This window comes from Labrus mixtus, chromosome 2 (assembly GCF_963584025.1).
Source record: "Labrus mixtus chromosome 2, fLabMix1.1, whole genome shotgun sequence".
Taxonomy (NCBI): Eukaryota; Metazoa; Chordata; class Actinopteri; order Labriformes; family Labridae; genus Labrus; species Labrus mixtus.
In genome coordinates this window covers 25,817,735-25,875,203 of record NC_083613.1, presented here as the reverse complement: position 1 = coordinate 25,875,203, position 57,469 = coordinate 25,817,735, and the positions used below count along the sequence as shown (strand labels likewise).

Below are 57,469 nucleotides of genomic sequence, written 5' to 3'. Positions count from 1 at the left end.
GTTAAAATAACACTTAGGGATTAGAAAAGTAACTCTGCTATGACACTTTTATTTTCTACCTGGCTAGTGTTAGTTTCTGTTGGGGTTGTATCAAGTCAACTTTGGTTATATTCTTTAATAATTATATTTAATTATTAATAATATAAATAACAATATCATGAAACTATGTTTAATCTCGTTTGGGGCACCACCCTGTAATCAGGGAAATATAACCAAAATATCACTCAAATCAGTCTCAAATTAGTTACTTAATTACTAATATTATTAATAATTAATAAGTATATTTAATAAATTGAAGGCGTGAAATCCGTACACAAAGCCTTCGCACCCAGCGTATATCACAATGTAAATACACCAGTAATCACAAACAACTGCTCTCTTAAAATTATAACAGAATTTATTTAAACAAAGCAACATCAATCCAAAATCAATGAACTTAATCAAACAAATAACTATTATAAACTAATCTAAGCAAACAAACATTATCAAGCAAGGCTTGTGAATGAGGTGTAAATGTGTGTGTGTGTGTGTGTGTGTGTGTGTGTGTGTGTGTGTGTATGTAGATGAGAGAGAGAGAGAGAAAACAAGATGGTGGAGAGAGACAATGAACCATGTGGCTTCGTCACGTGGACAAAATGGTGGACAACAAAGGAAGCCGTGTGGCTACCTTTTGAAATAGTTTGAGCTTTCTGGGCTGAGTTCAGTAACTTACTTAAACTTAAACACCAGAAAGCCAGTGGCCGGACTTTGATTCAACGGCGGGTACACTGGTCTTTCTGATTGTGAAAGCCATTGATTGAAGGTAAACTAGCATAGCATTTCATACATAGGCGAACACAGCGGTTCATCACAATAAAACAAATGCAGCAGCTTACAACAGATAATAAACAGAATGTGACGTCTCATCAACAATGATGCATAATTATCAGTGATTATAAAAGAAACATAACTATTTCTGAAACTATTTCTGCCCAGACCAAAGCTCTTACTTGGGGTAACTCCTGGTGATCGTTGCAAAGTTGGTTAGATCGTCACTCTGTTGAATGTTAAATCAACAGATTCAGGCAGGGTTCCTTCGTGGCAGATGTAGGAGGAGGGAAGCGGGATTCAGATCTTCGACCAGAACGCTGCTCTGTGGTCTTCTGGTTGCAGGAGCCGAGTTCTTTATGTGTACTTGTGGATTCAGGGATCAGTGGGCTTCCTTCAGCGCTCCTGTTCAGTTGCGTTCAATGACGTCTTACGAAAAATCAAAGGAAAGAAACTCTTCTTTTTGCTCGAACCTGATAGCATCTGATTGCGCCCAAAACTCCTACAAATATGCTGTGGAAGTAGTCAGCTGAATCCTCTGATACTTGAATTCAGCATGTGAAGAGCTACCTAGACTGAGCAACCTCAGCTCTGGAATTTAACCTATGTAAGCCAAGAGGAGGAAAGGCTTTGTCTCGAATGCTGGAGTCCATCTTGTTGGAGAGTGTGTCCTCTGGTGTCTGCAGACAACACTTGAAAAGCAGGAAAGGGTTTGTTTCGAATGCTGGAGTCCATCATATGGAGAGGGTATCCTCTGGTGTCTGCAGACCACACTTGAAGAGAAGGAGGCAATGCCTGGCGATTGCTTTTAAAAACTGGAGTATAATAATAATAAAGTAATAATACTTTTACTTGACAATCTGGTTTCAGGACATTTCTCTTGCGGTTTAATTTAACAACCCGGAGAACTTTAGTCAGCCCTTATCTGCTGGGTGCCCACATTTTATGACTTTCCAGCTAAAGCTCTTTTTTTTCATTTCTGAGGAACTGATTATATAGATAGATAGATAGATAGATACTTTATTGATCCCGAGGGATAACACCATATCGCTCAGAGGGGCCTCTTTAAAAGCCATTTTATTTTCTAAAATTACTTTATTTACCAAACAGTTGAAAAATGATTTCATTCTACACAACTCATTCAAGATCCTCAAGCAAATTAAGGGTGTGCTGGGTCTCTCAGAAATGTCTATTTTTACGCCTATCTGTAAGAACCCCTCTTTTAAGCCAGGGTTGATGGATATAGTTTTTTCACAGTGGTCAGATAAGGGTTTGTCTACGATTAAGGATCTCTACATTAACAAACAATTTGCATCCTTTGCACAACTCCAGTCCAAATACAATCTTCCTTCAGGACATTTTTTCAGGTATCTCCAAATTAGACATTTTGTTAGGCGCTGTCTCCCTAATTTTGAGATGATGCCCAAGCAACATACTTTCTATGACCTTATGACTAGATCGCCTACCTCTAAACATTTGATTTCACAGTTAGTTAATCTTTTCTCTATGGCAACTTCTTCTCTTCATATAAAGGACGCATGGATTGCGGACACAGGTGTACAGAGTTCAGACGATCTATGGGCGAAAAGTTTAGCTGGGATAAGTTCATGTGCTATTAATGCTAGACTCCAACTCATTCAGTTCAAGGTAATTCATCGACTGCACTACTCCAAGTCCAAACTGAATAGAATCTTCCCCGCAGTCTCCGCTACATGTGATAAGTGCAACTCGGAGGTTGGAACCCTAGGTCACTATTTCTGGTCCTGTCCAAACTTTTGGGATAACATCTTTCAGATGTATAACGTACAGCTAATTCCTGACAGCCTGTCTGTAATATTGGGTTTCTCAAACCATGTTTCGACTCTTCCTTCTGTTTTACAACAAGCTTTGAGGTTCGGTCTGGTTGTAGCAAAAAGAGTTATCCTGAGAGAGTGGAAATCAGCCTCCCCTCCTTGTTTTAAAAAATGGCTGAACGACATGGTGTCTTGTTTATATCTTGAAGAAATTCGGTACACATTGTCAAACACGCATCCCAAGTTTCCTAAGATTTGGGGTCCTTTCATTGAGCATATTAAGAAGAAGAGAACTGTGAACTGATTATATTTTAATGCTCTATATTTCACTGCATTGTACTGTGCTACCCTGAACGGTGCTGCTTTTTACTGATATTTTCATTTCTTTGAATCCTGGTTCTCCTGCCTTGGCCTTGTTTTTCCTTCAGTCTCGCTTTATCTTGTTTTTGTGGACATTGCAATCTACATTTGGACTACATGGTCACATACTCCCCTTTCTTTTCTTAAGGTGGTAGATTGACTTGTGTTGTTGTTGTTGTTGTTGTTTGTTCTGTCTGTATTTAAGTATTGTAAAATCAAAAATGTTTATAAATAAAATGTATAATTTTTTTTTTAAAATAACCCATTCCATCTCAAGTCAAAATTAGACAATTAATAACAGTTTTTCTTAAATTGAAAATTTTTCTGTATATTGTGCTCAATGGAGGTACAAATTGCATGTGCCTGCATGTTCAGACAGTGCAGAGAAGAAAAAAAAAAACAGCACATTAGCTTCAACCTCAAAATGTAAACATAAAATTGCATATTTACATTAGTACAAACTTAAAAGTGCCTTATTTATTTCCGTTGATAATGTTTGAATGATTTAAATTGTTAGCTAACGGCAAGAGACAGCTAGCTAGCATTAGCTTATCCATGTGACATGTGACTGTGGCCATTTAGTTCATGGCAACACACAAGGCCATTTAAAGTACATATTCTCCACAAATATATAATTGTACAGTAGTTCAGAGCATTAATTTACTTTCTTTCATTAAATTAGACTTTATTTTACTTACCGTGTAGAACTGCAGAGGAGCAAACTTTTCTCAACTGTTCTCCTGTCTCTCCAACCGACATGAGCGGGAAAAATGGGCGGAGCTTAGATTAATTAACTCTATGAAGAGTGGGACTAAGGCATCAACACTGTGAAACAACTCAAACACTTGACACCATTTGCATTTCGCTCAGAATGAGTTGAAATTTCAACTCTCCAAAGGGTTAAGGCAAAGGGTTACGCTTACGTAGGTTTCATTTAATCCTCAACCAGGGTTAAAAAGTATAAAGACATTGTAAAAATTGGGCTAAAGTGAAGGAATATGACTTGTTCACAACTCACTCTAGAGATGTTTAAATATTTTGAGCCCAGACGTTTATATCAAGGCAGGGATGAGAACAGAACAGAAGGATTTGCATATCATGTTCCTGTGTTCAATATATTGAAAAGTATGGTAGAGTCTCATTTCTGGCAGGGACGCTCCGTCAGTAGATTCAAATTATGTTCTCATACCTGATGTTCTCTGCAACATCCATGCTGGACATGTGTTTCAATCATACACCTTTTTTCAGGAACACCCAAATAGTCTTACATTGCTCTTATTCCAGGATGCGTTTGAGGAAGTGAACCTTTTGGGTTCCTGGAAAAAGAAGCACACATTTTGGCTTTGTACATCTGTCTACTATACTATAAGAGTCTGTGGCTGATTTGAAAGTCCTGAGGAGAATGGGATAAGAAAAGCCAATGATACTGCGAAAATAACTCTTGGCTTAAGCTCACAATACATTTGAGGATTAACAGAAAAAAAACAGTTTTTCTCTAGATACAGTCTCATTTCTCAAACTCAATTTCAGGGGGATGACTCCACTTTATGTGGACAAGATAGCATCGCTAAAAATTACAGCTCTGCAGTTGATCGTTTACAGACAGAAGATGTGTCACACATTCAAGAAGTAAAGTTCAAGAAGGCCTAAAAATAAAGAAAGACACATTATACCTCCCTAAGGGTTTTAAATGTCATGTATGACTTGTTTTATTTTGTTATTGCACTTTCATTTGTAAAGATTTGCTTTTAATTAAAAACATCTATGAGATTTAAATCCTCTTGTTCTTTTTGCACTACAAAGGAGAGATCTGTTGTTAAAATAAAGTAACTGAGTCACTTTTACTTAAAGTACATTTTAAACCAGCTACTTTTTACTTTTACCTCAGTAAATTTTTAAACAGTTTTTTCTACTTCAGTAAAATTTCATCAAAGTAATAATACTTTTACTTGACAATCTGGTTTCAGGACACATTTCTCTTGCGGTTTAATTTAACAACCCGGAGAACTTTAGTCAGCCCTTATCTGCTGGGTGCCCACATTTTATGACTTTCCAGCTAAAGCTCTTTTTTTCATTTCTGAGGAACTGATTATATAGATAGATAGATACTTCATTGATCCCGAGGGAAATTCAAAGCATCCAGTAGCAGGTTACAAAGACGTACATGACATGAAACACTTGTTACAAATTAACGACAAAACTGCCCCCCCCCCCCCCTCCCATATATATATATTAACCCGAAAAAAGATTTAAAGAATACCCCTAGATGAAACAAACTTAAACTGTGCAATTAAAAATAGACTTATAACAAGAAATGTACATAAGCCGTGCAGGGATAAAAATATATGTGCAAGTGTTGACCTTCTGAAGTTGTGTTGTTTATATATGTACAGCAATGTTTACAAAAGCAGATAGTGCAGAGTTATCAAAAACAGACATTAAATTAAATAACAGGCAATGCAAACATTAAATTAAAGGTGCTATTTAAGTAAATTGAGGTGATCATTAAAGTGTCCAACTAGAGCAGGCATGGGCAAGATGATGGCGCACTTCAGAGTGTGGTATATTACGCCCCTCTTCACTTTTTCGCTTTGCCCTACGAACCCGTATGAGCCCTTCTGTAAAAATGAGCGGATCAAAGAAAAGAAAAGTGGACAGTGAATGCCGAGTGTTTAATACAGAGTGGACAACTAAATATTTTTTCACTGAAGTCCGATCAAAGGCTGTATGCCTGATATGCCAAGAAACTGTCGCAGTTTTCAAAGAGTACAGTGTCAGCCGTCACTTTGCTACGAAGCATGCTAACTACGCTAGCAAGCAGTCCCCGCAAGAACGGGCGGCTACAACTCAGAGGTTGAAGGATAATTTACAGACTCAGCAAAAAAAATTTCACCAACAAACTGCGATTCAAGAGTCAACTACCAAGGCAAGTTTTTTGCTTGCATTCAAATTAGCAAAGACTAGCAAGCCTTTCTCCGAAGGCGAGTTTTTAAAAGAATGCGTGGTAGAGACAGCAGGTCTCTTGTGTCCGGAGAGCCAAGGCCAGTTTGAAAAAAACAGTTTATCACGCAGGACTGTGACTCGCTGTGTGGAACTGATTGACGAAGATATAGCCAGCGAATTAAACAAAAAGGCTGAGTCCTTTAAGTTACATTCACTAGCGCTGGATTAAAGTAATGACGTGAAAGACACTGCTCAGCTCCTAATTTTTATCCGAGGGATTAATGACAGTTTTGAGATAACGGAGGAGTTTTTGACCATGGAGTCCCTGAAAGGAAAAACGCGAGGAGAGGACCTGTATAACCAGGTGTCTGCTGTCATCGAGAGAATTAAGCTACCTTGGAGTAAACTTGCCAATGTCACAACGGATGGATCCTCAAATTTAACTGGAAAACATGTTGGGCTGCTGAAAAGAATCCAGGATAAAGTGAAAAAGGAAAACCCTGACCAGGATGTTATTTTCCTTCACTGCATCATCCATCAGGAATCTCTGTGTAAGTCTGTATTGCAGCTTAATCATGTCGTGAATCCAGTTGTAAAACTTGTTAACTTTATACGCGCAAGGGGACTTCAGCATCGTCAGTTTATTATGTTCCTGGAGGAAACTGATGCGGATCATCAGGACTTACTGTACCACTCTCGTGTCCACTGGTTAAGTTTGGGCAAAGTGTGTGGGAGCTGAAAGAGGAGATCAGCGCATTTTTGGAGTTAATGGGGAAATCCAACAAATTTCCTGAGCTAAGCGACAAGAACTGGCTTTGTGACTTTGCATTTGCTGTGGACATATTTTCACACATGAATGAGCTGAATGTGAAACTACAGGGGAAAGATCAGTTTGTGCACGACATGTACAAAAATGTTAGAGCCTTCAAATCCAAGCTAACTTTATTCTCCAGACAAATTGCAAACAAATCTTTCGCTCATTTCCCCACACTTGCCATGCAGAAAGAGGCGACGCGAAATGCAAAGAAATACAGCAAATCCCTTGACGACCTGCAGGGAGAATTCTGCCGTCGGTTTTCTGATTTTGAAACTTCAGCTGGTGTTCTGTCCCCTGTCAGAAGACCCTGAAACAGCACCACAGGAGCTGCAATTGGAACTGATCGATCTTCAGCCCGACTCCGTCTTAAAGGAGAAGTTCAACTCTCTTAAACTGAATGACTTTTATGCTTCACTTAACGAAGCCACGTTTCCAAACCTCCGGAGGATGGCACAGAAGATGCTGACTTTGTTTGGCTCGACCTATGTATGTGAGCAGACATTCAGCGTCATGAACATCAACAAAGCCCCTCACAGATCCAAGTTAACTGACCAACACCTCGGATCTATCCTGAGAGTTACCACTACAAAACTAACTCCAGACTTTAATGCACTGGCAAAAAGGGAGATCAACAACACTGTTCCCACTGAAACTGAACGTGAGTTTCTCTACTGTGTTTATTAAAATTTAAATTAATTAAATTAATGCATTTGGAAATCAGTTTGTACAATGAGCCTTGCATATTCATGCTTTGCTACCTGTTAAAGGCCAAATCCTTTCATGTAATGGCTTTTACATGTCATTTATATTAGTTCACACAAACACTCCATCCATCTGTTCCTGGCCCGGCCCCTCTGTAAAATTTTAGAACCCATTGTGGCCCGCGAGTCAAAAAGTTAGCAAACCCCTGAACTAGAGGCTGACTCTTGGGACAGCTGTGCAGATGGGAAATGGAAAAAAAGGAAGATTTTAGTCCAAGTGTGTGCTGCTTTCCCCCTGCCATAACCGTGTGGTGTTGTACAGACGTATGGCCAGGGGGACAAAAGAGTTCTTAAGTCTGTCTGTGGAGCAGGAGCAGCCTGCCACTGAACACACTCCTCTGCTTGGTGAAGGTGCTGTGCAGAGGGTGGTGGGTGTTGTCCATGATGGAGAGCATTCTGTTCAGGGTCCTTCTCTCTGCCACTGTCATTAGAGAGTCCAGCTCTGCGCTCACCACAGAGCCAGCCTTCCTCACCAGTCTGTCCAGCCGTGCTGCGTCCCTCTTCTTGCTGCTTCCTCCCCAGCACACCACAGCATAGAAGAGGACGCTGGCCACCACGGACTGGTAAAACATCTGCAGCAGCTTTTTACAGATGTTGAAGGACCCCAGCCTTTTCAGGAAGTACAGACGGCTCTGTCCCTTCCTGCAGATAGTGTCCATGATGACCAGTCCAGCTTGTCGTCCAACTGCAGCCCCAGGTACCCGTAGGTCTTGACCACCTCCACGTCGACCCCCCCCCCCCCCGATGGAAACAGGTTGTAGATGTGGCTTGTTCCTTCGGAAGTCCACCACCATCTCCTTGGTCTTGGAAGTGTTCCGCTGCAGATGGTTTGAACTGCACCACGTCACAAAGTCCCCTACCAGGATCCTGTACTCCTCCTCCTGTCCATCCCTGACACAACCAACTATCACAGTGTCGTCCGAGTATTTCTGCATGTGGCAGAGCTCAGAGTTATACTGGAAGTCAGAGGTATACAGGGTGAACAAGACAGGAGAGAGCACGGTCCCCTGTGGTGCTCCGATGCTGCTGACCACAGTGTCAGATGTGCAGTCCTTCAGTCTGACGTACTGTGGTCTCTCTGTGAGGTAGTCCGTGATCCATCTCACCAGGTGCGAGTCCACCCTCATCTCGGTCAGCTTGTCTCTCAGTAGGAGGGGGTGGATGGTATTAAAGGCGCTAGAGAAATCAAAGAACATGATTCTCATCACGCTGCTCCCTTTGTCCAGATGAGAGTAAGCCCTGTGTAGGAGATAGAGGAGGCATATGACATGTGATAACAGCAAAAAATTTAAAACTAGTTTTACAGTGAAAACTGATTTAAAAAATGAGTCAGCCCTGGAGCGCTGGTGGCGAAGTGGAGCTGGGTAGTGTGCACGCCCCATGTATGGAGGCTATAGTCTTCCAAGCGGGCGGCCCAGGTTGGTTCGAATCCCGCCTGTGGCTCCATTCCCGCATGTCATTCCCCACTTTCTCTCCCTGATTTCCAACTCTATCCGCTGTCCTATCTCTCCATTAAAGGCACAAAAAGCCCAAAAATAAATCTTAAAAAAAAATAAAAATTAGCCAGCCCTGGAGTCTCTCCACTAAAAATAATCTGTAACAGAAACAACTGTAGCTCAAAAGCTCAATTCAATTGAGTTCAATTGAATGCTTACTTTATTCAGAACAACTTTAAATATATATATATATATATATACATATACACAAGTACTTCCATTCAATTTAAATTGAAAATTATGAAAATCAAACTAATGTTGGTTTTATTTCAGTGCTTTTTTTGTGATGTTTTTGTTTTTTCAACACAACTTGATCTACCCAATACGTTTTTATAAATATGTGAATCTTAAAAATGTGTTTCCACAGGAAATACAATTAATTGTACTTAATATATTATGTTGAGTAGATAGTCATTGACGGGGTTACATTGAAAGCATTTTTATGACACTGAATACGTATGTCACAGAATCTTATACATGGGATCTTTTATCAATCAAAAATCTAATTCAGAAATTATAAGATGCAAAACTGTCCCATTTCAACCAACCTGGTTCGATAGAGGCTTTTGAATTTGTATTTATGAACAAATCTTTCATTTTTGAAGTTGGTCAGCATGAGAAATATGTGAAACAAAATTGCATGATGTTTTAAATCATATTCACATCTAATGGATTATTTTGCCAGCAGCCTTATTTCAAATTAATTTAATATGATTCATCAGCTGCTGGATTTTAGTTTTGAGTTTGAAATTAATTGGGGTATACCCTAATCACCAGCTTTCAAACTATTTAATATTAGGGCTGACTTTTTTATGCACTTTTTTAGGGCTTTCATGCTTTTATTTAATAGGACAGGGGACAGAGTGGGAAACTAGGGCGAGAATGGGGAATGACATGCGGGCAAGGAGTCGCAGGTCCAATTTGAACCCTGGCTGACTGCTTGGAGAGCGGTAGCCTCCGTATGTAACCGAACCGCTAGGCCATCGGCGTCCAAGAATGATGCCCTTTTTGAATGAAATGATCCCCAAACTCAAAGAGATGCAGACTGCTGCCATCCATGTACTCAGTTTGGTCAGAGTATTCAGCTACTACCTCTGACTCACTATGCATCAGCCCACGCCTGTCCTTTTAAGCTATCAGCATCTGACTGGAGAAAGGTTGAGTGGCTACAGCAGCCTGCATGGATTGAAATGCTTCAAGGATTTTCTCAGGGGGAAAAAAACCTGCATTCATCGTGTGGAGAATGTTCAGGGGCACTTGAGTCAGCCCACAGTTTATGGTTTTCCATCTAAATGTCTTTTATCTGAGACAGGTAAGTGGAATTTCAAATAGTTACACAGTACAATTGGTAAATGATAAACCTGCATGTACTTTGTTCAGAAGGTTAGACAAGGCTGTCCTCTTTCCCCTCTCAGGGAGGTATACAGACCGGAACATATGAAAGCAAACTTTCCTTATATGCTGATGATTTATTCATTTACATTACACATCCAGAAAAGTCTGTGCCTCAATTGTTCACAATATTAGAGAAATACAGCACAATACTAGGCAACGCGTTTAACTTTGAGAAGAGTGAAGTAATGCCCCTGAACCAAGGTACTACCTATAACCAGGGACCAGTTACATCTCACTTTAAGCTGACACCAAACAACCTTAAATACTTGGGCATTCAAATACCCAACGACCTTGAACCCATTATACCAAAAGCGGATTTATACAAATGGAAGGATCTAATCATCTCTTTAATTGACAGAGTTAACATTTTCAAGATGACTGTTTTACCTAAAGTTATCTCTATGTTCCTTTCAATCCCACTTTATTGCCCACCAAGTTTTTTTTTTTTTATCTTGTTGAATAAATTAATTACTAGCTTTCTGTGATCTCAAAAACATGCCAGGATTAAGTAAGCAACATTGCAAGCTCCCTTAGGTTTGAACCTACCCAATTGGAAAGGGGTCTGTCTGCAGTCTGCAAGAGAGCGGCGAAAGGGCGGAACATGTACCTGTCCAAATCTCAGAGAACCACATCAGAAGATTTCGGCCACCAAAAATACCCAGAAATTGTAGGAAACATTTTGGCTTGAATACAGAAGAGTGTTTTCCTTAGACAATTTATATTTTATTAAATATAAGCATATAAGACACTCATACAATAGTAACACATGGTTCACATAACACATATCACAACCGGTGTTGATAAAATTATTTTAAAGCAAATGTTTATGTTTATGATGTTTTTTTGATCTACCAACCATTACTATAGTAATTTAAGTTGAAATAAGTATGATATGTGACTTATATTGTTATGTATTCATAGTGAATTATGTCATCTTTCTGAAATTATTTGGGTTTATTACACGCATAGATTTCATAATTTTGTATTTTTGAGGAAATTTTGTGTATAAAAATAAAACCTTACTTTTATTTACGCTCCATCCAATCATCTGCATAGATGGGCTGCAGAGCTTCTACTCCGAATATAGCCTTGGAGGATACTACAGTTTTAATGGCTGGAGGCACTTTGTGAGTCATGTGTTTCATAAATAGAAATGTTGTTAGTTAATTTGTTTGAGTGAATTAAAATAAAAAGTTTTGCCTTTGTTTTACGCTTGGAAAATGGATTTAAGCCAGAAAGATTTTGAAAAGTCATGGACATGTATTTGAAATACCTGTCTTTTAGACTGTATGAAGTCTATTTTTGATCATTTTTAATTTTGTAATATAATTATATATCCAATGAAATTGCAACTAATGATATTCAGCACTAAATTTGAGTTCTCATGTTGTCATGTAGGTCTTTCAGTCAATCAAACATATTTCTACTTCTTTATGCTGTTGCATGAGTAATTATAAGAAAATGAACTTTAGAACTTTACCGAATACAAAAGTCAAGACATAAGGAAATTTTTTATGTCAACCCCAAATACATGTTCATCATTGTTAATGTTAAGGAAATATGTACGAATGAACAGTATGTGAAATCCGCTTCCAGGGGGCTCTCAATCAAAATCAATAACATGTCAATCATGGGAGATCTCTCTACTCTAATTTTTATAAATACTTAAATAAATAAGGAACTGGGTCAAAAAGAAAACCCCCAGCTTCCCCTATATCGCAGAAACCCTGTGAATATCAGTATGATGTTGTTGAAAAATGTATATGTTACTATTTTAACACTATCTTGTCAACAATATAACTATTGTTTGGGGTAAAATGACTTAAAATACAATAATTGCAGAGAAAAAATGCATAGCCTACCCATCAGCTTTTTTCAAGTTACTATATTTGGAATAGTTTCAGGATGACTCCCAGCACACCGTTTTCACTTCCTTAACTGCAGAAAATTGGGTGATTGACTAAAGTATCAGAGCAATTACACAAACACTTTGTAGACAGTGACGTTGAGGGGAAGTGATACAGACTACGGGGTCAAGTTCAACCTCTGGTTCACTTAACAGGCAACATGAATCCATTTCCATCATGAGTGACTACACACAAAAAAAAACACTTAATAAATATTCCAGACAATAATAAGTAACTACAAATGTGCTGAATTCTTTTCCGTATAAAAGAAATCAAAGTCTGTGCATCAGAGTCTGAACTAAAATTAGATTTGAAACAGGCAAGAGTTTCAACATTTCACCTCCAGAAACACTTCTCAGTCTGCTGTTTGCAGCCAATTGAACTCCTTCTGTAGCCCTTTTTTAAATTGAAAGTCTGCAATAGCATCATTACAAAACTCTGACTTCCATTCAACTCAAAGTTTATTTGTGTTCTTTATACAATGACAATAAAGAGTCTATCTAACTTCAACGTCAACTTTATTTGTCCCCTATGGGAGATTTGCAGCAAGGCATAACAAAATACAAAAGTACATTTAAAAAGCATTCACATAGCAAATAAATAAGTATCTCTTTGGGAGCCATAGTGTTGGGAGTCTGAATTCACTTTTTAACCTTTAACATTAAGCCAAGTTCAGGAGAAAACCTGTCTCCTCATACTCAGTCTTTATGTGTATATTTTAGCCAATCTTAATCCATTTTCTAAAAATGCTTCAAATAAAAAAATAATGAATAAATCAATTAACACCTTATGTGACCGTCTTCTTCATTTTCATGTCTGTTTTTATTATGCTTGATTGATTGATTGATTGGTTTAGCTAACACACAGTTTTGAATGATGGACAGTAAATAAGTGTCACCTCTCTCCCCTTGCATTTAGTAAAAGCTTCACATGTCAGATGAAATCCTTACCCGTCTTCATGCAATGCATGACACATAAAGTCCATCCAGGTTTCACAGAATCTGTTCAGCATGATGCAATCTAGGAATCTGACACAGAGGTTTCATCATCAGTTTCCCTCCCGTTGTTCAAGTGAAACCTTACAGTGTCATCATCTCAGAAAAGACATAGGGCCTGATTACACAAATCCAACAAAATGGTCGCAACCAGCTAACACTGTGTCTCTGCTAAAACTGTAATAATAAAACTCCATTTAGAATTAATTTCTTTCAACTTTTACTTAGATTTTCAGATCAGATTTGGATTTCAGAAACACAGGACAAGATGTAGAAAATCCCTTATGTGCAAGAACCTAATAAGATTGTACCTAGCTGGGGAATGTAGACACAGAAGGGTTTTCAAGTGGGCACCCTCCTTCCTCAACGTTTCGTTGATAAGCCCACAACGTCTCAGGAGGGCTCAACAGTGAATTCTGGCATCCCAGAAACACCCCCCTCTGTGTCAACCTGGACTGCTACCTTGGGGCCCAGCAGGAGTCCTGCCTCTTCATCCACAGCCACTGGCTTCTTCTCTCTGCTTCCTCCGACATAGCTTTGGTTGCTGCCTTCAGGATCTGACCTCTGATTCCTAGGTCTCTGAGCAACCTCATTGTAGATGTTGCTACGAACCCCCTGCACCACACTTCCACAGGACGAAATCTGCCAAGTAGGACGTGTTCCAGCCGCGGAGTTGTGCTTCTGCTGCTAACTCGGCATAACGTAGCTGCTTCCGCTCATATGCCTCGTCCACTGAGTCCTCCCAGGGTACCGTGAGTTCAACAATGAAGGCCTTTCTAAGAGAAGGAGACCAGAGTACCAAGTCAGGCCTCAGGGAGGTGGTTGCGATCTCGGGGGGGAAATACGAGCTGCCGACCAACATCAACTAGCATCTTCCAGTCATGGGCTAAACGAAGCTGGCCACTTTCCGAAGGAGTGGGTCTGCTCCTGGTTCCTTTGGCTCCCTCACGGACAAAGATGGTAGTTTGCAGGGTGTTAGTTGCTGATGGTGATGCGGAGTTGGTGGCTGCTAGTTTGCTTTCCAGGGTGGAGGCAAGGCATTTAAGGACATTATTGTGATGCCAGGTGTAACGTCCCTGTGAGTAGGCCTATGTGTTTGAGGGAGATGTTTAATGAAGAAAGGTTGTATGTGGTTATGTGGAGGAATGTATTAAGTATACCAAAGAACAATGTTAAGTATCATTAAACATATCTGTGTTAATTTATCAACTGAGAGTGCACTCAGTATTAGACCCTTATAATAGAAAAAGTCTTAAGTCCTGATTGTTTTGTTCCTTTCTGCACAATTACTCACTGTCTCTTAAAAGACTATTACAACTCAAACTGTAAGGAGATGATGGTCCTTGTTTACATGGACCTGTTGGAGTGTAGGTATTTAAACAGAGAGGCTGCATAATGATGAACATACAAGAAGAACACTACTAGTATTTATTCCCCCTGTTTATTTCCAGCTTGAAATACCTGGTCAAGGAAAATTTCAAGCATTTGCACTTTTTAGATTCTACATAAACCATTGACATGTTGGCAAATATAAGTTCTGGCACTTCTAAATGAACCACAGCCTTAAGAAAGAAACCCGGCTGCAGTGTATTGTGGGTCATCACACACTTGGTTAAAGCCATAAAGAATGGTAATTGATTGGCTTTGGAGAGGGTGGAATCTCCTTGTGAAACATTGAGTGGGAGTCGTCCCATTCCCTGGAAAAAAGATAGTGGAAACTAGGAGTGGCTGCCATAATGTTTTGTCTTCTAGTTGATTAAAATTGGTTTCTGAGATATTGTGTTTGTTTAAGCGTGGAATTAAATTTTTTTGTTGGGTGCAAGATCTCCCATTTTTCAATCGATAAGCTGGAGTATGTCTTATACGCAAACTTTACTCTTTTCATTTATATATTAGATATATGAAAAAAAATGATTACATGAATTCCTTTCATTTTAACTTCTGCGCTCATATGTCTTTGATAAAGACTTTTTATTGTGACTGTCTTTTAATACATTTTATACCAGCATTGTTCGAGGCTAACATTTCATTGCTAAAGTGCTTCAAAGAAATGTCTGTGCATATGACAACAAACTTGAACTTGAAATTATGACATTATAGCCTGCATCCTGCTACTGATGTTTTGCAAGCTTTAGTGAATGTTTGACCTTCCAGTGCATAGCTGACAAATACTACTAACTGGACACTCCCACCAAACTGCATGTATAAAAAGAGGACCAAGAGGTGGTGAGTTCATTCAACAGAGCAGTTCTTCTAATGAGCTATAGGCCTCATTGACAGGTAAGAGAGATGCCAAAAGAGATTTCAAAATGCCATGGTTTTTTAGTATTTTATCTAAACTGAAAAACACCTGTCTTTTTTTAGATACCTGAAAAAACTTTTCCCATCAGGACTCCTTGTACTTTCCAGAGTGAAAATGGTGAACTATAAAGTGACCGTGTTTACTGGCAATCTCAGCGATTCTGGTACGCTTAACAATATCTACATCAAGCTGGTGGGGACAGATGGGGAGAGCCATAAACAATGTCTCATAGACATGAGAGGGGCTTTTGCCTTCATCAGGGGAGCAGTAAGTGTAAAATATCCTTCTTTATGTATTTGTAAATGTGTTTGATTTTGTCCCCCTGTCCTTATACTGTCTGTGTTTTTACATTAATCATTAAATTAATAACGGAATAACTATATGCACTTCATCTTTACATCTAGATGTCTTCTGTTTCTGTAATTACTCCAGGAGTCCACTTTTATCATGTCCAACCATGTCTCCATTGGAAAGCTGATCCTGATAGAGCTGGAAAAAAACGGGCCCCTTCTTTTCCCTAAAGATGCCTGGTTTCCTTCCAAGGTGGAAGTGGAATGCCCTGAAGGACACATCTACAACTTTCCCATCTACCGCTGGATCAGTGACAGTGAGGTGCACCGCTTCAGAGAGGGAAGAGGTTTGTGGAAATTAGTTTTTCTTACATACTAAGCTTCTACCCAATCACAGGAAAGGGTTCAGAAAGAGATACGTCCCACAACTTAGACTATGCATGCCATCATATTGAATATGTATCCACATTTTAAACCTTGTGTCTCTCTGTTTCTTGAAGCTCTGAGAGTCTTTGATGACACTCATCCTCTTGGCCTGTACGATCGTAAGCAGGAGCTGAGTCTACGAGGGCAAGCTTACTGGTGAGTTAAGTGCCGCTACAGTTTTAACGTTTCCCCCCTGAAACCAGAATGCATTAAAACCTGCTCCTATTTTAGTTCAATATTTTCATTTTAAATAATGATACAATACACCAGCCTTTTTACATGTTTTTATCATGCCACTGTTTTTTCAAACTCTATTGTAAAACTATAAATACAAATGCATCTTAACAGTCCAAAGTTTATCATTCTGTTTTTCTATTCTTTCTTCCAGCTGGAATACGTATGCAGAGGGAATTCCTCATTGCATAAAGGCAGAAAGCGCTTCCTCTCTGCCTCACGAGGTCCAATTCTCCTTTACCAAGTACACAGAATTTCTCTTCACTGCAGTCGAAGGGTGAAGTCCCCAAATTCTGTCAGATATCTTTCCAACAATGAAACAATGTACCTTTCGCCCTACCTGTTTATCAAACTATTTAAGAACAAATAATAAAGTTGCCATTTGTATTTTACTGTATTTCAGGCTGGCTGAGCTGAAACTGCAGGGTCTGGCTTACTGCACAGAGAGATGGACTGATATCGAGGACGTCAATCGGGTGTTCTGCTGCAAGCGCACTGACATATCAGGTACTTAATAATAATGCTAGTTTACTGAAAAACTTGATTCTGTCTGCAAAGTAATGCATTCACTTGAATTCTTTTAGAGAATACACACATTTACATAATGCTTCTAAAAGATATATTTCTCATTCATTTGTATTCATACATTTTTAGGAATGCTATATTGGCCTCTCTACTTTGCTTGTTAAAGTGTAAAAAAACAGGCAGAAGGTTTTTATGTATTTTTATGTCTCTATGTCAAAATTAGGTAATGACTAAGCTATTTACTGAATAACATTTTATTAATTAGATGACTGAGATCTATTTTGGAGCAACTCTGGCCAGTGTCCCATCCTGTCCATGACTCTGTCTTCTTTGAACTGTTTCCCATTACGCGGATTCACATAAAGCTCAGTTATTGCTAAGCTACACAGCTGTAGTTGTCTACTCTAAATCTTGAAACTCAGGAACTTTCCACTGTTATTTTGACAGACTATACCCATAAACATTGGAAAGAGGACTCTTTCTTTGGCTACCAGTTCCTAAACGGTGTGAATCCCATGATGATCAGGCGTTGTTCAGCCATCCCAGAGAAAATCCCTGTGTCTGAAGGTTTGATCTTTCTACCTGGCCAGTGTACCTTGGATGATGAATTGAAGGTGATTGTCTTGACCTCACTGATCTTAGTGTTTGAATCATGCATTTCCCCATGGCATGTTAAATCAATTGTAATATCCACATTGTATGCTTGATAGTAAAAATCTCTCATTCTTTATCATAATTTCCAAACAGAAAGGGAACATATACCTGTGTGACTACAAGCTTTTGGATGGAGTGGAGGCAAACACCATCAACGGGAAGAAGCAGTACTTGATGGCTCCCCTCGTCCTGCTCCACAAAACACCTGAGGACAAGATGATGCCAATTGCTATTCAGGTGAAAGTAACTCAAGAATAGTAAATAAAGCTCAAGAATAATCAGTAAAGCCGGGTAAATTTAGGGTATTTTTTAAGCACTAAAACCATTACATGTATTTTTTACTGAGACAGAGAGCAGCATCTGCTTTGCTGAATTTATTAACCAAGACTATAATGCAGTTTGAAAGGCCTTATCCATTGTAAATAACACCAAAGCATTGATGAAGGCAACGATCACTAAACTGATCAAACAAACCTTGAAAGTGTTTGGTTTTTATTTAAACCCTTAAGCAGAGACTGGCATGCATAGCTAGATTTCCTCAAAAAGATGAAAAAGGGGCAGGCAAGGGAGGCAGGGAGCTGGCCAGAGATGATACTAGGAAAAAAAATCTCACACACTGAAATGGGTGAAACACAATTAGAAATACCATTACAAGAAGCACAAAAAGTGAGTACACAGCACACTACCCAAAGAGACAGAGTTACCTGGCAGAATAGTAGAGTGAAGACCAGGTTGATATTGTCAGGCTGATGAGCTGAGTGGAGACAGGTGTGTCTCATCTGCTCCTGAGGGGAGAAGCCAGCCACAACCCGTGCCACCCTACCACACACATACCGGCAGAAGAAAGAAAACAGATGGAGAGAGAACAAACATAAAAAATCAATTCAAAAACAATTCAGGATCATCACACAAAGCAGAACAATCTTGGAGTAAACAGACAGCAGGATGTAAAATTCTGAAAACTAGTAACCATACTGTAAATTGAATAAACAAATTGAATGAACCACATCTCGCTTTCTTCTCCTGTAGCTGAAGCAGACTCCTGGAGAAGACAATCCCATCTTTTATCCTTCAGACACCGAGTATGACTGGTTGATGGCCAAGATTTTTGTGAGAAGTGCAGATTTCAACCTCCATGAACTCAGTATTCACCTGCTGCGCACGCATCTGCTGGCTGAAGTTTTTGCTGTGTCTCTACTGCGCAATGTGCCCATGGTGCATCCACTGTACAAGGTATATAAGCATTAAACACAACTGGATAGTAAAGAGGCATCAAATCTCTCTTTTTTTGCAATATTGTTCCTGACATAGTTTAATCTTTCCCTCAGCTGCTCGTCCCCCACACTCGCTACACCCTGCAGATCAACCTCATGGCTCGAAATCTGCTCATTTCCAAGGATGGTACTTTCACAAAGGTAGGAAAAGACAAACACGCTCAGCGGATCAATACCTTATTCATCTTTTTTATATTAATAACATGTAAAGTTCCAATCTTAAAACAGTGTTGCTTATTTTGACTGGTCTCTAGTTCGCAGCTTGTGGCGGAGAGGGTATGTTCACAATCCTGAAGAGATCAATGGCCTCAATGACCTACAGCTCCCTCTGCATACCAGACGACATCGCTGAGCGTGGGATGGAGGCTGTACCCAACTACTACTACAGAGATGATGGACTCAAGCTATGGGATATCGTCCACAGGTATTATATGTACTTTTAATATCTTCATTCTTTTTAGGATTGTACCATATTGGTGCCAAATTGTAGACATTTGTTGTCATGGAATGCCCTATAAAAAAATCTACTTGATAGATGCCATGAATCACACTAAAGTTAAACAAGATGCTTTCTACTGTCCATCTCAGATGGGTTAGATTGCAGAACAGCATGAAAACTGGAAGATTGTTCTCAAAACTTCTCAAATTTGCCTCGCAGTTTCCCACAAACAAAAAAAGCAAAAATGGGTTTCCCTCACCTACCTAAAACTGTTGATACAGATGATTACTCCATTGAATTAAGTAGGTTTGAATCATCTGGTTTGTATGAGATTTGTAACTGGTTCTACAAAAATGCAGTTATTAGAACTAAAAGGAAACTTGCACAAGATGATTGTCAGCACTGGAGTTCCCAAGGGGTCAAGTTTGAAAAATGTCTTTTTATGCAGATGACACAATAACATATTTCTCTGAGCTCTTCGATAGATGAGGTCTTTAGAAGCAATCCGACAAGATCTTTCTGGTCTTAAATTTAATGCAGAAGCCAGAAACATTTAACTTTTTATAGTTAAAAAAAACAGATTTCAAACCACGGTCATTTTAAAAAGAAAAAGATTGAAGAAGTAATGGGGCTTGACTGCTTAACGCATTTGTAAGTATTTACATATTTAAAGAATGCTTAAAATCTTATATATTTATATACATGACAATTAATTACATTAATCAATGTTTAGAAGTATTTTGAAACATAAATGTGTTTCCCTGCATCTCTCCACTTTTCTGAAAGCCTTGTGCAGGGAATCCTCAGCTACTACTACAAGAGTGATGCTGAGGTTGAACAGGACTCTGAACTGCAAAAGTGGATTTCAGACATTTTTGAACACGGATTCCTTTCCAACGCAGACACAGGTGTGCTACTCTAAAAACACGTAATCAAATGAACGCAATGAAAAATGAATTTGTTAATTTGTTTACTATTACATTATTGTCAAACAAATATTAGTTATATTTGATATTTTAAGTAATGCCACTTGTTTTCTGTCATTCTCAGGAATTCCACAGAACTTTACCACAGTGGCTGAGATGGTCAAGTTTGTCACCATGGTGATCTTCACCTGCTCAATACAGCACGCAGCCGTGAATTCTGGACAGGTGAATTGTTGTATTGTTGTTTTAACTTTTGTGGAATTGGTTGATTTGGTTTTGCATTTTCCCTTTAAATGGGGAAGTCTATAAAAAAAAATTAATAACATTTGTTGTTAAAGGTTTTTAGTTAGCATTTAAGATAATCAAGTCTAGGGAACATATGTACCACTTTTCAAATTAGCTTTTTTCGAAACATAGTTTGCTCATTGTTACTGGAGGAGATAGAGATTAATAGTTTTGTATACAACAGTAATAATGTAAAATAATAAAACAGATTAAGATGACTTCCTTTACAAACTAATGAACACTTTCTTAATACATAGAGAAAGAGATTATATTGTTGGTGTAACAAATAAGGCAACTCTGTCACAAGGCTGCTAACATCCTCACAATGGAAACCTATAGTATGCTGACTTTAAGCAGGTGAATGTTTTTTTAATACTATCTTGTTTTTTTACATTTGAGAACACTAACGAATGACACAAACAGGAGGTATGATTTTGCAGGATTTTGGATCCTAAGTCAATGTATTACAAAAGATATGTTTTGATGATATGTCGATAAGAATGAATCAGCCATTTATTCATTGCAGTATGACTATGGTGGCTGGATGCCCAACACTCCCAGCTCCCTGCAACTTCCTCCACCAACCACCAAGGGGACAACAAGCAAGGTCACCATGCTGCAGACGTTCCCTGACGTCAACGTGACAGTGAATGGAATGTCCACCTTGTGGTTACTCAGCAAGCAGTCCTCTGACTTTGTAAGTTCCCATGACATGTGAAAAACATAAATTGCATTATTTTAAGTAAGTAAAGAAAGTTAACATGACTTATAGAGTCAACCATACCTTGGCTCTGAGAGCCCACACAGTATCTATTTAAGAAGCAAAAACATGAACACATGCAAAGTCTAACTGTAATAAGCATTTAAATCATGGAGAGGAAAACTCATTGTAATGGTTTCATTGATGTCATCAGGTTCCATTTGGCCAGTACCCAGAGGACCATTTCAGTGAGGCGATTCCCTGCAAGGTGATTAAGGATTTTCAAGGAAAGATTGAAGTGCAAAGTGTAATCATCAAAGTCAGAAACGATAGCCTTGAAGTCCCATACACATACATGGATCCAACAAAGGAAGGAAACAGTGTGGACATTTGAGTATGTTTGTGACCTCCTGCAGTTTTCATGTGCAGCTTCATATTACCAAAAAGAGTAAAGAAGAAACTGCATGATCATTTGAACATTAGATGTTAAACTTTTATTTTAATACAGCTGTAATTATTTACTTTAGTGATTTTTTTTTTTTACAGCTTTAATTCCTAATCAACTCCTAACAATATTATATAATTTAGTCAATGATTATGCAGGACATTTGATCAAAATAAATCACTTAGTAATACAAAACTTTTGAATTTTGCTGTGTGACTACATGACTATAAAGTGAACTGTGCTATATGATTCACTGTCTGAATAATATATACTGTGTATACAGTATGTAATGAAGGGGACATGTGTTTAGATAGATATACTGTATGCTTTGTAACTGTTTCTCTGTTCAATAACAACAGGCATATACTGAAATTAAGACTGGAGTAAACTTTTATCTGTGTCTTTAAGAACCTCTAATGTTCATAGAGGAAAAAGGGTTCCTGTCATTAAAGACTAATACTGCTTCCCTGTGCACCTTAAAGAGAAGTTTATGTCTCTTATCTTGTTTTCTTTTCCTAATGAATAGTATGCTTTTTAATGTTTCAGAAAAAAAATGCACTTTAATTTCTGACATGTATTCATCTCATCCTGCGTTTAATAAAGAACTGATCCAACACATCTACATCTGTAGTTGTTTTCATCTTTGAAAATCTGAACATTATGGGACTATTTGCACTTTCCTGCATGAAGTTGTGCATGGAAAGTGGTGCATATGAATTTGAATTCAAAATGGCTGATTTTAGTATTAGTAGAAGAAGTATTAATTTAATAGTAGTTTGGATGGTTCTTTACTTCCCCCAAGAAAGACCAAGTGGGCTGCAATAACCCCCTTTATCTTCTGAATATCGGATTGTACTTTTATGTTTTCATGTCTTCAGCCACCATGATATTGAAATTTACCTGAGTTATCTAACCACAAGGAAAGGCCGTCATTTATACAGTGTATTTGAAATGCCAATGCACTAAAAAAAAACTTAAGGTATAATGCAAGATTAACACCCCTGCTTTACAGGCCTAATTGTTGTAGAACAGTTGCCTCACGAATGCCTGCTGGAATTAATTTTCACACACCTTCAGCCCATTTCAAGCAACCAACAATTCCAGTGACAACCTATGTGACCGACTGCTATAATCAAATGAAATATCAAATAATCTTCAAATGAAGTTAACAATGCAACAGTGACCAGAAACTTGCATTACATATATCTATCAAAAGAGATCAGCATCCCCCCATTTCTCTGCAGTCACAAACCATTGTGCATACAAAACATTTTCATGTCTGCTGCATGAACACTTTAGGCCTACACATAAGCTATACTATTCAAGTCTGTGCACTTTTCACGACGTTTTAACACATTTTTAACAGATCACCAGCTATTAGGCCTATTTTCAGTTCATTTTTTTCTTTCTTCCTCTGACAGGATGCTGTCTTTATCGCTGAAAACCTAGGCTGTGCAGTAATTCTAAGTGCATGTGTTTACCATGCATAGATGTGACCAGTAGGTGGCAGTATAACACCAGTTCCTTCAAGTAGACGTACAGAGCAAGCGAGACAAGAACACAAGATGCAAAAGTTAAATAAAGCAACTATTCCAGCTAGCCTGAAGTCCCAAACCACATTTACATATTTACAGTCCATGTCCCAAACACAGTGTTTTTAATATAAATAAGAACAGTACAGGCTGTTACATGGTCCATTCACATTTATGCATTTTAAAAGTATTTAAGTTGGTTTTACAACCCACAATTAAATCATGCAATGTTTAAAATGTTGCAATGATTTTACAAACAAATGTTCATCTGTTCAAACATTGTGTGTGTTTCTCCCATCGTCGACAGGGGGTGCTGCACGCTGTTTTTAAAGGTGACATATTTTTACTAGCCTTTATGTGGACACTTTCCAAATCTTCATCTTGTATTCTGTCTTAACGATTCTTCTATTCGCACGTACATTTGGGCGTTATAGTTGAATAACTTGCGGAATATCAAGACAGGATTGAGCATCTGTACTTTGACGTTAACACCCCCAGACCAGTAGGTGGCGGTAATAATGCGTCGTTTACCGTCCGCCATTGAACGCGGAAGTGAATCACGTACATAACATCGGCGGTGATCACACGTGGGTTAACACCTCACGCGTTTGTGGGATTTATGTGCTGGAGTTTGTAGTAAAAACATGTCGAAAGGGCAGAGAGCCGTGTCAGATGAAAAAAACGGGGTTGACATGGGACTACAGGATGAGGGGGCCCCAGATCCTCCACCGGAGACGAGACGTACCCGCAGCGGTCGCCAAGTGCGCACTCCAGCCGCACTGCTGGATTCACAAGTCCCGGTGAGGACTCCCAGCCGGAGGACGAGGAAGTCTGTTATCCAGGAGGCGGTGGAAGAGAACATTACTGAGGTGGCAACGCCAAGAGCTGAGGAGCTGGTCGAGGACAAGCTCAGTTTGTCTGCTGAACCGGAGTCGTGTACTGCAGAGGCTGCTGTCGTTCATGTGTCCGGGCCTACACCATCAGAAACGGTACCGATGACTGCCGACACCATGCCGAACAAGAAGCCTCGTTTGGGATCAAGCGGGAAGCAAAGCACGGCCGTACCTCTGGGGAAACCAAAATCGGGGAGAGTATGGAAGGACCGCAACAAACAGAGGTGAGGTTGTAAGCACTGATGTAAACACGTTAAGAGAAACCTTTGTTGATGCCACAGCTGGGAAATGTGGCATCAACATTTCCGCAGCAGCAAATAAATAAAGTGAAGCCACACATTGCACAGATGAAAGTTAAAGAAAAGGTGGGCCTACTTTTTCCTGAGCGTCTACATAGAAAATATGCCTGCTTTCTCCAACATGACATGAATGTTTTCCTTTTATAATGTGCATCTGCTGAGTTTTTTTCTTTAATGTGGGTCTATTCAGGTATCGGTTTGAAGACCTACATGGTCAATACATGCTGCTTTTTATATGATTAAGACTACTTCAATAAGACTTCTTTATTTACTTTTGAGAGTATGTCACCAACAACCCTTTGTTTGTTTTTGTTTTCCTATCACGCCTGACCTCAGAGGCTGTACTCTGATTGTTATGTCTAATTGTAATATAAAACAGTTTCATGTTACATATTTGGGTGAAGTGATTAAATAAGATTAATAGATCTATGATTTGTGTGTCTATTAACATATTGCATTAGAAAGACGTGGATTTGCATTGGTTAAAGAAGAATTCTGGGAATTTTCAAAATTGGAAATTTCCCATGGGAATTAACAGGAATAAACTGGGAATTGACTAAATTGAAGGTTGGCCCTTAACAGGGAATTTAAATATAGTTGGGGAATCTTGACTAAAACAACCAGATTTCATGCAAGTACACTTGAATATCTATGCTGCTATTCCTCAATCACATGCATATAGCACACAGTTTACTGCAGGGCTATTGAGGCCACGCCCCCTACATGCACGGGTAATATATTTTAAACAGTTGATGTATGGTATTAATACGATTTGCAATATTTCCAAAATTCCCCAGTTTAACGTCCCATTGAAAGTTTCCGGAAATGTTTCCGCCACTTTGCAACCGTAGCTAAAGACGGGTATATGAGTGTTGAAAAGGTTGTGATGACATGTCACATTCAGAGCTGCAGTACGATACCAAAGTTGTGAATAACTCGTATCGGTTTTGTGGATGCTGGAAGCATAGAGCCCTGAACAGAAAGAACTTAATCTGCCACTCAGTGAAAGTTATTTTTTTCTCCAATGTATTACACACTTATATTGGCTAACAAGGGATTATCTTGTCCAAGGCCTGTTGTGTCATGATAAGGGTTTAACTGTTATTAAAGCTGATGAATAAAAACTGCTCGGTTCGTTTCCCTGAATGAAAATGGATCTTGTCGATCAGTGTTAATAATAAAAAAACATTGTATGGGACATTCATAGGCATCTTTATGAATGAGAGCCACTGTTAGAATGAGTCTTGTATCATCAGTTAACCCACAATATGTGATTTGTTTTCTTAGGTTCTCTGTGCTGTTGAGAGATAAACCATTGTGCTCTTCCTGGGAGAAGAAGATGCAGGCCAAGCGGGAGAAAGATCTGGTGAAACAGTACACGGTGCAGCTGAAAGAGGAGAAAGCCAAACAGAAGGAAGTAAGTCAAAGACTTGTGAGGATATTCTCCTTTTTTATGGTTTTGAAGTATTTGCATCGTTACATGTTTCTTTTTTACATCCTGCCTTTTTGTAGGAAAAGAGGAAAAGGAGAGAGGACAACTTGAAACGACGTCTCGAGAATGAACGCAAAGCAGAGATTGTCCAAGTGGTACGTCGGCCGTTTCTCACACGATACATTCGAAGAGACACTGAACAACACACCGTACACTGTTTCACAACTTACACATAGAAGAGAATTAACTTCTTCTCCTCTGAACTGAGAGTTGCACATACATAGCACTGATCATGTACACCAGTTTTCTGACTCCGTATATAACGGCCATTTAAAAAAAAAGGGTTTCAAAGATTGTGAATGACTACAATCATATATAAAGTAAATGTGCACCCACTTACAAACAAGACCAAATGCTTGATCCCCTACAGGGTCTTTTTTATTTCCCCAAGTAGTTTTTTGGGCCTTTTGCCTTCTCATTAGATATGACAGCTGAAGAGAGACAGGAAGTGTTGGGAGGGGAGAGTGGGGGATGACATGCGGCAAAGGGCCGAGGTCAGATTTGAACCCATGCCCGCTGCATTGAGGACTATACCCTCTGTACGTGGGGCGCATGACATAACTGCTAGGCTATCCGCGCTCCCCCTGATCCCCACCAGTTTTTACACCTAGCAGAGAAATATGATTTAATTTAGCTCTTTATATTGCCTATACATATGTCCACTAGGATACAGAGGAGTGGTGTCTACTGGATCAAACTAATATGAACTCCTCCATATCTGTCAAATGATAAACTCTCAGTTCTGAGAAAAAATAGAAGAGTCACTTTAGGAAAGAGTATTTAAATGCTACAAAGTGATTCTATATTTTAGATCCTTAATGTCAAAGATTTGTCTGAAATATAGTCTCATAAAGAACACGGACAACTAGTGGTTACATTCATACATTTTTTTTAATTTTCATCTTTTCTCTTTTTATGAAAAATTGTGGATCATTTTTTACAAGTTTTAATATGACATATAAGCATATTACCTTGGTTGCCCACAGATCATTTAAGTGAGAAACGCACTGTTACCTGTAAGAGCTGCATTCAGAAGTCAGTCGATTCGAAATGAAAAACAATTGTTTTGTCCTCTCCTGTCTCATTTGTGTCACAGATCAAGAACACAGCCAAGATTAAGAGGATGAAGAAGAAACATCTGCGGAAGATTGAGAAGCGAGACACGCTGTCTCTGCTGCAGAAGTCACGCACGCAGAGTGAAAAAGCCAAAGGGCCTAAGAGTATAAAGAGCGACAAAAATCAAAGCCAAAAGACTGTGAGATAATAAAACTGTGTCGGATAAGCTCTGTGTCTTTTATAAGGATGTCTGAAATATAAACAGTGTTGTTTAATTAAAACATTAATGAATAAAGGTTTTCTAAGCAGAGAAGAGTTCTAACCATTCGTCAGTCTCGGTTCATTTAACAAGCTGCATGTTAAGGTGTGATTTCCTCGTGTGGTGGTGACTGTGTCTGTTGTAAGCCTGTCCGCTACCTGGATTTGGATGATTTGAATGACTCTGGGCTGGAAGTGGGTGTGTTTCCCATTGGCCCATGACAGCGTGCAGGTGAGATTGGGAGTTGATACAATTCCGCGATTGGGCGCCGTTCACACCAGCAAATGTTGCGGACATAGTGGCAAAGAGGGTAAACTTGAGGTTGTCTTTGTGGGTTGCAATTTCTATTTCTATTTCTATTGTAAAGGGAGGGGAGGGGAACTGTTGTACAAAATGTTATCAACCATTTGTTTATCTTTCTAAATGAGCAGGTGGGGATATACAAACGTGAGAATGTCTTACACTGACAGAGTCATTTTTTCACTGAGTAGCTTCTGCTGTTTATCTGATACCTTATAAGATTTTTACCTTGACAACAGAATCTCCATGGTATCCATATTAAAACAAGTTACCTAGTAAACTAAAGGTCTGTCTGAGGCTATTCTTGATTCCTAGACGTTGGAAGAAATTAGTAGAGTGGAAACAATGAATAAATCAACTGATATTTTTTGTTTTTAATTATAAATCCAAATATTCTATGAGAAATAACCTCAGACCAGTTTCTCAAGTGTCAGGATTGAATTCCAATCCTTCTCTTGTAAACTGATTTCCTTTGCGCTTTGAACTGTCAAAAAACTGTCATTGGCTTTGAGAAAATTCAAAGTTCTGCTTCTCCACAATGAGGAAATATAAAGGGTTATTTCACAAATAAAATGAGCCGTGACCAAATGAACCATCATATTCAAGGGCAGGTGTGTGTCTCAAAGACTCTTTCAAGCATTTCGGGTGGACTATGGTTTTTCATAATAACATGAATGTACCAGAACGATTGGCGATTATTACTCAAACAAAATACTTCTTTTTAACATCATTACCAGCATACATGAAGAACATCACGAGACGACTTCAGCCGCAAACACAGTGATGTGTGTTCACCAGAAATAGCAAGAGTAAATGTTGAGAGCGGTTTACACACAAAGAAAGCTGGCTTTTTCTCATACCTCTGACTTTACATGAAACATTCATTGTTCAAGAACTATCTAAGCAGCCTGTGAACAAATCATTCAAAATTGTCACATACACACTGCTGTCTTTGTGCCACATGCTGAGACACCTCCTTCTGTTCGTCACCAACCTGTTTGCATTGTGAGACCTTTCAGTTGCAGTAGACTGATGGGACATCCTCTAAGCACAGATAAACAAAGCAACATTTTTTGAAAAAGAGTGGTGAACAATGTGGATGGAATGATCGTTCATCAAATATGTTGAGAGCAAGGTCTCTTTGACATCATTTTTCATGTCTGTCCTTGATGGTATAAAGTCAGCCACATACTGAGGGAATGAGCCAAAGACTGGGGACGAGAGTGAGCAGGATTAACATCGCAGTGCAGACAGCAGATTTCTATACGAGTAAACGCCAGAGACACTGTAAGTAGAAGGGATTTGTATGTGTCTTTCATTTGAATAAGAATGGCTCATTTTGTTTCCCTGCAATAGTCAAATTCATCTTTATTGTATTTCCATTACTTCTTCTGTTTGGTAATATCTTTCAAAAAAATCATAGTTTGAGTACATCCTTATTTTGCATTGAGTGAATGGAGGAAGTTACCTTCTTTTTGTCCTTTTAGATAAAACAGACCTTTACAATGCTTCTCATACAGCTCCTGATCATTGGTGAGAAAGATTTTTAACTCGTAAATTACAGTAAGTTGTGGGGGGAAAGGGGACACAGCCCTCTCCTATAAAGATGTTTTCTTTTTCTGATTAACAGCATCAGTAACTTCGGCAGTCATCACTGCAGGAGGCACCACGGCAGGAGGCACAACCGCCGGAGGAACCACCGCCGGAGGCACAACCGCCGCAGCAATGGCCACCGCAGCCAAGACCACCGCAGCAATGGCCACCGCAGCCATGGCCACAACCAAAGCCAATACAGCCGTTACGCCAGCGGCCCTGACATCCAACTCAACAAACACAAACTCCACCACCAACACGGCAGCTTCCACACATCCTGGGATCACGTACACAAGTGGTCTGATTGTGTGTCACTTCACCGTTGTTTTGTACAAGTTCATCTTCACAGTGTAACCTGGCTGTGTTGCATTTACCTCTCGAGAATTGAGTCACCGCTAACATTAAGTTTCCATTTTAATTTATGTTTGAAAATATGACCTCATAATCATTTGAAGCACTTGTGTTGATAGATTTAGACAAAAATCTAGATGATCCAGTGTTCAAATATTCAATTTGAAGTTTCTTTTTTAAACCAACAATAGCTCAGTTTGTGTGTTTTTAGTTTCAGCCCCTCATCGTATTTCATCTTTTTCTTTTCAGTTTTTCTACCCACTTAAAGCTCCTTTAAAAAGCCTTAAAACTATACTATAAGTATGACCTCTTTCACAAACTGCAACACTGCCAAAATGGTACTGTTTTCTTTTGTTTTACTCAGAGGGATGTAATTGTAATGCCTTTGAAACATTTTTCCTTTAAATAATGTATAAAATTAGAGTTTTCCTTTAAAATGTTTCATTTATAAAATAACACTATTGACTTACAGTGGATGTCCACAATTTGAAGTTTCTTAGAGAAGTAACTGCTGATCAATCTGTCATATTACAGTTTAAAAAAATAAAAAATAAAGGCTTGGATACAACGCTTGGCAATATGCATGAACAAATATACAGTTAATGTACAACCTATCCTGACTGCAAAGCCTGTTTTACATGTATGTTTATCTGATTGAATGCAAGATATCATGAAATGTTTCACCCTTGTTCAGAAATGTATAAAATCATATTAGCCACATTTTTCTGTAATGTATTTTTCCTATAGCATTTAGAAAAGGGTCTGATTCATGAGTGTAAAGGTATCTTGGGTGTGTAACCTTACATCACAACCATTAGAATATTTGCTCAGTGACACTGGTTGTACATGTCATTTTTTATGCTCTTTCAACTATCTGAACCAGTTCGCTTGCCTGCTTCCATCGCTGCAACACCTGTTGGTGTGCCGCAGGCCTGCACACAGAAATGTCTGGGCCCCTGAAAGGACTAGATAAAGGGCCCTCCCAGGATATGATTTAAACAACATATTCACACTTGAGATGTGCTATTAGCTAGCGCTAGCCTCCTGGCTAACATTAGCTCCCTCTGTGCCCGCTTACATTGGTAACACTACAGAAAAAAAGGCTCACATCACTTAAGGGGGGGTTTAGATTTTGAAACAGGGTAAATCTCACTCAAGCAACTAAAAATCAGTTTTTATTACTTTGCGGGGTAATGGTAAGTATTTAAGTGTGAAATAAATTGTGGTCATTGTTGTTTAAAATTAGGATGGACCAGGTTTTTGCTAACCTCCATGGGCCCTCCCCCATGTGATTTGGCTCCAGAAAGCTTTCCCCTTTATCCCCCTTATGGGCAGCCTTGGTTTGCCGTGAAAACTGGTCTCATATCTGGCAAACAATGGTAAAGTTGCCATCAAGTGGAGTGTGTGAAACAAATTCAATGGATAAAATCATGAGGCAGAACATCAGTGTAAAATGTAAAATATCAACACAGAGTAGGCCTACATACAGGTGAAAAATAGACATGTTGTTGAGTGTGGTTGCAACAGTCATGTGAGGCTCCATGTGACACTCACACACCATGTGTTAAAAAATGAGGGTGTGACTGGATGTTAATACCTGCATAGGTAGGCAGGTTATAGGATGTGTCTGAGTAATGTAAAGGATCTTGATGTTCCTTTAATCTCGAAGGGAAGCTCTACTGATTATGACAACAATTGTCTGCTCAAGTTTTGATTACAAACCGTTGACGTTATTGAGGCTTTCAAAGCAGTACATAGCAGTTCCGCGGCATATGCCACTCATATGCGGCATATGCCACTCATATGAGTGGACCAGACCGGCATTCATTGTGGCGAGGAGAATAATAAATCCTTCAGTTTCAATAGGGTCCTCGCTCCGAGGTCGGTGCTCGGTCCCTAAAAAATCATAACACGCTGGTCGAAGACCATGCTGCTGGCTAATTTTCCTGCTAATAGGCTACCTACCAATACTTTAATGACAATTTGAAAGAAGGACTACGCAATACACTGATATCGGTACTTTTAATTCAGTAAAGGATGTGACGGTTCTGCTGCACTTACTTGGGCTTGACAGAGAACTTTCAAATTTCAAGTTATAAAATATACCAGGTCAAAATATTAATAATGAAGATCGTTAGAAACTACTCAATTTAAACACAAGGGGGTGGTATTGGACCATTTAAAAAATGAATCTGGTCAACATTATAATGTCCAAAATCCTAATTCTGGATATAATTAATATGTAAATATGGTAAATCTGGGCAACACATAATTTATGTATTTTGTGTGGTAAGGAAGAATAACAACTTAAATAGCTTTTCATGACAGACATTTTGACTATATATGCAAGAAACACACTCAAATCTTTCCAAAGCTTGGAAATTTTATTTACAAGTCAAGTCAGTCACATGCAACATTTTCTTAAAATGAATTTACATGAAATTAGCAAAAACAAGAAAAGAAAAGAAATTCATATTATTTTCTTCAAAATAGCAATATACAAAAATAGAGCTTACAAATACTGTACAGCAATTGTCTCCAAAAAATATTCTGCTGCAGAATTCTTAGTTTTACAAACAATGTCTGTGAGAGTCCACAAACATAATCAGTGTTAACAAACAGAGAGGGAGGGTTGGGGGTAAGGTGGGGATGCACTGGTTAAGGTGCGAGGCTTTTTTTTTGGACATAATTATTTGTGAGTCTGAGAGGTTAGGCTACAGAGGAATAAATAATTAAACATATCAATAAGGAAGTCTCCTTCAGGGAGCAGTGGTGGAGATTTAAACTCCTAAATGTGTCGTAGAAAAACAACAACCATGGGAATACAAGAAAATCCTTCACATATTTAGAGGATTTGACAACCAAATGTTTACGTCTGTTTTTTCATTTATGTTCCAGCCATGCTTTTTCATATCCTGCCAGAGCCAAGAGCCAATCTTATTTATGGCTATCAGACATATTCTACTTTGAACAACAGTACATTTTTGACATGATGCTGCGTTCCCTGCTATCTGATTGCGTTATGTATATTCATAATAGACATAACTCAGAAGCAGTTTGACGTCAATGTTAATTTCAGTGGCAGGAAGTCACTGATACATTTATACATGGCTGAGTTTCTTCTCTCTTTTTGTTTTGGGCCATAACCTGAAAGAGAAAATCTCACCAATCTCTTTAATCTCTTTAAAAATTCCTTCTTCCTGGCTTGGACATAACTTGTAAATGTTAACTTTGGGTTGGCACTTTTGATTTTAGTGGGATTAGGACAGCACACAAGGATGAAAAGGAGAAGTTAGGAAGGAAAGGCTAAACGTGTTTACAATCAAACACAACACTCAAGACATCTAAATGGCTGGAAGTGTTCAGCTGTCATTTAGTTTTACAGGAAGGAGCATTTCTTGTGCACCTTTTGTATAAATACACCACTAGTGACAATACTGTCTACTTACATGTATCAAAGGTGATATCAGTGGCAACAGGATTATGCAAAATAGCATACTTTCACATTTAATCTCCTCGATTACTCTCATGAACCTTCCACTCTGAGACAGATCTGTTAGCGGGAGTAAAGCTTTAAGATTTGTGTCATTTGTAATGAGCTACAAAAAAAGATCTTCGTTCAGGGACAGTAGCAACAGTACTCACCCATACAAAGTTTGTATATTGATTTATTGGGGGTGCTGTTATTTAGAATATAAATTTGAAAACTGAAACATTTAGGGTGAGAAGCAAGTTAAACAAAACAGTCAGAGCCTCTTCATAACCCAAGACCAGGAAGCAGATAGGTACCAAATAATGTTCCACGTCATACTGAGGAAGGCTCTTTTGCTGCTTTATGTTCTTCAACATAAAGCCACAACTTCAATAACAGGCCAGAAAATTAAAAACACTTCTCTAATATTGTGGCAGTTTTGTTCAAATATGTTCATTTGAATTCAAATGGTCTCAGAATGTTCATTGTTTTTCCATCAGTGGTAGTATAGAGGTGCATTAATGTCATAGCTCTGCCAGACCATGGAGGGGCGACAAAGAATAGAAAATCACTTCTGCTGTTGTTTCAGTTTACAGATGACATTTTTCTGACATTGGAACAGAGTTCACGCCTGTGGGGGGTTAGGTCAGACCACCACAGAGGCCACAGTAACAATAATCTTCTTTAATAACAGCCTGAATGCAATGTCACTTTTGATCAATCCATGGTTTGGGAAATGGTATGCCTATATGAACTGACAAGTGTTTAGTGCATGCAAATAGAGTCGGATTAGGATGGTGAAAGCCACAATCAATGTATAGTTCTTAGATTGTTGCACTTTTATAAAAGGTACTTGAGTTGTAGTGTAAGTCTGATTTTAACTGGATTTTTTCTCCTTGACTAGAATTTTTTTTAAAATAGGCCTGTTAAGTTGCCAATTTGTCCATGAGTGATTTTTTAAACATTAGACCACACAGGCATTTCCCAACACTAGAACACATCATAAAGTCAATATTAAATGTTGACAAAATGATTTCCTTTTTTAAAATCCTGATAGAATATTCATTTTTTTTTTTTAATTTTACTTAAAGAGGGACTACTCTTGGTTTAGATTTGGTTTAATGCCTTTGCTGTGATTGTATGATTGTCATTTGACAATACTGATCATGGGAAAAAGATCATCTCAAACTTATCCCTCTTATCCAGGTCCACTTCTTTAAAGCACATAGGCTTCTTTTTTTTTATTAAAAAAGGCAAATCTTTCAGATCAGCAAATTTTCCCTCAACACATTCACCAAATTCTGCTAACGAGAGAAGAGGACAAAAAAGTTAGCCACAAAAGGTGAGGGGGATCAGGATCAGTTACTGTATGTGTGGCACAAAAACAAAAAGCACCCTGTACCTTACAGAGAGAGAGAGAGAGAGAGAGAGAGAGAGAGAGAGAGGGGGAGAGAGGGAGCGAGAGAGGCGAAAGCACCAGAATCCTGTGGCCAAAAGGCCGAACTACCCTGTTTGTTTGCAAGTGTGTGTGTATGAATGAAAATGCTGCTCCATTACAACCTGCTGACCACTGACACTATGGCTGGGATGGGGGTCGAGGGGGCCCCTCGAGCCCCTCCCTGTGTGGATGAGTGACAGTCTTTTACAGAGTAGTGTGTAACATGTCCAAAAGATATGCTGATGATATGTTGACGGCAGTAAATCTGATGGAGTTGTCAGTCAGCATGCACCCTGTGCGGCTGTACCCAGAAATGGGAATAACTAGGCTATTGGGGTGAAAGCAAAAATAACTGCAGCTGTGAAGGCAAACACCTGCTTCTTCCTCGTGTCTGCCTACACTGAATATCAGTCATTTCTAGCAGGCTACGTGAGGCAAGGTTAGGGTTAAAAAATACACAAGTTTTGTTTTTCTGCCTTAATCTGAAGCGAGCCACTTAAAACATTCTCACTGGTCAGCCTCAGTGAATGAGATGAGGCAGCAGCAGAGCAAAATAAAGATAGAACATTTTTGTTTCATTTGAATGACTTACTTACTTAATTGTGCCTCGTTTCTTTTGTTTGTTCTGTAAAGCAGCTCTAAAGAAAAAGCATCAGGTGTCACCATAATACTGGTTAAGTAATCACACGATTTGTAGTTACTTTGAAACACAGATTTTCTGAAAGTTTTTCTGATAAAGGAAGATCATCAGTAATGTCTGGGGTAACCTGGTATATATACCAGGTAAGAATAAAATAGATTTTGTTCATTTTATCAACATCCTGTATTGAAAACAAAAAAACAATCACATTGAGATGAGTGACACACAGTGAGGAGGGAACCTTTCTATCAACGTAGTGTGTAAAAATGGTGGGTTTCAAAACATTCAAACCTTTCACATTTAGTCAGACATCAAGTCTCGAGGTTGCTTTGAGCTTCATTATGTGTTTTTGTGCAATCACAAAACAAAGAATTGTCCATGTGTCCTGATTTCTACCAACATGTTGTCCCTTTCAGATATTATTATTTGTTGAAAAATCAAACTTTTTAACCTATGTGGCTTTGTACTGTACATTGAAATAAAAATAAATGATAATATATAAAACATGATCTTGCTACTATGATCACAAGCAATTAAGGTTTGACTTGTCATAAAGTGCTTGCTAAAAAAAAAAAAGGATTTTAGTTTATTGTAGTTCTTGGCTTCTCGTTTTTTTTTCCTCTCCTGGTCTTTAGCTGGTGTCCCCAGAAAAGTGCTTTGGTTGTGAAACTGTTTTTGAAGGAAACTTCTTCTACGTTAACTCTTCTTCATCGTCCGTGAAAAAGGAAAAATGAAACAACAAAAAAACAGTCCTCTGGAGTCTCACGAGTCCTCATGTGAACCGCTGCAAGGATAAAAGAGTTAACGATGGCTGCAGACTCACCGTTTGTTGTGACAGTCTGAGCAGTTTCTCTGCTCTGTCCACACACTCATACCAAAGTGTACCTGTACAGGTGAGAGTGTGAGCAATGGGATGTGTGACTGGGTTTTTGTTGTGTGAAGTATGACAAGGGTGCAAGTCTGCTAAACAAGGTGCTCGATCCCGGGCAGAGGCTGCTGTGTTTGTGGCGGGGGATCTGGGCTGCCGGCCTGCTGGGCGAGCTGCAGGACGGGCATGTTGCACAGCGGGCAAACTTTCCTCACCTCCAACCATTTAATGAGGCACCTGGAAGAGAGAGCGAGCAGAGGGTGCGTGGTTAAGACGGAGAAGAGAGAGAAATAAGAGTCAATCAGACAACATCAGTTTTGATGAGCTTGAGATTATACAAAAACTATTTTCTAGCCTCATTATTCAGCAGTTCTTGAGGGAGCATCTTTATCAGTTTTCACACTTGGTTGTTTTGTGAAAAGGAGCTGAGACCAGATAAGAGAATCCGATCCAGCTGTAATCTTTAAAAGTGCCATCTGTCAGTTTTGGATTTAGATGATCATACACTGGTATTAAGAGAAATAAGACATTTAATTTAAACTTCAAATATTTGTTTGGACTGATGTTTAATAATGCAGCTTTTAAATCCTGTGTCCAATAGAGACACATGTACAGTATCTTTGAAACCTAAAATATCCAATTCAGTACATTTCTTTGACATTAAAAATGTATATCATTACTTTACTGTTTATCAGGTTTTAAAAAACTTTTGCAAATATCGATTTTGCCTGGGACCAAGAAAAACTGTGAGGCTTTAACCCAGACTGCAGAGAATGTTCTTTTTTCTCTAGTTGTATTGATTTTTTTCTTTTCCATGCTAGCAATCAATTTCAAATGCTTAGAAACCAAGCTGACCACAGCCTTTGTTCACTGTCAAGCAGCCAACTCCAAATATGACAGCCACTCTTTTGTCCTACTCAAAGATAGAAAGTCTACCCAAAGTCTAAATATGCCCGACTCACACAAGTGCAGAACCATTGGCCATCACATCTTTAAACCAAAATAATGAAGAGCAACAGTCAAACCTTGTCTGGTCTAACACATCAGCATCACTGTGAGAATGCTTTGCTCTGATGCTGTGGTGACGTCACAGTCTTTCACTATCACTCATATCGTATCACTATCTCTGTGACAGTATATTGTATCACCACCGCTAGTCAGTAGTCACTTTCAAAAGTCTTCAGGAATGCAATGTTTTGACATTAAGTTTTGTCTTTGATAAATCTGACTCTTTTTCTTCTCTGTGTTCGTCTCTATGAGAACAAGATATTATCCTCTCCGCCACTTTGTGTTTTTAGTTGTGGTCGGTCCCGGAATGTCTGTTTTCTTTGTAAAATAGCACAACTTTACTGGCACACAGTCTAACAGGAGTGTTTATACAGTGGATTCAGTGAGCGTTGACCACTCCTGCAGAAACTTGTGGGGTGAGGTGGACTAGGCCAATGGAGGGGTCGTGCTGACATAAACAACTCAGTTTTAATGATCAGGTCACGGGGGGGGATGTTATGGGAAAAAGTTGGCAAAAGCAATATATCATGTTCTGTGTAGTCACTCACTAAATACATGTTTAGCTTAAGGTTAAGCGCTTATGTTATGTACTTCGTTTTTTTTTTGTTGATGGATTAAAATGTACTACATCATCAAGGAAATCAGTCCAGATCAATGTGTCCTTGACATGTATGTGTTCACTCTCCAGTGTGTGTGTGTGTGTGTGTGTTTTAGTGTGTCCATAAATGTCAACCGAAACCTTATACTTACTTCCTATGAAAGGCATGTTTACACGGACAAATCCCCAGCTCATCTTTCTGTTTGAACTCCTCTAAGCACACCGCACATATCTGAAAGGGAGAGGGGGGGGGGGGGGTGGTTTGAGTTAGAGGTTTTTTTTCCCCTGTGAAAGGCAGTGCAGAAAGCTTGAATGTTGGTTGTTCTCGTGATGTTGAGTTCTTTCAGTTTTAATGTAAGCTCTGTCTTTAGGGATTGGAAACAAAATATGAGAGCAACTGAGGTCAAGAACTCCTGGAAGACGACCAATATGGCCAACATCTGCAAAGCATTTGACACAAACAGCACAGCAGTTAACTGACCAGCTATGTCCATGATCTCAGTTACGTTGCCAAAGATGAAATAGTAGTGATAACAGTTGTACTATATTCCTCGCCGGTGTCCTTAAAAGGTCACTGATGCAATCCTGATGTGCAAGATGGAGGTATTTGTCGTCTTGTATGTTTGTTTGAAACACACAGCTACTGCTGGCTGGCAGGTCATGGGGTTGTCTAACAGCCACACGTGTGTGCAGTCATTAAAATCTAGAGTAAAACTGTGAAAAGGAGATCAATCTAAGCTGCTCAATTCTCAAATTCTCTATTTGCAGATTTAGCCAGTTGGCAAACACTGGAAGAATGTTAATTCTTCAACAATAACAAACAAATCCATTTAGTCAGCTTTTTGGGTCTGTTTTTATGTAGTAAACAACCGACTCATTGTTTATCATAGAGACACATGACAGATGATATGATAACATGCACGGTTTGTTTAGAGCATTCAAGCATTATTCAGGAAGTAAATATTCAACATCTAAAGTAATGTTTGGCAATCTGCTAGAAGAGGATGAAGCACAAGATAACGCAGCTCGTCAATGTCATCTCGCCCCAGTGGATAAGCCATAAAAATGTGCAAACAAAACTCTTTTTTGTGAGTAAAGTCTTCCTATCACAATCCAGAAATACTGACTATATTCGAGGGCTGGTCAATCAAGATACCATAGAGTTTAAACCAAGCTTTCCCCTCATAAAAGTCTGGTTTTGCCTCTAGCATCACACCCTGCATTTCATTTCATCTCTCCACACTCTCAGGCTCCATCTGAATTTTCAGACTCCATAACAAAGGAATATTTGCAAGGTCATGCCCCTTTGTTTGCATGCTGCTGACTGGCAATCCCAGAACCTGTGGAGCTATTTGTGCAATGCAAAGCACACGGGTATCACTACAGACCACACGACCTTCTGCTTGATCGAGTGTTCCCCTGGCTGTTTATGCCAGTAGGGAATACAGCAACTTCTTTTTGCCCGTGTCATTACACTATATCCACAAGGGTAACACATTTTGGGTAACATGAACCTGCCTGTGAAAGTCATCGCTTGCTGGTGGAGAGAACTAACAGACCAACATCAGAGTTGTAATGACGAGGATAACAGAACAGAAAGCCGGAGAGCTGAAATTTGGGGCAAAAATGGCCAATAAGTCTTCTAATTCTAACCAAGTCTAGACCTCATATCCAGACTAAATTTCACCCAACCAGTGGATAATACTTCCAAGAAAAGAGTTTTAATTTGGCACGATTATTTTGGCTGTTTAATCCTGCAACTATTACTTCTTTTGGCCACACACATTCTCATTTTCTTAGCTCTGCTTCAAGGGGGCTGGATGGACAAGGGAGGATGAAAAGAACAGCATGAGAGCTCTTAGCTTTTCTCTGGGTGATTTCTGGACCCAGAACAATCCTCTGGGAAGATGTCAGCTTTGCTCTCTTTATTTGTGAAAAGATCTGAGTTTTTGTTCTTTTTTGGTGCCTCGTCTATAGAGTCACACTCACAGTAGGGATCTGGCAACCTTGGCCAACTTTTGACAGAACTTCTTTCTCCCCATTAAGTGAATAAACCCTGCAACCTTTAGTTACGGCTTCCATGCGAACACATGGACCTCATTTCATTGAAAGTAACAAAACCAGATCATGGATTTGTTCAGAGAAAGACTCCACAATCTACTATCGATGTAAAACACAAAATATTTGGTTAAAAACAGATTTAACTGAGGTTCAGCAAAAATTTGTCATGAAATAATCTATATTAAAAAAAAGTTCATAGCCAAGCAGCTAAGTGAGTCAGAAACAAGAAGATAAGAAAGAAGTCTCAGAATAATCCTCCAAAAAAAAATGTGTACAGAATGATCACGAGCTATCTTCGATGGCTAATCAGAACCAGTGGTATTGTTTTTCTGTGTCTCCTATCATAAGAACATGATGCAATCATAATACATTTGGCACCACTTTTTTTTTTTACCATTTCTATCCACTGTTTCATTACTTCCTGAATTAAGTGTTTCAATTCACTTTATAACAGATGTGCATTTATTTACTCAATTCATTTTTGTCTTATTCACATACTATGTAGACATGGGCCCTTATAAAACATGTAGGAAACACAGGCTCACTTAAAGAAATTACACATAAGACAAATTAATAAAAAAATAACTATAGCAACGCCCCCTGACAGAAAACATACTTGTTAGGTAACTTGCGATATGGATCGCTTTAATGAAAACAAAGGCCCGGCCAATGAGATTTTTGGCGCCGATAACAATATCGATACTGGGGAGACAAAAAAATCAAATACCGATATATCTGCCGATATCTTTCCTTGATCTAAGTTTGATCTGTAGAACTATATATATATTTCTATATACACATGTATTGTGTTGATCCCTCAAACGCAATTATCAAACATACAGTATAACAAAGACAAGATGGTCACTCAACTGGAAAGTAACTGGGCTTGGACGTGTATCACTGCTTGACACAGCGTGATAATGTTTGTTATAATCCATATAGCAAACTCTGCTGATGGCAGATAACTGCTGTGTAATACAATGATACTCAAATTAAATGCTATTTGACTGGTTAATAAATCTAGTGATATCGGCTCATATCTCACTTGATCGTCTAATACCGGCCAACGTTATTGGCTGGCCGATTTATCGGTCGGACTCTAAAGGAAAGCCAAGATATAAACTCTGTTAAAAGGATGCTTCAATTCTACATTATAAATAAGTTATAGAATAGTTATAAGAAGTACCAAAATACATAATGCCTTCTATGCATATGCTAATGAGCTATGTTAAAACAGAAGGAGCAGTTAGACAGAGCAGGAATCACTACAACGGGTTGAAAATGCAGTCGGTACAACTTGTTTAATCTGTCTGACTAGAAACAAATACTGTTGCCCGGCTTGCACATTTTAACTTCTCCTTCATGCTTTTATACTACAGAACTATGTCATTATAACTTTCAACAAAAATGATCTGCTGCTTTAGAAAAACAACTCTTACAAATATGCGTGTACATTTGTGTTTAACTGCAGCTGCAAAGTACGCCATTCCTTTCAACTGATATTGTATGACATGAAGTCTTTACATCAATGTCTTCCTCACACACATACATGGTGCACTTAAAAGGAGACGAGGTCAAAATCTGATACAAAAAGGAGACCTGGCCGGGTTACAAAGAAAACAAACTTGAGCATGGCCTGACCAGTAAAATGATCTCGTATTAGCACTCCTACTCCAGATATTGCAATAAATACTGAGATTGAGTCCATACAGTGGAGTGTCTCCGGGGTGCTCCTTTGGTGTGGGAGCCTTTCAAACTGGGTCACCCACCCAGGCTGCTGTGTGTGTGAATATTATTGTCCTTAAACAAATACAGCTTGGATATTTGGTCCCAGTCTCACATGACACCTTCTGATGCTTTCCTCCAGTTTCTAATAACATAAACAACAAAGAGGGGGCCTCATGGCACAGTGGGAAATTCCAAAACCAATGACTAGAAACTGTTGAGCCCTGTGTCAAAGCACACATGAAGATGCTATTGTTAACATTTCATTTGCACTGCAGTGTTAAAGGATATTGTGTTCCTGGCTTGGGACAGCCATGTTTTACAGTGCTAAGCTAGAGCAGCTGCTTTGCACTTGGACTGCTGCTTGTATTTTTCCAACCAGGCTGAGTCGACATACAGCATTACATAACACTGGTAAGGAGACCACTCATGACTCAACCATACCCATGCTATTTTTCACAAGACCAATGTTCTTTTCGTTAAATAGCACAAAAATGTGTCTCCTATAGGTATAAATGATACATTTCATCACTGTTGCCAAAATGGATGAACCCGGAAAATCCCAGAAACAGACGCAGGGACACATATTGTAAAACAATCAGAGGTGTAGAATCCAACTGTTTAACCGGTTCAAACATTTCAAAGTGTATGCTAAGACATATGCCTTTTAAATGAATGGATTTATGCCTTTGAGCATGCATTCAAGATTTCTATATAACAACACAAGCAGATTGGAAGCACAAAGGCTGACTTGATTAAATAGAAGACATTGACGCAAAAGCAATACAAGTTATCTAGAACACAATTGTTAGTGCAAATTATCAGATGTATCTGTTCTTTGTGTACTCGTCTGGTTACATTACAGACTGTTCTCTCCACTTGATCATAGTTAAGAAAGCAATGCTGGGCTTTAAGTGTCATTGCAGTGACAAAAACTGAAATTAAGCAGATGGGTTCTTACCTCATGCAAATTTAGCTCTTTCACTTTCTCCTTCTGAATGACCTGGGAGGCATAATGAGACGAGAAAAGATTAGTCACTGGTAGTGTAATATTGTAAGAGAAAACAGTGCCTCTGGAGATGTTATTATAATAAGTGTGTGATGTAAAATCGCAGAGTAAGACTGAATAGGAAGAGAAGATGTACTTTATTATGGTCGCTGGTTTACTGTAAATGAATGCATGTCGACAAATGTGCACGTGTTAGCTGTGTGTGTCTGCTATATGAGCGTGGTCGTCTTACATAATCTAAACAGAAGTTGAGACCATCAGTATTTTAGTCGGCAAGTTGTAGGATACAAAACAAGTTGCAGATTCAAAGGTCAGCGTAGTATCTTCTTCGACAGTGTGTGCATGTATGTAAACGTGAATGTGTTTGACTTGACATGTGGCACCCAGAATAGGCACTAGCTGCTATTACATAATTGAAGGACACGAGAGTCATGTTTGTGCCTCCATCACTCCCTCGTACTTGCTTTGCAGGCTGTACTTTGCTGACATGCTTGGCCCTAGATGATGATGAGCCTGGTTTTTCCAGTTAAGCCCTTTTCTTACCTTCAGTTTAAGGAAATCCTGAGTTTTTGAAAATACACTTCTTCTAAAACCTGTGATTTTTTTTTTTTTTTAATGGTCCATTGAAATCCTTAACCATAGTTAAGCCTGCAACTAGCAGAAGAGTCACTAAATGAGAAACCTGCACCTGCTGAACTGACATTTAGGGACCAGAGGGGATCGTGCTTTTAACTCTATTTCTGCATAATGGTAGAAAAAATACGATATCAAATCTCTGAACTGTCAAAGTGTGTGTGTGTGTGTGTGTGTGTGTGTGTGTCACTGGAGAACGTACTTGTTTGTATGCATATAGCTCTTTGTGCGCCTGGTGCCGTAACCTGGGGAGACGTAAAGACAAAACACCTTTTTGATTAGTTTTTGATCTTCTACAACTGACTGGCTTAGAGACAAAATATTCACACATCCTGGAAAAAAGAAGACGTACAAATATGGGTGTGCTTTCCTTGCACCCTACATCTACTCTAGTACCATGAATGGGAGTAAAAAATGAATAACCAATTGCTAGTACACGATTCTACATCCGGTGCAACAGTCTACTGAATAAACATTGACAGAAAGGAGTGAGATTCTAACAATAACATAACACCTTTCTGAATTCTGTCAAATATTTGTTTGCTTAGTAAAGCAACAGTAGGCCAAGTTACTAATCAACAGATTATCCTTAGAAGGCCTTAGCTGTAGTTTCTTGTCAAAACAAACAGTTGTAACATCAAGTTGAAATATCAACACAAAGTATCACCCATAATACACTACATGCAACATTTTAAGCATTACTGCAGGTGGTTGAGGCACTCTATAGAGACCCGCAAAAATCAAAATATAAAAAAGTAGAGTACCCCAAGCTATAACCAATGTTTTTATAGTTTGTATAAAACTCTGGGTGTAACTCTTAATAAACATTGCTCTTGTAAATGAGCACAAAACACAAAAGGAGAACAGAGAGAACACTGGAAAAGAGAGTATCTAGGCACTGAGAATGGAATACAAAATGTAGAAATTATTGAAGAGCAACAAGAGCAATAGAGATAGGAGAAATTCATAGGTTTGTAAGATTTACCTCCATAACAAGTAACCTTAACCTCTCGCAGCAGAGTGAGAGGGATCTGTAAAACAAGCAGCACAGTCTAGGAGAGAAACTGACATTTTCAAAGAGGTCAGCAGGAAAAGGTGCAGAGACTCCCAAGGGTAGGGGACAACTGTTCATGCGCTGGGTCATGGGTTACTCGTGGGAGTTGCTCAGATACCCCTAAGAACAATATCACAGTGGGCAAGGAGAATTTGCTATATTTATTAGGGGTCTATTTTACCCGTACTATTTTCATCTGACATCAGGGTGGAAAGCTAAAAATCTGCAGTAATAATAATGTCATACTGCTGTGTTCCTGGCTGCAAGTCAGAGACAACGTACAGTGAGAATCTGAGGGATACTGGGCTGTGATTCCAGTAAAAACAGCATATTTTATAACCTATGAAAAAGTGGCTTAATGCTAACATTAGCTGTTATGTAAGAGAAGCTTCCAGGTTTTTAAATATGTTGTTTTCCTTTGAAATATTACCAGAATTCCCTTTCATTTGTCCTTTTGGTTGCGCCGTAATTTAGAAGAAGTGAGATGAAAACAATTGGGAGATAACCTTAATGAAGACATGTAAAATAAGAAATGTTATATTCTACCAACATTTGAGCTCCCCACTGACTGTGTGATGTCCGAGGAAATTGTCACCTTGAAAATATGGCCAATAACCCTTAGGTGTCCACATGACTTCTCCTCAAAATTATAAATAAAAGACCGACTAAAAGATGTAAAATATGTATGTCAGCATCCTTGCAATCAGGAATATTTGATTGGGTTGCTGTGCCTTGTGGCATGTCACCTCACTGAACATTCATAGCAACTCAATAAATATTGAATCTGTATTAGACTGTTATAAACATATTCACATATCACCATTATAAACCTTTGTGTTTTGCTCATGCATTCATTATTTGAGGCCTTCTGTTGCTTGTGATGCCCCGTGGTAAAGAAATACTTTCCCAGCCTTGCTAAGTGTGCTGAACATTTCACATATATGTGTGTGGACTGAAGACCCACTGGCAGAGATAGTTGAGTATTTCTGTCAGAGTCTGCCTTGTGTCAACATGTGTGAATGTTTGTCTCGAATAGAATAATGACGTGCAACACGTCAACACTAAAGTAAATTCTTCAGGGCCCTCGTTCACCTGTCAGTGTAAACAAGAGCAAGGATGCTTACTACATAAAAAATGATTTTCTCCATCCTACATTAAACTCAGTTGTAGCCATTATGTCTTTGTACATGAGAAATACATTTCATATGTACATAAACCTCAGCAAGGAGGCTTTGACTTTCCTCCATCATACATGATGGTGCATTAAGTTGAAGTCCTTTGGGAGACTGCATCTTTAGATGGAGCAAAATCGCTATTTTTGCATTTTGTGAGAAAACTTGGTAACTTTATCTTAGTATTTCATCATTGTACTGCATCAAAGTTTCTTTTTACAGTGAGATGAAAGAAAGGTTCAACAGAGTAGCAGTTAACCTACTTACCATGTTCCCTGCAAGATAGGATATGACAGGGTGGCGAGGGGTGAATTTGTTGGAAACTGCTGCTTCCCACTGTCTTAGATAAAAAATGGCGGACATTATTTTTGCTCACTTCGTTGCTGCTGGGAGAAAACCCAGCAGCAACAGGAACAGGAGCTGGGGCACCACTAATTAAATCAGTGGGGTTAAAGAAGGGCCACAAGAATGACTAGTGACCACTTCTATTTATCTTTTATAGGAATTAATAACTGGGTTATACTTAAATGAGCAAATATAAATGGTTACACAAAACACTGAAAATAAATCAAAAGAAAATATAATAAATAGCTTTAAGCTAGAGGACAACACTAAGGAGATAAACTGCTTTCTTTGACGCAAAGTGCCATGATCATTACAATGTAAACATGATGCTGTGGATTTCAGCAAATCAATGTATCTGAAAACTGTTCAGATAGAAATGTCACCAATTGTAGAATCAAAGCTAACTTCTCCAAACTGTGCTGTTGAAAATTATTTCCCATATGTGAATCAACAATCAGCAAGATGGAATACAAAAAAAAATCACATTTCTTAAAAAGAAAAAAAGCCATAGGCCATTGTGACCAAGTGCCATACAGCTCATTGGATAGAAACAATGTGATTATAGGATATTTAACTGCTTACTACAGATTTTCACAACAAATTCAGGGTGCAGAAATGCTTAGGTCTGACCTTCATGAATCATTTACATACACTAAAAATATGCTGATGTCATAATGCTGTAACTATAAGAAACATCAGCATCCACTTCAGGTGCCATCAGCTGATGTCAGCTAAAACAGATTCTTGGTAGCAGCGCTGCAACTTGTTGTGTAGGGCACATTTTTAAAGCCTAAAAAAGTGTTTATGGACTCTAGGGGTTAAAAAAAAAAAAATCGGACACCAGATTTGTTCCTAGACACGATCTAGCAAGCTATTCTATAAACAACTTTTGTTGCTCTACCGTCAACAATAGGTAGTGTTACATGGCTAAGCTAAGCCCCTTTACCCTCTAATAGCACAAAGACTAAAAAAATGTTTTTTATTTTTTTTTTATTTAGTTTTGTTTGTATTTTTTACTCCGTAAAGCACTCTGAAGTGTATGGAATTTACTTTACATATTCGGCTGCCTTGCTTTCCATTGCCTTACCACCAAATGAATGATTTGTTGCACCCAGTAAACAGAAAATCTTGCATAAATGCCGCTGTATGACACTTATAGTCACAAAGTCATACAGCAAAGCACCATAAATCAACACACATTTTAAGCAGAGCCAAGTTTAAAGTCAAAAAGTGCTTGGAGCTTACCTTATTAGGTAGCAGCAGAAGAGGAGGCTGAGGATGAAAACAAAGATGGCCGTCCCAAACACCACAATGTAGATATTAAGGGGAAGGTTCTGGAACCCTATATTTGGCATCCTGAAACTGTAGTGCGGGAAATCGGAGCTCATGGATAGTCTGGATGGAGAAAGACAAATGACATGTAGTTGTAAGTAAGTTTTCCACTTACTGTGGAAAACACTGAACAAAATGAGGTCCTATTACACAGCAGGAACATATTTCAGCCTTTGGTTTTAGTTTCAGTTTTGTTTTACTGTAAATGTTCATTTTTACCTTCACCAGGCTGTACACAGTGCTCACATCTTCTACTGTAAGTTACACAAATGATTTGAAAGAATATTTGAATGTCTTTAAGGTATTTTTCATCACACTTGGGTGGATTTTAAAGCCCATTAAGGATAGGCCACAGTGTCTGCCTTTTTGGCACTGGAAAATGCAAATGCTTAAGAGTGGCTTCTGAAAAATGAGACACCCTGCATAGAAAGTCCACTCCAGGTGAGGAGTTTGGATATGTGCTCATAAATATGCAACAGAACACAGAATATAGAGTGTGATAAAAAGCATCCAACTTCATGATGAAAAAAAATACACCCTTGAGCTGAAGATGCAATAGTGCCCTGTATGTCCTTCATCCACAGTGACTCATGCCTCTATTTCAATAGAATTATTCCATAATTCTCATAAACTTCATAATATCTGCGAGTGGAGACTCCTGACATGGCTGGACTCTTTTCACACAGGAACAAGACAGTGGTTGGGTTATACCTTCTCAATGCCCGTCATTTTGAAAGACAGGGTGGTAAAAAAATTCCATCATAGCATGTTATCAGCCGTCATTTAATGTTCATTTTTCCACGACCTATTTAATAACATTTATTGTTTAAAACAACTTTATCGACAATAATTATGTTAACTATGAGGAACAATCAGAAAGTAGAATTATAAGTGCAAGGAGAGAAAATATTAACAGACACCAACCCTGTGGAAACTTTTCATCTAATTCTTTTCCATTTACAGTGAAGCAGGCAAACATACCGTGGTCATTGTTCTCAAACTACCAATATGAATGATGCCGTCTTACAGAGTTATTCAAAATAAATATGAAAGAACCTTTTACCTAACATCTATTGAAATTAACTTCATTGACCGATTGTTGCCTTAAACTCAAAACATTTGTCCGGTCTGCATGGACTGAGCTGAGTGCTCAAACACATCAGGGCAGATTGCAGCAGAGGCGATTGTCTTAAGGTTTTGCATCTTTGACTCAGACAACTTCTCATGGCTGTTTGGATTCTTCTTTTGAAGGATTAATCACCACTCTGCTGCCATACTGGAGACAGGAATTACCAGCTCTACGTCAAACTTTTGTAGTCAGGAAACTTATCTTCAACTGAAATGATTTAAAAAAAAAAAAAAAAAAGGTGTTCCCACTCTGACCTGAGGAAAGACTGGGACTGATTAAGGGTATGAGGACTGCTGAATTGAAAGTACCAAGTTTTAATTTGTGGTAGTTAAATGTTTTAAATAAAAAACAGAAGTGCGATACTGAGATGTATGACCTTTAATGTATGACCAACATTTTCATTTTGTTATCCCAGAGAGTAAAGTATCAAAATGTGTCACTGAGGCTGGAGGTTTGTTCCTTCATCATTTTAAGACCCTTTTTATTTTCCATAAACAGGCCGAGTGGCCATCTTGAGAGAAAATGTTCTTGATTTTGTTTTGAATTACATAAAGGGACACTTAACATTATTCATAAAGTCTAAGTTCCAACACACACAATCTATTGGACAAGTGCTCTTACACAATATACCAAAGGGACATGACTGGACATGTCTTCGCCCACCCATTGAAGTGGGGGAGGGGAGGACAGGAATAACTTTACTCCTTAGGGAACCCTCCCCTCTACTTAACACTGAGAGCTTCATTCCTCTACACTCCTACAGAAAGTGGAAAGTTTTGAAGGTTTCCTTTTGAGGCCACTGACAATCCTCCACTGCTTATAACGTCATATGGGCCTCACAGTGCATCTAAGGAGTATGTTGAAACTTCCTCTATCCTCAGAAGCCTCTTTATGACAGTCATCCAAAAAGTATTAACACTCATAATGGGTTACAGTTAGACACTGAAAACATCTGGATCATTATATCAGATAAAGCTGTTGACAGGTTAAGGAACATCAATTTCTCTTTCCAGCCGGTTTCTAATTCTCTCTAATTTAAATGTGATCAGACAATCTTTTTGTAAGCCGTAGGCTTCTAACAAGCATTCATACTACAATTACAAAGAGTTCTCACCTTATAGAAACTGTATGCAGAGGAGAAGAAAATAGATTACGGCTGCTCAACTAAAATGTAATGTACATTGATTGTGCAACCTCATTATCTGCAGCAGACACGAACATACAAACATGGTGAGGAGCTATATGACTTTCACACAAACTAACAACTATACATTGGTACCTCACCCTTCAAAGAGGGTAGTTGAATAACCTTCTGTCTGAAGGAATTTTGTCACTTCAAATCAAATTAAAAATAACTCACCAGCACACTACCATATTTACTTTCAGACAACCTTTACTCTTTCAAGGTTAAAAAAATGAAATACTGGGGTCGACCACTTTCGACTGGTGTTGAACATGAACATACCCGAGTGGCGCCTTCATGCTGAGGAGCAGAAAAAGTCTGCAAAGATTGATAACAGAGGCCCTTTAGAAGTGATATGACATTGTCCTTGAGAGCATTGTGAGCGAGTCGTCTTCTGTTGACTTGTTTGGATCATAGCCCTTTCTTTTCCCAGTTCCAAAACGCACTGAAGACTGGCTTCAACTTCAGACTCTGTTTGCTTTCTCTCTCTCAGCAGCCTCAACAACCTCCGCCTGCTTCTCTTAACACACATACATGCAGCCGGGCATGCTGACATTTACATACGCAATGCAAACCAACACCACTGGAGAAATCCCAGACCAACACACCCACAACTCATCCTTCATAGTAGATAGCACAATTAAAGACCGAGGCCTTCATTGTTTGCACCTCAATAACAATTACAGTATTATACATTTATTTTTCACTCCTGAGGGGTCATGGAATCCAATCTTTTTTTAGGATGATAACAAGTTTGATGGTGATCAACATTTACAACATTGGTTCCCAACCGTGGTACGATCTCGGGGAGGGGCTTTGTCTGCTCTAAGGTTGTCAAAATTAGATTACTTTTCTAAAATTAGATTTACATTTATGTAACTACAATATTAACACATTTACTGAATAGTTTACACAAAGGCATTTGGTAAGGACCAGTGTGTTTGGGCCTTTGTTTGGATTTTTTCAATCAGCTTAGCTTTTCTTAGCTCTTAGAAAAAAAAAAGGAAAAGTCTAAAAGTAGGGGGGGCTACAAGGAAAACAGTTGGGAACCACTGCTTCATAAGATGTAGTAACTCAACTTTAAGTCATAATAACAATGATAAGTTGACTACTTCTGGCAACCACTGCAGCTACTGCATCACATTCAAATTTATAATTTTTCATAACTGGTAAGGCTAAAACGGCACTAAAAAAATGCATATTCAAATTATGTCAGGCTGTGTTAAATACATAAATAGAAATAACAATAGTTAGAGTAAAGCAATCCCTTCCATCAAACATGATTATTTCCTATACAGGGTATAATCGAGGAGTTAACACGGCCTGATTTTCTATGACAAATCTATCTCGTATTGTGAGGCTGCTTTGAAAAAAACGGTTAAACTCCCACGCTGAACTATAACCCAGTTCTGTGGCCCCATGGAGCTACAGCAGGACTGTTAGACAAACAGTGAGTCCACTATTACCGTGCTAAGGACAGGTGTAGGACAGATATGTGGGTCATTCAACTGACATTGAATTCATCAATGCAGGTTAGGATGAATGATGGATAAAATGTTCCTCTTGGGAGTACATCTTCTTCTGGAAGGTTTTCTCTGTCACCCTTTGCAACACCCTCGCAGTATCAAGACTCGCTGACATAGAGGATCTTGGGATCATCAAGTGATCTAGAAACTCAACTCCTTAGCAGTAAACAAGACACATGCACTGTACCACGTAAAAAGGTTTATGGGTGTCACGCTACAAGCAATACGGTCCAACTCAATCAATGGACACTGTGTAGTATTAAAAAAACGTGACAAATTTATGAAAAAACATGAGTGGGAGATTAGAGAAAAAAATTGAATAACTGCATGGTTTAATGAATTGGGATTTTTTTTTTGTATGAATGTGTTAAACTGCAGTTTGATTTTGAAAGAATGCTGTTAGTCTTGCAAGTTCACCTCAGACACGTCGTCAATAGGCCCATTGAAGCTCCTCTGGCAGCCAGTAAACATTCTACATGTTACAAAGACAATCAATGCAGGGTTCCAGTTTAACTTGTAGGAACAAAAATGTCTACCAAGATGTTAAAGAGTAATCGTACTCCAGGCTTACCGCATAGCTTACTGTGCGTTCAAAAGAACCTCATTGCCCCTCTCACTCTTTCGAACTGAAAGGCCCACTCAGGACAAAATCCAAACCTGCATGCTTCACAGACTATAAATCTAGTTTTAAAAATAATGTGAATGTCCAACGAGGCTGTCCAGACACCACACAGCAAGTAGAGTACAGAAATGAGCTGTATTGTGAGTAGACGCCAATGGATACTAATCCTAGGTGTGTCCAAGCAGCTTTCAGAGTCAATTTTATGACTTGGCAGCAAGCCGCATCTTCTAGTTGAAGAGGGCAGATGTGATCTGCATCAGCTCTCCACATACCAGCATTTCTGCCTCTCTCACTCAAGACATATTCACATGGCATCACCCCATTACATAAGCACCACACTTCACATTAAAAGGAAATCAGCACGAGTGACCAAATCCCTCTTCGCACTCTGTGAATTTTTTCTTGTTTTGTGATTGAAGAGAAACAAATCTTTGCTTTCAACTTTTGTGCTATGGAAGATTATGAGACAATAAAATAAAGTCTCACTAAAAAAAACACACACTATTCCTGCACACTAGCAGAAATAGTTTTTTTATTTTTTTATTTATACAGATTTTGATATTTGGAAGATTCAACATCAATACATGAACCCACTCAGGGTCTGTCTTTCCAGCATTCAATGCAAATGCAATTTTTCAGAAAACTATCCAAAGTCAACAAGATAATGATAAAAAAAATTTAAAAAAAAGACATCCATCCCTTGGTTGTATTTTTGGTAACTTTATCAACTCAATATTAAACATTACCTGAGAATGAGATAACAGTCAAACCCAAGAACTAAATCATCCTTCTTTAGGAATACTTTTTACCACCAATATGTTTTTCATTGACTGTGAATGAACTTTTATGAACCTTTTCAATGTGGACCTCTTGCCTTCATGTAAAGAAAACATCACCTCATAGCAGACCAAACCTGCAGAGTTACACTTTTTGCTCTGTGATAATTTCACTACTACCATCCAATTCTTCTGAGTATTTATTAACCCAGACTACAACCACAAACACTTCCTGAGGGCCGTTCTGTTCTAGGCCAATGACTCATCACTTATTTGGGTAACGAAACGGTTGACATGACTGTGACGCAGGTCAAAGTAAAACTAAGTCTGCAGACTTTTTGTAAAACAAAAAATACATTCACATGGCAGAAGGACATCTTGTCCAATCCCAGTCCCTACCAAACAAAACAGCTGACCCTTAAAGTGTCACATGAACCCAACACTTTCATACCATTTCTGGTAAGCCAGTAACATTTCGGCCAGACTCAGGAATACTCTACCTATGAAAATCATTTTGCAAACATTTGATAGTGGTTTAACAGAGAAGCTTGCGTTTTTAGACAACCGAGGAACATTCAAAACATCTGAACAAAGGACCCTCCCTTTCTCCTTGCTCAGCCATTACATAACTGATGTCTCATACAATGTGATGCCTGTACAGCTTAATCAAACATAATGAACATATCAACACCCTACCTTACCCATCATCAAAAGTGGTTTAACCAGTAAACACATCACAGGATCAAATAAAATGTTGACCTTGCGACCCGTGGCTTTTCATATATTTGTCACGTGCAAAAAGTCCGAGGCAGCCACTAAGAAAAACTTTGCAGCCAAGGACAGTGCAGCCAAAACCTTGACAAAAACTTAATTAAATGTAGCAGTGTCTTTTAATAACCCCCCAAAACGTATGGATTATATAATAAGGCATTTCTTCTTGAATTTAATCTAAAATTCCCTTTAAAATCACCCCCAAACCTGAGCTTTGTTCAGGAGTTGTTTTTGATCAGCCTATAAAATCACATCCTCAAGATGCTGTCCAAATCTGCTGGTGGAAATTTCCACTAGCAGCCGTGGCAGGCCATGAGATTTGCACATTTGAAACTTAATATGCCAAAGGGCAGCAACAAACACCCAGGCCTCAGAGGCAGAGTGAGTGCCTCTGTGAAATGTGTTGGCTGTGGTAGATGAAATGATCACATATTAGAGGAGGTCCCACTGGCCTTCCAGATATCTGACCATCCATGAAAACATATGATATAACCACTCCTAGTGCAAATGTTTTAGAATGGCTAGTTAAAGCATATTTTTAGACAGAGAGGAGGGAAACCATATTGGCCACAAAACATACAAACACAAGCATTGGACTAACCGTCAGACAGGGGTGTAGAACCCTTAAATTTTTTTTTTTTAAAAGCATCTTCTGTGTTTAAACTGTAACAACTCTGAGTTGTATTATTCTACACCCTAAGAGGATTAAGATATTTATAATCACGCACCACATTACTTATGAAAGTAGCCAACAGTTTCCAGTTGAAGTCCTGAAAATGCATCACCAAAAACTTGTTTTTCCAAAGTTGGGCCAAGTTCTGCAGTAAGTAGGTCGCTGTAACTATAACTCCAGTTATGGAGAAGTGGGACGAAAAAGATTGGAGAGGTGCAGACATGGTCAACCTGATAGAATTCAGTATGCATGATTTACTCTTCATTTGCCTCCTGCATGCGCCTTCTTACACTTGCATAATATTCAAAAGCATGCGTAAGAGTTGGCACACAGTAAAATTACAATGACTTTCTAGTTGTTTTGGTTTTGGTTGGTTTCTAGTTGAACAAGTGCTTACTCTTGTTTACCTCAGGCATTGGTTTACTGCTTTACAAAGAGTCATATTTAAGTGACATGATTCCAGACATAATTGCACCTTTGTATTGTATTGTAGGCAGTGAAGTCTCAATTAGGACCTCTCCTTTCCAACTCTGTTATTATCAAGAAACCAACAAAAACACATTTCAAAAACACATTTCGAAACCAAGCGGCAACCTATGATGTTGAAAAAATGAAGCCAATGGGGAAGTGCAAAAGTCTGGAGTTTATCGAGTGTCCACTTGAGGCTGGCTGCAGAAAACCTGAAATCACATACACGCCCCTCAAAAATGCCTATTTACAGCCTGGTTCAAAACCAAAAATGGATCCAAATAGCTCATGCGAGTTATTGATAATATGGCAAGTGGCTGACGTGAGTGATGGGCTTGGTTTACAGTCGCTTAAAACCCGCCTTAGCTGTCAAACTCCCCTGCAGTAACCAATGGGTGACAACACTCAGGCTTCGTCCATGTTTAGCTAGAGTCTATGCTCCAAACACTTAGTTCTTACCTTGTTGTTGTATGCAATGTTGCTATAAAAACAAGGGCATCTTATGTGTGTTGTGTGTTTCAGGGCATTTTCACACCTAGAATTTGTTGTCTCTGGTCCGAATAATGCACCAATTTGTTACAAAAATCCCAAATGTAAAGAAAGACGCAGCGTTTCCACATGTTTAGAATTTCATTGGCTATATGTAACATCATTCATCGGCACTGTGGCATGCAAGTGGCCAGGTACACATGCATCAGAACAGGGGCAGGCACCTTTTTTCAACTTGTAATCTCATTGGCTATTATAGGCTGGGAAAAGTGAATGAAAGGCCGCGATTGGCCAATTGAGGTGGCATCCAAAAGGTCAGAGTACAGCAGCAAAGTTTGGAAATAGCTTTCTCCCAACAATGTTGCCACAAGTTTTAAAAAAGTAGAAAAGTCACAAGCCACAAGATTCAATTATATGATTTAATTATCAACTGAAATCACTGAAACAGTCCAAAACAGAAAAAGTTTGTCATGACCTATATGCTCTCTCTCTCTCCCTCCTGTCGAAACCCATCATTCCTCAGTGGACCCTGACAGTAACACAAGCTGACAAAAACAAGAGGAACTGACACACACAGCTGTCCCCTGGCACTTGTCCCCACCAAACCCAGAGATCTTTTTTTTTTTTTTTTACTGGAGGTGGGTCCTTTAGTTTCAGTGTAAATGTCTCCTTCTTACAACTTTTTCTCTCCCTCTTTCCAACCATTTGAATCTATTTTTAAGGACTTTGACAATTGACAATTTTAGCTAGCAGCCACACTCACAGTTCCCAAAGTAAAGAGTGCCGAGTTATTTGAATTAAAATATAAATTGTTCTTTTCAAAACAGTATAAGACCATAACGAAATGGTTTTAAGTTTTTACAATGCAACTGATCTCCCCCCCCCCCCCCCCGTTACCTACTTTAGAGAACAGGACTCTTGGTCAAATTGCAGGGTCACAGTTACTATAAATAAAACCTGTAGTCATGTGAGAGTGAGTAAGTGTCGCTGAAACATGAAAACAACTTGAATCATTTACAAGTCATATCAACTCTTGGAGTAATCACCTACTGCACTGAAGCAAACAACCAAACAGTCAAAAGAGCGAATAGTGGAAATAAAGGTGTCAAGTTCACAAACTTTGACAATTTACAAATAGGTTTATTCAATACAGGAAAAACTGACAATGGGAAAAAAATATCTGCAATAAATATTGTGAAAACGAAGATATGGTAATTTCCGCAGGTCTGACAGTATGGGATTGCAGGGGGAAATAAGACAAGATGACTAAATGTGCACATTTGCAATGTATTTCTGTGCAATAGAATTACCGTACCTCCTATTGCTAAATACATTAAAGTCTGTGTAAAGCAATGCAAAAAGTATTGTAAGTCTGTTACACAGAAGACAGTGTTATTAACTAGCATCATTGTAGAGCATCATTATCATTAAAATAAACCTAGATCACAGCATCTTATTAAGCAATAAAATCTGCATTGATGTACTCAGCAACGTTAATGATACAGGGCTTTTTTAGTTTGAGGTTTCACAACGTATTCAATAGGTTGTATTAACTTACCAATAACAGGAGCAATAGTGTGTTGAATGGTATAAAATCCTTAAGTTAAGTTGGAAAAAGGTGTATTTGAAACGTGTTGACCAACTCCACATGTTTTAAGGAAACACTAGTCCTTTTCAAATCTGTTTGCAATGTGGTACTGTGCCACCGTATTTAACCTTCGGCCCGAATGTGAGTGACAAGTGTCCACAAGTTAGTACTTCCTTTACCTCATGAATGTCCGGTAATGCTCATTGCCTCTTTATTGGAAGATTATACAACTGGTATTAACATAGACCGTATGAAATTACTTTTTCTACTACAGTTGTCACAAAACTAAAAGGTTTCTTTTTACTTTACAACAATATCAGAAAAAATACATTGATATGTTTTGATACCAAGGCAAAAAAAAATCTTCTGCAATTAATATTGGGTAATCTCTTCTTTTCAATTACAAAGATGTAGATGTACCTAACAACTGAAAAGCAATATTTACTTTAATTTAGATTTCATAAAAAGGACCTGATCACATTTGTTGGCTGCCTACATAAACATGTTTTTCACAGAGGTATGTTGTGAGTTTTGGATTGTTGTGCTTTGTAATTTCTGAATTATCCATGCCTTGTTTGTAAGTCACCTGAATTCGCCTCAAATGCATGCTAGTCCTGGAAGCCATTAAATATGAATGCTCGAAGGCTTACAAGAGGAGCTTTGTGCATTCAGGACCTATAAAGAGCTACAAATACAGAATATTGGCTGAACATCGGTATTCCTTACCCTTGCCTTGTTGCCTGACTACTTTCAGGCTCGGAGAGCAGTAGCCGGCATACCTAGCTGCTGATTTGGAAAAGAAGCCTGAGGCTGGAAAGAGCTCTGGTGTGACGTATGAGGGCAACAGCTGCAGAATGCACGTGTGGTTTGTTTTCAAATAAAAGTGATAGAAAAGGTTGGCCATATGAAAGAATACTCTTTTAGGGAGCATTTAGGGAAATTCTGTGTCAAAACAAATGTAACTGACATTTGATAGCAGGCCCTTCGAGCAAGAATAATAGCACATCAAATCTCAGCGTTAGAAATCAGTATTCTTCAAATCAGCATTTAACAATAACTTGAACTGAAGAACTGTTTTTTACATTGGAGTTTTGAACCACTCAAGCTAAAGATCAGGGTAGCGATCAGGGCTCACATTGATATGTCTGGTCTCATTCAATCATGTCTAAAGTCAAGCCACAGGAAGTTTTCCTCCCTGTTCTCTGCTTGGTTGTAAGACATACATGCCTTATATTATAACCTCAATTGTGCTTATTTGCATTTCTTACAGTCGTGAATACAGAGTACAGTGTAATGCATAACTGTGGCGGTGTAGGCAGTCAAATAACCTGAATTCAAAA

At 38.7% G+C, this 57,469-nt stretch overlaps 4 protein-coding genes across 4 annotated transcripts; 3 read left to right on the top strand and 1 right to left on the bottom strand.

Annotated features, from left to right (window-relative positions):
- Window positions 1-15,494: 15,494 nt before the first annotated feature.
- LOC132990448 (hydroperoxide isomerase ALOXE3-like) lies at window positions 15,495-22,396 on the top strand. Its single transcript, XM_061058759.1, has 15 exons — window positions 15,495-15,554; window positions 15,639-15,843; window positions 16,009-16,213; window positions 16,367-16,448; window positions 16,681-16,803; window positions 16,930-17,033; window positions 17,499-17,665; window positions 17,799-17,942; window positions 18,735-18,938; window positions 19,034-19,120; window positions 19,234-19,403; window positions 20,205-20,326; window positions 20,469-20,569; window positions 21,156-21,326; window positions 21,544-22,396. The coding sequence occupies exons 2-15, from the start codon at window positions 15,691-15,693 to the stop codon at window positions 21,721-21,723; spliced, it is 2,013 nt and encodes a 670-aa protein (XP_060914742.1). The 5' UTR covers window positions 15,495-15,554; window positions 15,639-15,690; the 3' UTR covers window positions 21,724-22,396.
- A 1,468-nt stretch (window positions 22,397-23,864) lies between these two features.
- Window positions 23,865-27,368, top strand: ccdc86 (coiled-coil domain containing 86). Its single transcript, XM_061058725.1, has 4 exons — window positions 23,865-24,423; window positions 25,786-25,915; window positions 26,011-26,085; window positions 27,087-27,368. Exons 1-4 carry the CDS (start codon window positions 23,951-23,953, stop codon window positions 27,252-27,254), a joined length of 846 nt encoding a protein of 281 aa, XP_060914708.1. The 5' UTR covers window positions 23,865-23,950; the 3' UTR covers window positions 27,255-27,368.
- A 1,492-nt stretch (window positions 27,369-28,860) lies between these two features.
- Window positions 28,861-30,285, top strand: LOC132954663 (prespore protein Dp87-like). The gene is made up of 2 exons (XM_061027287.1): window positions 28,861-29,138; window positions 29,236-30,285. Exons 1-2 carry the CDS (start codon window positions 29,111-29,113, stop codon window positions 29,550-29,552), a joined length of 345 nt encoding a protein of 114 aa, XP_060883270.1. The 5' UTR covers window positions 28,861-29,110; the 3' UTR covers window positions 29,553-30,285.
- A 1,627-nt stretch (window positions 30,286-31,912) lies between these two features.
- Window positions 31,913-49,732, bottom strand: rnf24 (ring finger protein 24). Its single transcript, XM_061058711.1, has 6 exons — window positions 49,499-49,732; window positions 46,818-46,967; window positions 43,204-43,246; window positions 42,321-42,362; window positions 37,726-37,805; window positions 31,913-36,204 (listed from the first exon to the last, which is right to left on the bottom strand). The coding sequence occupies exons 1-6, from the start codon at window positions 49,513-49,515 to the stop codon at window positions 36,063-36,065; spliced, it is 474 nt and encodes a 157-aa protein (XP_060914694.1). The 5' UTR covers window positions 49,516-49,732; the 3' UTR covers window positions 31,913-36,062.
- Window positions 49,733-57,469: the final 7,737 nt, after the last annotated feature.

Coding starts and splice junctions, on each gene's coding strand:
- LOC132954663 (XM_061027287.1), top strand. CDS start 29,111: ATGCTTCTCATACAGCTCCTGATCATTG. Junction 29,139..29,235: donor CATACAGCTCCTGATCATTG/GTGAGAAAGATT, acceptor TCTGATTAACAG/CATCAGTAACTTCGGCAGTC.
- ccdc86 (XM_061058725.1), top strand. CDS start 23,951: ATGTCGAAAGGGCAGAGAGCCGTGTCAGATGAAAAAAACGGGGTTGAC. Junction 25,916..26,010: donor AGAAAGCCAAACAGAAGGAA/GTAAGTCAAAGA, acceptor GCCTTTTTGTAG/GAAAAGAGGAAAAGGAGAGA. Junction 26,086..27,086: donor AAGCAGAGATTGTCCAAGTG/GTACGTCGGCCG, acceptor TTTGTGTCACAG/ATCAAGAACACAGCCAAGAT.
- rnf24 (XM_061058711.1), bottom strand. Junction 37,806..42,320: donor AAGAGCTAAATTTGCATGAG/GTAAGAACCCAT, acceptor TCTCCCTTTCAG/ATATGTGCGGTGTGCTTAGA. Junction 36,205..37,725: donor AAACATGCCTTTCATAGGAA/GTAAGTATAAGG, acceptor TCTCTCTTCCAG/GTGCCTCATTAAATGGTTGG.
- LOC132990448 (XM_061058759.1), top strand. CDS start 15,691: ATGGTGAACTATAAAGTGACCGTGTTTACTGGCAATCTCAGCGATTCT. Junction 16,449..16,680: donor CTACGAGGGCAAGCTTACTG/GTGAGTTAAGTG, acceptor TCTTTCTTCCAG/CTGGAATACGTATGCAGAGG. Junction 20,327..20,468: donor CCTTTCCAACGCAGACACAG/GTGTGCTACTCT, acceptor TGTCATTCTCAG/GAATTCCACAGAACTTTACC.